Consider the following 71,648-nt stretch of genomic DNA (forward strand, 5'->3'; position numbering starts at 1 on the left):
GTAAGAACTAATTGAATTAATAGAACTTGTTGCTATTTTTTTAGTTAAAGCAATTTTTCCTGCATCGACGTCGACGATGCCTATCCCGCATCCTCGTCGTCGAGTCGGCGGAGGACAACACCTGCTTGACCAGACGGGCCATGTCCGGGACTGGGCTCCGCCGGGGTGGTACTGGGAGGCGCTACCTACCGGGAGGCGCAGGTTGGTGAGGAGCCAGCCTGTCGTTGACCCGAACCTTCTTTGGTGGAGGTCGCGTGGGCCAGTGATGGTCCAGAGGCTCGAGGACCCCGCGGAGGTGGTGCGTCACCGTGTTAGTGAGGAGGACGCGCACGTCCGTCGCTACTTGTTTGCGTTGGAGCACAGGTTCTCCAATACCTGGCAGGTTCTCCAGGGATCTCACTGGAGCTATGATCCCGTGATGGTTCCTTCTCTGTGGGTGTCCACCGCCCGCGCCGATACCCGTCGTGTGCTAGGGTTTTAGTTGTATTAGTGATGTTATATGTATGACACTATTTAGGATGTATTAGTGATAGTATTCGACGATGTATGGACGCATGAGATGATTTACTTTTGCTTATTGAATGCATGCTAATTTGAGTCCTATAAGATATTTTGAAATGTATATCTTGTGTTGCTCAAATAGGATATGTGCTTGCCCAAGTGGCCGGTCATGTTTGCAGGTTACACCTCCGAGTGGCCTATGTTTTGCCGGAGTGTTGATTCATTTCCGTTCCGGAATATTTCAGGCGCTCGATATGTCCTATTTTAGCAAAGGTCATGACGGATTTTTCCGTGAATTTTGGCATGACTTGTGCCAGAATATGTAGGAAATATCGAGTGCCCCGGATTTGTGTGTTGAATATCCTGGTAGTTGTCTTCGATCAATTTTCAATTAATGTTTTAACTATGAACATAGGAAATGTCTGACGATGAAAAGGATTTCGGTATTTGCAAATACTGCGAAGACGAGTGCGGCCTGTGCGACAGAATCTTCCTAGATGATGATAGGCGCTTCAGCATCAAGCTGGACGAGAACTTCGAAGTGGATACAGTAAGTCACAACGACAAGTCTTTTTTCTTAATTAAGCATGACATTTGTTTCAACTTGTAATTTAAGCATGACATTAAGCATGACAAGTCTTTTTTTTACTATTATACTAGCGTATCTCCTACCATGCAAGAGTTTTTGTATTGAATAAGATAGGTTTCAGTCGTACTATGGAGGAAAATAAATTTTACTTGAAGACCGAGCATGGTTATATTTTCAACGTAAAATCATACAATTCAGATGACTACACCTATTTTGGATGCAAAACATGGCGATCGCTATGCAAGACTTATGCATTTGAGCCTGATATGGTTATCACCTTTGATATTCGTCCGGAAGATGATATTGAAGGTAATACCGACATCTGGGTCGATGTGCAGACGCCTCCAGTTATACCATTATGTAAGTTTCTCAACCATATTTATGTCTTTGATATTGTTTATTCAAAAATAGTTGACAACTAATTTGTATTGTCAGCTTATTTCGGTGCAAGCAAACATGTCCAGCACTTGGTAGACAGGACCTACTACTATCCTGGGGCTGAACTAAACTGCGAGGAGCTAAGTCATTATGTTTCATGGCTTGAGGATCTTGATACTGTCAAGACAAATTTTCTTCCTGCACTTAGAAATGTTAGTACTGAAAACGTGCGACCAATAGTGTTCGTAATGAACTACGGTCACATCTATTTAGGAAGGATGGTAAGATTTTTACTATTTGTCCTCAGTGCATCTTTTCCATACATTATTTTGGAAGCTAAACTTCATTGCTAAGTATGTTACCATACGATGTTCTTCAACAGGAACTCCCGATGAATGTTGTGCCTTATGGGATCGAGACTAAAGGTACTGTCGATGTCAAAACCGGCGGATCTCGGGTAGGGGGTCCCGAACTGCGCGTCTAGGCCGGATGGTAATAGGAGACGAGGGACACAATGTTTTACCCAGGTTCGGTCCCTCTTGATGGAGGTAAAACCCTACGTCCTGCTTGATTAATATTGATGATATGGGTAGTACAAGAGTAGATCTACCACGAGATCAAGGAGGCTAAACCCTAAAAGCTAGCCTATGGTATGATTGTTGTATGATGAAGTTGTCCTACGGACTAAAACTCTCCGGTTTATATAGACACCGGAGAGGGTTAGGGTTACACAAAGTCGGTTACAATGGTAGGAGATCTTGAATATCCGCATCGCCAAGCTTGCCTTCCACGCCAAGGAAAGTCCCATCCGAACACGGGATGGAGTCTTCAATCTTGTATCTTCATAGTCCTGGAGTTCGGATGAAGGTATAGTCCGGCTACCCGAACACCCCCTAATCCAGGACTCCCTCAGTAGCCCCTAAACCATGCTTCAATGACGACGAGTCCGGCGCGCAAATTGTCTTCGGCATTGCAAGGCGGGTTCCTCCTCCAAATTCTTCATAGAAGTTTGTAAACACCAAGAGTAGTGTCCGGCTCTGCAAAATAAGCTTCCACGTATTGCCATAGAGAGAATAATATTAACACAAATCTAATCTGCTGACGTATTCCGCAGCGTGACATCACACTACGGCCAAGCCTTTATTCAAATCATTTTCACTTCTCCACCTCAGCGTGTTTTGCGAGGGGGTTTCCTTGGCACGTCTTGTCAAAGCAGAGATCGTGTCCCCTTTGTTTACGGGATTCTCGTTAATATGGACGTGGGTAACCCAACCGCGCCACTTATCACGGCGCTTGGGAGGCAAGCGAGTTTTACTAGGCTGGTGGGGACGCATAGTCACATCCGCCCATATAAGGGGATAAGGATCCACCTTTTTACCTACGCCTTCTTCCTCCTTTGCCTACCCATCTTCTGCGCACCCGAGCTCCAGCGCCCAAGCCCGCACTTCCTACCTCAACCCTCTCCAACAATGTCCGGAGCGGGAGGCAAGTGGATGGTCTCCTCCGTCACGGAGGGCCATGTCAAAAGGTTAAGGAAGGCCGGATACTTGTCCAAAGACATCGCGCACCGGCTTCCTGAGGAGGGGCAGCTTCTCCCCACCCCAAGGCCCCATGAGAGGGTAGTATTTCTTCCCCACTTCCTCCGCGGACTGGGTTTTCCTCTCCACCCATTTGTCCGCGGGCTCATGTTCTACTATTGCCTAGATTTCCACGATCTGGCCCCGAACTTCATCCTCAATATCTCGGCGTTTATCGTCGTGTGCGAGGCTTTCCTCTGCATTCGCCCCCATTTTGGCCTCTGGTTCAAGACCTTCAACGTCAAGCCAAAGGTGGTACGCGGCAACCAGGCGGAGTGCGGAGGTGCCATGGCGGGCAAAATTGCCAACGTCCTATGGCTCGAGGGCTCCTTTGTGGAGACCTTGAAGGGGTGGCAGTCAGGGTGGTTTTACATCACCGAGCCACGCGATCCGAAGTGGATCGCAGCCCCTGAATTCCGATCCGGACCCCCTACGCGGCTCACGTCCTGGAAGGAGACGAGCTTGTCGTGGGGCGATGAAGAAGAGTTGACCGGACTGCAAAAATGCATCCAGTCCCTGGTGAACAAGCAGCTCAAGCTTGTCAATGTAATCCAGGTCATGCTCGTCCGCCGGATCCTTCCGTGTCAAGAACGGGACTTCAATTTGTGGGAGTTTAACCCGGCGCAGCACCGAACTCTGAGCAGGCTCTTCGACACGACGTACGAAGATGTCTGGAGGGGGCTAACCAAAGGCGCCAAGGCTCCCACATCCGCCTCCGAAGACCGCGGATTCAGCTCGCAGCGTCCTGCTGGCGAGGTAGGATATTTCCATCTTTTACAGGATGTTAAGTTTTTTCATAGTTTGACTCTATGCGGGATCTAAATTCCCTTACCTTTGACAAGATTGGCGGGAGAAGTCTGGACAGATTAACTGTCCGGCTCCCTTGCCCGAAGACCCAGCCCCTGCTCTCCTAGAGAAGCTTCTGGTTCCGGCACCTTATGTGGTGCCGGAGAAGAAGGCCAAGAAGAAGAAGGCCACGGGGACTCGAAAGAGTTCCCGGCATATGGTGGTGTCGGACTCGTCGTCCGACGAGTCCGAGATGCACTCCTCCCGTGAAGACGAGGAGGAGGAGGAAGAAACCTCTCCCCCTCCAGCGGGGGGAGGAAAGAAGAGGAAGGCCGCCCCAGTAGGGGAGGCCAAGGGGTCCAAGAAGAGGAAAACCCCTCCGCCGGACTACATCCCTGACGCCGACGAGGACGAAGAGGAGTGGCCGGACAGGGCCAAGCGTCCGGCGAGATCGTAAGTGTTCGGATACCAGAGTAACTCGTGATATTCCTTTTGTTGCACAGCTTTCCCTAATGTCGGATATAATCATGCAGTCCGCCCAAGGACAGGCTCGATGAGTCATCGAGCGGCTCCCTGGATTCATCGGACGTGAATTCAGTTCCGCCCGCTGCTTCCCCCTGTGCTGCGGATGACGCCGAAGTGGCGTCGCGACAAGCTCCGGGGCGAGAGGAGGTCGTCCAGGAGGAGCCGCGAGGCGACCTCCCGGACTCCAGGAGTGAAGGGGACAAGACCCCCCTGGGTTCCAAGTCCGGCTTTAAGCCGGACACTGCGCCGGAATCATCAACGGTTCCGGACCGCGGTAGGCGAACTCCTGCCAAGAGGAGCAAGCCTACTGAGCCGGCGTCCTCCGTCCAACCGGAGGCGCCGGACAATCTGCTGGAGGAGCTTAAGGGCGCCTCCATCGACGAGGAGCACCGTGCCATCATGAGTATGGTGATCCAGAAGGTTCGGTCCGCCAAAAGCGGACTGACTGAAGCTTGTGCTAGCCTTCTAACAGGCTTCGAGGTAAGTAAAAATATTACCGTATAGACAGTAGCCCCTGATGCTCTGTTTGGAGTTCGGAAAGAAAAGCCGAATAGAGGATCTATTAAATATCGCAGGAGTCTAACTAAAAAGGAGTCAATATACGTATGCAGGCTTCGCTGCTGGCCACCGCCGCACTGACTGCGAAGGTGGGTGCCCTGAAGCAGGGCCTCGAGCAGACCGAGCAAGAGCTCGGCCTTGCCAAACGGCAGCTCGAGGAGAAAGAAGGTAAGAGATACCTTATAGAAAAAATGCCTATAGGAAGGCGCAATTGCAAAAAATGACAGGAGTATACTGCTTATTGTAGGGGCCACAACTGAGGTGGCGACCCTTAAGCAGGCGCTGTCCGAGGCCGAGAAGAAAGCGGCCACGGAGCGCGTCGAGAGGGAGAAATTTGAGGCGCAGGTCGGCGAGGTGCGGCAAGAGCTTCAGGTTCTCATGCAAAAACATGAGAGTTTGGAGCTCGACTCGAAGACGCGAGCGTCCGTGCTTGCTGCGGCCCTTAAAACTGCCAAATCTGCCAAGGCCGAAGCCCAGAAGGCCCTCCAGGAATTGGATGCGGTGAAAAATATAGCGGCGGGTAAGGCATTCTATATGCAAAGCAGACATATAAAAGTAAACTACTTGTTACTTACCCGAATCCGGAGCTCTCCAGGGGCATTCGCAGATCTTCCCCGCAGCGTATCTGATGCCGCCGCATTCTACCGAGCCGAGGAAGGCAGCTCGATGGAGAAGGTGTTCTGGTCTCAGTACGCTGAGGCCGGACACTCTGTGCCCTTGAGCGACCAGGTGAAGCAGCTGGTCGAGCTCCACAAGGCGGCCGAACAGGCCCTGAAGGGCTTCATAGTTCGGCTGTGGCCTGGAGAGGCCCTGCCTGGGAGCTACTTCGGACTGGTGCGGCGGCTGGTGGAGGCTTGTCCAAGGCTCGAGGTCATCAAGCGCTCCGTCTGCATCGAAGGTGCCCGTAGGGCCCTTGCCCGTGCAAAGGTGCACTGGGGTAAGCTGGACAGTGAGAAGCTTGTGAAGGACGGGTCGCCGCCGGGGAAGGAGCATCGCAAGCCCGAGAACTATTACAAGGATGTTCTTGCTGGTGCCCGCCTTGTGGCGGATGAATGTACCAAGGATGTAATTTTTGAATGAACTCGCTCGTGTTATCCTGTGCACTGAAAACTTGTTCATATGCGCTAAGCAATGCTGGAATTTAAAATATTACTTTCTGTGCGGCCGTTTATCAAAAAATTGAGAGATGGCCAGTCGTCGGCTTCTGCCCCCATGCCACTAGTGCTGGGGTGTTCGGGATAAACCTGAGTGCTCTTTTTCCCATGATTGGGTCCGTCGAGGGAGGCGGTCAGCACAACGAACAAGGCAATTGGACTATAATGCTTGAACACTCTCACTTAGACATAGAACTCTATAATTTTAAATTTCGGCGAAGCCCCTAGTATTCGGAAGACCGAGTTCGGGACGCTATCCACGCCTTGGCCGGACAAAGCCGGTTCCTCGCTCGAAGCGGCATAAGCCTTTAAGGACTCGAAAAACCTCTCGAACAGCGACCGGTCTCTCGCCTCATCATGACAGTCAGTTTTAGCTTTCTCCACTGAGGTGCTCAGCCCAGCTCAACTGGGGCACAATCGCAGTGGTTCTCCTAGTGCTACCTTAGCCGATATAGCGTAACGTAAGGCACCAAAACATAGGAGCCGGGCAAACCCAACTATTGACCCAAATCATGATTCGGAGCCGATGCATATAGTGCTATAAGTTCGGGGTGCCGCACTTGTGAAAGTGGACGGACTTCTCATGCCATATTGATGGGTACTGAAGCCCTTGGCGTATTTTGCCGTACCACAGTGTACGGATGCAGCATGTTATTAATAAACATATATATAAAAAAGGGTAATGCAAAAAATAGACAAAAAGCTATGCATTGTTTATAGAAAGGCTGCTATGAAAGCGGAACGATACAAATAGTGTGATAAGCAAAATAAATTGGACTATTTAACATGTCCTGGCCAGGGGCAGGCCGCGGAATTGTATTAAAAACAGGTATACTGCTCGCAACAGAGACCACCTGAGAGTTCCATAATGCAGCGTGGCTTGTCTGCTTCCCTGGATCTTGCATCGTTTGTGCGGCACTTGAATTGCCGAATGGGTCGTCCGAAGTATGGAGTCCTGAGAGTAAGAGAAAAAAAGAAGGAATCCCGCAGCCCCTGGTGCGGTTTAAGCCGTATTTCAGGCGTGCCGTGATAGTGCCCCTTCCCCTATGCCCATGGTATTTCAAGAGCGTAGTTATGTATGCGAAGCACTGGTTTCGCTATATCGTGAGGGCTAGGGTTGGGGCCGCATTGCTACGCTAGCTCGGAACGTGCCAGGCGGTCTTGTTGTAGGGTACTCCGGGCGCGCTTGACAGTGTCCGGCTTTTGAAGGCCGAACTGGAGAACTGCCTAGAGAGGTTGCTTTGTACTTCTGCTGCGAGCGCTGCTGTGTGCTCCTCCGTTCGGAGGGAGCGTTCAATGTTCCCATTGACCATGATTACTCCTCTAGGGCCTGGCATCTTGAGCCTGAGGTATGCATAATGCAGTACCGCGTTGAATTTTGCGAATGCGGTTCGCCCGAGCAGTGCGTGATAGTCACTACGGAACGGGACTATGTCGAAGATTAACTCCTCGCTTCGGAAGTTATCCGGAGATCCGAAGACCACTTCCAGTGTAACTGAGCCTGTATAGTTGGCTTCTACACCTGGTATGATGCCTTTAAAGGTCGTTTTGGTGGGCTTGATCCTCGAGGGATCTATGCCCATTTTTCGCACTGTATCCTGGTAAAGTAGGTTCAGGCTGCTGCCGCCGTCCATGAGGACTCTTGTGAGATGAAATCCGTCAATGATTGGGTCTAGAACCAATGCGGCGAAGCCGCTGTGACGGATGCTAGTGGGGTGGTCCCTTCGATCAAAGGTGATCGGGCAGGAGGACCATGGGTTGAACTTTGGGGCGACCGACTCCATCGCATATACGTCCCGTAACGCACGCTTCCGCTCCCTCTTGGGGATGTGGGTTGCGTATATCATGTTCACCGTCCGCACTTGCGGGGGAAATCCCTTCTATCCACTGTTGTTCGGCGGCCTGGGCTCCTCCTCATCGTCGCTATGCAGCCCCTTGTCTTTGTTTTTGGCTCTTAACTTGCCTGCCTGCTTGAACACCCAACAATCCCTGTTGGTGTGATTGGCTGGCTTTTCGGGGGTGCCATGTATCTGGCACAAGCGTCGAGTATTCGGTCCAAACTGGACGGGCCCTGAGTTTTTCTTTTGAATGGTTGTTTCCGTTGACCGGATTTGTAGCCTCGGAATCCGGCATTAACTGCCGTATCCTCATTGCTGTCGCTGTTAACGCGGCGCTTTTGTTTGTTCCGACGCGACCTGTCACTTTTGTCCTTGGTATTCGAATTACCAGTGTTCTTGGTTAAGTTGTTACTGCGAGCTAGCCAGCTGTCTTCTCCCGCGCAAAAGCGGGTCATGAGTGTTGTGAGGGCTGCCATAGATTTCGGCTTTTCCTGTCCCAGGTGCCGGGCCAGCCACTCGTCACGGATATTATGCTTGAAGGCCGCTAAGGCCTCTGCGTCCGGACAGTCGACTATCTAGTTTTTCTTTGTTAGGAACCATGTCCAGAATTGCCTGGCCGATTCTTCTGGCTGCTGAATTATGTGGCTTAGGTCATCGGCGTCCGGTGGTCGCACATAAGTGCCCTGGAAGTTGTCAAGGAATGCGGCTTCCAGATCCTCCCAAGAACCGATTGAGTTTGCTGGCAAGCTGTTAAGCCAATGCCGGGCTGGTCCCTTAAGTTTGAGTGGGAGGTATTTGATGGCGTATAGATCATCGCCGCGGGCCATGTGGATATGAAGGGATAATCCTCGATCCATACCGCAGGATCTGTTGTGCCATCGTATGATTCGATGTTTACGGGTTTGAAGCCCTCAGGGATTTTATGATCCATTACTTCATCTGTGAAGCATAGTGGGTGTGCGGCGCCTCTGTATTGGGCTATATCACGACGTAGCTCGAAGGAGCTTTGTCTGTTGAGTTCGGCCCGGCCGGATTCATTGCGTCCGGAGTGATGATCACCGTCACGTGCCGTGGGGCACCTGCGCGATCCGTAGATCGATCTTGTTTGCCTTGCCTTGTCCTCCAGGATGTCGCGCAGGTCGGGCGCATTTTCCCGTGCCTTAGTATGCTTGACGCGGTGCCGGGGCATGGCTTGAGTGGAGGGCCAAGAGGCCTCTCTGTCGTGGCCACGAGGTGGCCGGTCGGCCATGTCATGCGCTGGTGATGTAGGTGCTTCCTCCTCTAGCCGGGGTAGCAGCCTGCGCTTTGGGTAACTCTTGGAGGGGCGTTCGAGTTCATACTCTTCGATCGCAAGGACTTCAGTCCATCTGTCAGCTAGCAAATCCTGATCAGCTCTAAGCTGTTGCCGCTTTTTCTTGAGGCTGCTTGCCGTGGCCATGAGCCTGCGTTTAAAATGCTCTTGTTCGGCAAGATCCTCTGGCACGACGAACTCGTCGTCGTCGAGGCTTGCCTCGTCTTCGGAGGGAGGCGTATAATTATCGTCCTCAACCTCTTGGTCCGCCGCCCTCTCGTGAGGGCTGGCTTCTCTGTCCTCCTGTGCCGAATTTTGCTGGAGGGGGTGTTCTTTGGCGCTATCCGGAGTAGTATTATCTCCTGTGCCGGAATCACCGTTTTTGCTTTGGCGGGATTTAGAGCGGCGCCGCTGACGCCGGCGCTTGGGCTGTTTCTTAGAGGTATCATCCACCGCTGTTCCATCGCCATCTCCATCCTTTGGAGTGTCCACCATATATATGTCACATCCCTAGTTATGGTATGTCCTAGGCTAGCCTTCATGTGTGCATCATGTTTAAATTCCATTTAAATTTGAAATGGGGATTGGTGAAACCCTCAGAATCATTTCTGGAAATAACCCAGATAAAAATTGCTCCAAAAGTGTCCAAGAAAATGTTCATGTTGCTCTCTGAAAATATTGGTCAGAGTTAAAATTCAAACCAATATTTTTAGGAGCTCATAAATATTTATTTTGGTCATTTGGAATTAATCCAGTAATTATTTGCGTTGGATAAATATTTTATTATATATAAAATATTGTCCAATAATTCTGAATTTTGGTGAGGGGCTTTGGAGTGGTCCAACTAGTCCCTACTAAAATTTACAGAATAAAATAAAATGATTTAGTATTTTTATTAAATCAAAACAAATGTCAGAAAATAGAAAATAGAAACAAAGAGGGAGAACCTACCTGGTGGGCCAACCGGCCCACCACTGTAGCAGCCAGCCGGGCAGAGCCAGCCTAGCCCATCTCCACCTCCCTGTCGTCTTCCACCTCCTGCCAGTGGGCAGGAGGGCGTGTGCCCATGGCGCACACGCACGTGCCTCGCCACCTCCTGCCTCCCTGGTTGCCCTGGCCTTCTCTACACGCGCCACGCTACCCCCCCCCCCCCCGTCTCTCTCTCGCTCTCTCTCGTCCCCATCTCCTCCTCTGCTCTCTTCCCCGCTGCTGCCCGAGCGCCACCATCGCCACCGACGCCGTTCGACGCGCCCACTGTAGTCCCCTCGCCCCTCCGTCGTGCCCAAAAGTTCCACCACCTCGTCCGCTACCTCTCCGTCACACCACGCATCGCCGGACGCCTTGTGGAGCCGCCTCTGCCGTCATCTTCAACCTCGGCCGCCGTGGATCTCCACCGCATGTCCGTCGCCTGCAGTGCCTTCTCCGAGCCGACGTTGCCTCTGCTCGACTCACTGTGAGCCCCGCCGTCGAACCCCCCTCTCCCCTAGCTCGAATTCTTCCTCCAACACCGTCGCCGTCGCGGCCGAGAGCTCGGCTCCGCCGCTCATGTTGCCGCCGTGGCCACTGTCACCTAGGCTCGCAACCAATCTCACTGTCGTTCTCAGTGCCCTCCCGCACGTCGTTTGCATGCAACCGCAGCCCCCCTAGTGCCTCGCAGCACCTAAACCGCACGCACCCGACTCCGGCCGCCGCTGCGAGCTCTGCTCCGGCGAGCTCAAGCCACCCCCGCAGCCCCCGCTTGCTCCGAACAATGTGGGCGAGCCCTGGCTCCTCGCCCGTGGCCTCCGCCGCCCAAATGGTCGCCGGAACAATGATCCCGAGCCCTCCGCCGCGTTCGGCCTCGCCGGCGGATAAACGCCGGTGGGGTTGACCGGTCTAACCCCCCAGTTGACCTGGGGTTTGACTACCCAGGGACAATGACAGGTGGGGCCCGCCTGCTAATGTTTCTGTTAGGATTAGTTTAATTTCTAATTAACACTATTAACTAACAATGAGCCAATGACATGTGGGACCCGGTCGTCAGGTTTGACCTGGTCAGCTCCGTTGACCTGCTGACGCAGGCATGACGCAATGCTGACGCAGTTATTCTTTTTCCAGAATTATTTTTAAACAGGAAATTCCAGAAAATGTTCAAAACTTCAAAAATTCATAGAAATTCAACCGTAGCTCAGATTGAAATAATTTATATATGAAAAATTATCAGAAAAATTCAATCTATCCGTCTGTACCATTTTCATGCATGACAAACCATCTATACATGCTGTATATATGAAAACACACTTATGGCATATTTAAGAACTTAATTTGGAGTTGTATTTGAACCCTTGGTTCAAATGGACTTCAACCAAATAAATGCTAGATGCATTAACTCAAACAACATCACATACTCATGCCATGTTCATGCATCATAATGTTGCATATGCTTGTGTTTGATTTCCAACACCGTTCCTTCTCGATAGGTGCTCCGGAGAGTGTTCGAGAGTACCTGTCTAAGGAGTAGTGCCCCCCTGTTGATCTACCAGGCAAGCTACCCCCCCCCTTGTTCATTCCAATAAAATCCTACTCTCTCGCTCCTGCTCTCATTTATTGCATTAGGACAACAACGATTCAACTGCTACTTTATGTTGCGGTAGTTGAACCCATTCCTCTGCATGACCTGGCATTGCCACAGTAAATAGTTAAAACCCACTAGCACGTGTAGGAGTTGTTTGAGCCATGTTGTGTTCCTACCATGCCATCCCTGCTATTGCTTAGAGTTGTGTCAGGTCTGATTCATCGGGAATGAATTGGAATGTTATGATATGTTCTGGTAATGAGAGTTAAGCGTGTGAACACGATTTGGTAAAGGTAGCGGTGAGAGGCCATGTAGGAGTACATGGTGGGTTGTCTCATTGGGACCGTCCTTAAGAACTGAGTTCTGTGTAAGTTGTCCAATGACTAGCTACTACCACACATTGGGCTCCAGGCGCTCCAAGCTCTCTCGACTTATTAACCGCCTTGAACTCTGTCCAGGAGTTGCAAATAGTTTCTGGTGTTTGTAGGTAGTGCTATTTTTCTACCAAGTGGCACCCGGCAGGGTGGACTTGGGACAGACTAGGCACACGTGGCCCGGTGTACCGAGTGGCACCCGGATGGTGGGCTCGGGAACCCTGTACACATCGTTTGGGGCCGTGAGCGAAACCTCGGCCGGATCTCCTTGCGGATGGAACCCGAATAGGCGATAAACCTGGACTAGAGTCTTGTGTGGTTAGTCAGGTCGTGGCCGACACCCTCGCCAGGCTTCCGCTTGAAGGTTGCCGAGATACATGACGGGTATACGGTGATAAGTGGTGAGAGCGTGTGTGATGAAGTACACCCCTGTGGGGTTATCATGATCTATTCGAATAGTCGTGTCCTCGGTTATGGACTTCTTGGATGCTTACGTGGTACATAGACAACCTGAAGTGGATGCTCTAAAATGCTCAAGATAAGTGTGAGTGCTATGGATGGCCTTCTCGTAGGAGAGACGGGGATGAATCCATAGTAGTGTATTGATGTGGTGATTAGTGGACTCGTGTGCGCTGCCTCACCTCAAAGAAGTTTCTCATTGTCGTAGAACAGGATAGCCACTGAGTCAAAGCTGGCTTGCTGCAACTAAACCCCACATTACCCTCTTGATACAAATGCATGTATGATAGGATCTGATGTAAGTCTTGTTGAGTACCTTTGTACTCACGTTTGCTTTATTTATGTTTTGCAGGTGAGACATCTGTCTCACTAGTAGTACCGCTTGGACTTCGACGAGTAGCTTGTTACCTCAGCTACGATCTTGTACCTTGGAGGGACTTGTAGATAGTCAGGCTTCTCGGCCTTTTTATTTTGTAGTTGCCTGTACTTAGACATGTAATGCTTCCGTTGCTTGTATGCTCTAAATGATGGGTCATGTGACCCCTGTTTGTATTTATGCTATGTGGCTCTTCTGAGCCTTTATCTATATGAGTTGCGTTATGTTGTGATGCCATGTTATACATCACATACTTGCATGTTATGCGTACGTGTGACGTGTATTGCTATGTGTGGGATCCGACAATCTAGTTGTTTGTCCTTGGCAGCCTCTCTTATGGGGAAATGTAGTCTAGTGCTTCCTTGAGCCATAGTAGTCTGCTACAGCCCGGTTCACCGGCGTCCTGCTAGCCCAGCACTACTGCTCAGAACACTTGACTAACCGGCATGTGTTCCACTTAATTCCTATGTCTATCCCTTCGGGGAAATGTCACGCGGTGACTTCCAGAGTCCTGTTAGCCCAGTGCTACAGCCCGGATTCATACGTTGTTGACCGACATGCTCGATGTGATTCATGTATGCCTGTCTCCATAGGTCTGTGCCGCTTTGGGTTCACGACTAGCCATGTCGGCCTGGGTTCTCTGTCATATGGATGCTAGCGACACTATCATATACGTGAGCCAAAAGGCGCAAACGGTTCCGGGCCATGGTAAGGTGACACCCGTGGGGATACCGTGCGTGAGGCCGCAAAGTGATATGAGGTGTTACATGCTAGACCGGTGTGACTTAGAATCGGGGTCCCAACAATATATGTCATATGACGAGGTGGCCTTCCAATGCCCTACAGGTGCTGGTTCTTGTTCGTCTCCTGCATCGTCGTCCATGCCGTCGATGTCTTCGGAGTCGAAGTCAAGCATGTCGGTTAAGTCGTCGACAGGGGCTACGAAGTGGGTGGTGGGTGGGTTTTGAATTTCTTCATCGTCTGTATCCCAACCTTGCTGACCGTAGTCCGGCCAGGGCTCTCCTGATAAAGAGAGAGACTTTAGAGAATTCAGGATTTCGCCAAAGGGCGAGTGCTGAAAGATGTCCGCGGCGGTGAACTCCATTATCGGCGCCCAATCGGATTCGATCGGCGGGGGCGCGGGGGGCTCGGAGTTCGAAGAGGAATCCGGCTCCTCGGAGTCACGGGCCATGCGGAGTGTGGGGCTGGATTTTGGCTCGATCGCCTCTGAGATTGCAGCTCCTGAGGCAGCGTCCAATCGCTGATCCTCGATCGGCGCAGTGGGCTCCGAATCAATGGTCGGAACCGATGTGTGTGTGGCCTCCAAGGCGCTGTTCGGCGGCAGAGCTATATCATGCCCATCGAGACAGTGCGGCACGCTTGGCTGTGGCTCGAATCCATCGAAGATCAAGTCCCCACGGATGTCAGCCGTGTAGTTTAGGCTTCCAAACCTGACCTGATGGCCAGGGGCGTAACTTTCGATCTGCTCAAGGTGACCAAGCGAGTTGGCCCGCAGTGCGAAGCCGCCGAAGACGAAGATCTGTCCGGGAAGAAAAGTCTCACCCTGGACTGCATCACGGTTGATGATCGAAGAAGCCATCGGGCCTGAAAGCGACGACACAAAGGAACTCTCAATGAAAGCACCAATGTCGGTGTCAAAACCGGCGGATCTCGGGTAGGGGGTCCCGAACTGTGCGTCTAGGCCGGATGGTAACAGGAGACGAGGGACACAATGTTTTACCCAGGTTTGGGCCCTCTTGATGGAGGTAAACCCCTACGTCCTTCTTGATTAATATTGATGATATGGGTAGTACAAGAGTAGATCTACCACGAGATCGAGGCTAAACCCTAAAAGCTAGCCTATGGTATGATTGTTGTATGATGAAGTTGTCCTACGGACTAAAACTCTCTGGTTTATATAGACACCGGAGAGGGTTAGGGTTACACAAAGTCGGTTACAATGGTAGGAGATCTTGAATATCCGCATCGCCAAGATTGCCTTCCACGCCAAGGAAAGTCCCATCCGGACACGGGACGGAGTCTTCAATCTTGTATCTTCATAGTCCTGGAGTTTGGCTGAAGGTATAGTCCGGCTACCCGAACACCCCCTAATCCAGGACTCCCTCAGGTACCATGAGTATTATTAGCTTACGGCCAAGATATCCTACAGATTACTTTAGTGCATTCAAGATTAGCGACGGATGCTTAATAATGTAAGACTGGACCAAATGTGTGATGGGGGAGCGCAGAGAAGTACTAGGGGGCAGCAAACAGATGCGCTACCCACGATTAGGAGATAGGTTCATCTGCATGCTCCAACTTGATCAAGGAGGAGAGCTACACATGTTTTATGTTATTTTACCTAAGAGAGAGCAGCAGGAGTGATTAGCTAGCTAGAAATGAGTTTGAGGATGATGATGTGCTACACTATTACTATGATGATAAAATAGCTACTGTTGGTGGTAATGACTATGATGATTATTATTAGCTAGTGTTAGTGGTGATTAAATAAATACTGTTGGTGGTAATGACTATGATGATGATTAAATAGCTTGTGCTGGCGGATTAGATTCAAGTGGAGGCAACATGTGGTGCACATCGAAAGTACTACTAGTCCAAACTAGATCAAGTTTGAATTAGTAGTATACTTTCGACATGCACCACATATTGCCTCCAATTGAACCTAATCCACCTTCATTTGACACACTGTTATGGACATAATGATGTAAACCTCATAGCAGGTATTGTACCAATATTTGTACGATGGCGCATAAATACACTAAAAATAAAAAAATAAAAAAAGAATACTAGTAGCGATGGAGAGAAAACACGCTGCCAGTAGTTACATTAGCAGTAGCGTGGGAGTGAACAAACGCTGCAACTATTTGTCCTAGCAGTATCGCGTGGGGGCACGCGTTACTGCTAGGCAATAGCTGTAGCGCCTTATTAGTAGCGCGCCTACCTGCGCTACTAGGGAGCACAAAACCAGCGCTACTGCTAGGGTTTTCCCTAGTAGTGAAGTCGTGCCCCGACACGTGGGAGATATAGCCGCATTGTGGGTGTAACAGCACCTTTAAGCCTCTCTGCTTCCGATGCGGGCTTGAGGGACACATCTCGTCCGAGTGCTCACATCCTCGGAGCCCGCGGCCGGAGGAGGAGCTCCGGCGTGAGGCCATGGCCAAGGTGGCGCGGACTGGTCTGCAGTAGCTGCCAGCAGGGCTCGCGCGGAGGCTGTCATCGGCGACTCGGCAGGTCTCTCCTCAGGGGAGGCCCTCGTCAGTCCCAGCCGACACCGTACCTGCGGGAGCCTGGCTTGCGCTGCCTGCGGCACCCGCGGCTCCATCGGCCATGGACGTCTGCATCATCTCGCTAACCCATGAGATGGATGACATGGAGCGACGACTCAAAATAGCTGTGGTCGTGTAAATTGGTGGTTCCAGGCCGGCGGTTTCGTCTATGGAGGCGGCTGAGGCTATCGCGGCCCAATTGGATGTTCCCAGGCATAACTTTTCCGTTCATAAGTTCTTCCCGGAGGATTTTCTTGTGGTCTTTGCGACGCTGGAGCTCAGGAACCAGGCCCTGATGGCGGACTTCATTGAGCATGGCTTCTTCAAGTTGTTCTTTAAGCCTTGGCTGCGGCAAGCACAAGCGGTGTCAAAAGTGATGCGCTCTGAGGTGGACCTGATGATTGAGGGAGTGTCGTCCCATGTCTGGACGAGGGACACGGCTGCGGAGCTCCTGGGCTCGGGCTGCCTGGTGGAGATCTTGGCACCGGTGATAGCCAGCCGCGAGGACCTTTCCCTGTTCAAGCTACGGGCTTGGTGCGTTGACCCTGATGAGGTGCCGGTGGCGAGAAGACTGTGGGTGCCGGAGCCGAAGGCGGAGTTCAACCCGGCGGCTCGCCGGCCAACTTCCCGTCAACTGCTCGAGTACAAGATGCTCATCCATATTGGCAGGGTCAGAGAGCACGCCGGCCCTGAGGGGTGGCTGCGGCCGCCTAGCTCAGATGGGAGCGGCCAAAGCGGCTTGCCAGAAGACCTGGGTAGTCTCTCGGGCAGTGGAGAATGGCGTGTGCTACCTTGGACGCGTGGAGTTCGGGATGTCAGGGGCGGTGCGCCGGCGGGAGGTGTCGCCGGTGGCTCATATCGACAAGTTTGATGGGGCGCATGGGGCCCTCGGATTGGCGCATTCCGCCAATCATGGAAGGTGCTCGTGTGGCCGTGTCATCAAGGTTGGTGAGGGAGTCCTGGATTGGGGGGTCTCCGGACAGCCGGACTATATCCTTCGGCCGGACTGTTAGACTATGAGGATACAAGATTGAATACTTCGTCTCGTGTCTGGATGGGACTCTACTTGGCGTGGAAGGAAAGCTAGGCAATACGGATATGTATATCTCCTCCTTTGTAACCGACCTTGTGTAACCCTAGTCCTCTCCGGTGTCTATATAAACCGGAGGGTTTTAGTCCGTCGGACAACATACAATCATACCATAGGCTAGATTCTAGGGTTTAGCCTCTCTGATCTCATGGTAGATCTACTCTTGTACTTCCCATATCATCAATATTAATCAAGCAGGACGTAGGGTTTTACCTCCATCAAGAGGGCCTGAACCTGGGTAAAACATCGTGTTCCCTGCCTCCTATTACCATCCGCCTTAGATGCACAGTTCGGGACCCCCTACCCGAGATTCGCCGGTTTTGACACCGACATTGGTGCTTTCATTGAGAGTTCTTCTGTGTCGTCGCCGTTAGGCTTAATGGCTCCTACTATCATCAATAGTGATGCAGTCCAGGGTGAGACTTTCCTCCCCGGACAGATCTTTGTGTTCGGCGGCTTTCCACTGCGGGCCAATTCGCTTGGCCATCTGGAGCAGATTGAAAGCTACGCCCCTGGCCACCAGGTCAGGTTTGGAAGCTTAAACTACATGGCCGATGTCCGCGGAGACTTGATCTTCGACGGATTCGAGCCTCTGCCTTGTGCGTCACGCGGTCACGATGAGTACGATTTAGCTCTACCATCAGACAATGTTCAGGAGATCGCACCGGCAGCCGCTCCGACCCTCAATTCCGAGCCAGTTGCGCCGTCCATGGATGGGTGGATGGACCCCGCCACGGAGGCCTTACCCTTAGTGGCGATCGAGCCGAACATCGACCTTACCTTGCACGAGAGCCATATTGTTAAACTGCCGGATCTTTCTCCGGCCACGGACTCCGAACCGCTTGCACCCGATCCTATTGAATCCGATTGGGCACCGATCATGGAGTTTACCTCCGCGGATATTTTTCAGCACTCGCCCCTTGGCGACATACTGAACACATTAAGGTCCCTCTCCTTGTCAGGAGGATCCTGGTCGAACTATGTCCGGCAGGATTGGGATGCGGATGACGAAGAAATTCGCCGCCGACCCACCACCCACTTAGTAGCCACTGTCGATGACTTAACCGACATGCTCGACCTCGACTCCGAAGACATCAACGGTATGGGCGACGATGCAGGAGACGAACAGGAACCACTGCCCACAGGGCACTGGACGCCCACTTCATCACATGACGTATACATGGTGAACACACCAAAAGAAAACGACGACGAGGGACGGAAAGACGCAACAAAGGGTTGTCCCCTCGAGAAGCAGTCAAAGCGGCAGCGTAAGCGCCGCTCCAAATCCCGCCTCGACAGAAACAACGATCATATAGACCAAGCGTTAGAGCAGGGTGAACCATCACCAGACCACGGTAACACGGAGAATCAAACCGAACAACCTGACTCTGTCAAAGATAATAGTCCAGACGACCTCACACCGGACAGACACTCGGAGCAACAGAATGCCCGTCAAAGGCTTGTTGCCACCGCGAGGAGTCTAAAAAAGCAGAAGCAAAGACTCAAGGCTGCACAAGACACACTCGGAATCAGATGGAGCAAAGTACTCAACGCAGCAGTGAAGTACGGCGATAATAGACCCACCAAGAGCTACCCGAAGCGGAAGTTGCTACCTGAATTCGATGAGGAGGCCTTAGATCCCCCGCAACCAAAAATCAAAACGGCCACCTGGCCAGATAGACGTCCTCACGGCCAACATAGAGCGACAAACAACGCCACACATAAGCCAATATGCGATCCACGCGAGGGCTCGCATCAAAAGGACGGCGCAACCAGATCCATCTATGGACCACGCAAGCACGCTCCAGCATACGATGCAACACAACAAACATCCGGACAACGCGGTACGCCTAGATACAGGGGTGCCGCACACCCCCTATGTTTCACCGATGAGGTGCTGGACCATGAATTTCCAGAGGGATTCAAACCCGTAAACATAGAGGCATACGACGGAACAACAGACCCTGGGGTCTGGATTGAGGACTATATCCTCCATATCCATATGGCTCAAGGAGATGATCTCCACGCCATCAAGTACTTACCCCTCAAGCTCAAAGGGCCAGCTCGGCACTGGCTTAAAAGCCTTCCCGAAAACTCCATTGGAAGCTGGGAAGAGCTCGAAGACGCCTTTCGGGCAAATTTTCAAGGGACTTATGTCCGACCTCCGGATGCGGATGATTCGAGTCATATAACTCAACAGCCCGGAGAGTCATCCTGAAAGCTTTGGAACAGGTTTCTTACTAAAAAGAACCAAATAGTTGACTGTCCGGACGCCGAAGCCTTGGCAGCTTTTAAGCATAGCGTCCGCGACGAATGGCTTGCCAGACACCTCGGCCAAGAAAAGCCGAGAACAATGGTAGCATTAACAAGCCTCATGACCCGCTTTTGCGTGGGTGAGGACAGCTGGCTAGCCAGATGCAGCACCAGCGACCCAAGTACATCCGAAGTTAGAGATGAAAACGGGAAATCATGACGCAGCAAAAATAATAAGCGCCGGAATAAAGAAGACAGCCCGAAGAGCACAGCGGTAAACGCCGGATTCAGAAGCTCTCGGCCAGGTCAGCAAAAGCCACCCTCTAAAGGCGCCAGAGATGAACTGTCCAGCCTCAAAAAAATTCTGGACCAAATATGTCAGATCCATAGCACCCCTGGTAAACCCGCTAATCATACCCACAGAGAATGTTGGGTCTTCAAGCAGTCCGGCAAGCTCAACGCCATACACAAGGGGGAGGATACACCAAGCGAAGACGAGGATGAGCCTCTCAAGCAAGACACTGGGGAACAAAAGAAATTTCCACCAGAAGTCAAAACAGTAAACGTGTTACACGTGATCAAGGGGAGAAACAAAGCGGCACTCCCAGATAAATATGCCCAAGGGCCCATCACCGCGGAGTCCTGCCACTGGTCGTCTCAACCGATCACTTTTGACCATCGGGATTACTCAGCAAGTATCCGGCGTGCAGGATGGGCTGCCTTGGTATTAGACCCAATAATTGACGGATACCACTTCACATGAGTCCTGATGGACGATGGCAGCAGTCTAAACCTGATATATCAGGACACAATCCGCAAAATGGGGATAGACCCAACGAAAATTTGCCTCAGCAATACTACCGTTAAAGGAGTAACGGCAGGCCCAGGGGCTCATTGCACAGGCTCCCTGCTACTAGAAGTTATATTCGGCTTCCCCGATAACTTGCATAGCGAAAATTTAACCTTCCACATTGCTATGTTCCAAAGTGGCTATCAAGCACTACTTGGACGCGAAGCTTTCGCTCGCTTTAATGCAATACCGCATTACGCTTCCCTCACGCTTAAGATGCCCGGTCCACGTGGCATCATTACAGTAAATGGAAATATTGAGCGATCCCTGCGCGCCGAGGAGGGTGCGGCTGCCTCGGCAGCCGCACACTATAACGGCCTCACCAACTAAAGTATTCGATAGGTCGTCAAGACCACAGACACGGTTAGACGAGTCCGGCGCAGCTATATGAAATTGGTACAGGTTTGATGGCCACACCCCTATCACAAACACAAGGGGCTCAACGTGCGCAGACAAGTGGCAATTTTTACTCATCTTGAAATTTACATGGTTTCTTTAAAACCTACCTTTTTGCACGACAACTTTTCACCTAAGTTCCTCTCTTTTACAGATGACCACCGTGCTACACCCGTCCAGGATACGGCACAATGGAGACACAGGCGCAGACGTGCAGCAGGGACCCGTCCCAAGGATTCTTTTTAGATTAAGACCATGCGCCAACCTTTTTTACTGTCTCTTGTTGATACAAATCCCTCGGATTCTCAGTACAATTGAGAAGGATGCTGACGTCTTGGCATGTGGCCACGTCAGAATAATGCACGTACTTGGACACCAGGGACTTCTTACAAAGGGCACTGTTTAGGCCCGGTTTATACCATAAAGACCGAATACCTTAGGGAGTGTTCGGCGTCTCGAGTTTGGTCTTATATGCATCAGCTCGAATCATGTCTTTGGTCAAATGTTGGGTTTGCCCGGCTCCTATGTTTTGGTACCTTACGTTCCGCTCTATCGGCTAAGGTACCACTAGGAGAACTACTGCGATTGTGCCCCGGGTCATCCGGACGAGCACCTCAGTAGAGAAAGCCAAAAACTAACTGTCATGATATAGCGTGAGACTGGTCAACCACTCAATGACCTATCGAAATGTTAGAATTCCTCCGCCTTAACGAAGGGCCGTTTCCCGGCTAGGCATGTACGTGCCCCGAATTCGGGAGAGTGCGGAGCCACCATGGGCTATATAGTAGCCCCACCGTCAAACTCCTATGGCTAAGTGAAAGTGTTAAAGCATTATAGTCCGGTTGCCTCGTTTGCTGCGCTATCACCTCCTTAATAGGGCCAAGACGTTGGGTTAAGTGTGAACACGCGTCTTCTGCGAACACCTCTGCACTATATGCATGGGAGCTGAAGCCGACGGCTGCAATCTTTCAGGTTATACACATGTATACATAAATGGCCGCACGGGAGGCATCATATTACTTTCAGGCAAAAGTATAAACACGGCCTTAATAAATTTCATAAAAACATTGTGTTTACAATGGGAATACATGTCACTCAAATATAATATTCTTCGAGCACTGGGCCTCTATCAAACGAGCACCCTCGAGAACCTCTTCGAAATAGTGCTTGGCAGCCACTCGGCCTATGGCCGAACCCTGCGCCGCAACAGTGGTAGCATCCATCTCCGCCCAGTATGCTTTAACACGGGCAAGGGCCATCCGCGAGCCTTCTATGCACGCCGACCTCTTCATCGCATTGATGCGCGGCACCGCACCAAGGAACTGCTGCACTAAGCTGAAATAGTTGTTCGGCTTTGGCTTTTCCGGCCACAGCTGATCCACGACAGACCTCATGGTGAGTCCGGACAACCTATTGAGTTCGGCCCATTCGGCTAGCTGATCAGTCAATGGAAGCGGACGCTCTGGAACGTTAAATTGCGACCAGAATAGCTTGTCCTCTTCACGATCTATTTGATCTCAGAAGTATTTGGCCGCATCGACAGCGCTCGCCGCCAAGTCCATATATGCGTCTGCCGAACTCCACAGCCGATCCAGAGGGGCATACCGTGGATCACCGAACTTCCTCCGCAGCATGAAGGGCTTCCCAGCCGCAATATCCCCGGCTTCATGCAGCTCCTCCTTCTTCGCTCTCATAGCAGAGCGGGTGTCTTTGGTCGTCATCGTGGCCTTTTCAAGGTCCGTCGCCTTCACTCGGTTTTCTTCTTCAAGGAACTGGCAACGGTCGGCAGTGTCTTTTAACTTTACAGCCATCTTGGCCATTTTCTCTTTGCTCTCGCAATGCACGGCCTTCTCGGCCCTCAACTCTTCGGCCGCCTTCAAAGCAGCCGCATTACTACTCCTTGCTTGTTCTTTGGCTCGGGCAAGTTCCGCCCGAAGGGTCTCCACGGTGGAAGCTCCATCTGCAGTCACAACATATTAAAGATATTGGCATCATGCTGCTCTTACTATGTGACATTCACCAGAAAGCATTACTTACCCTGTGCCTCGTCAAGCCACTTGTTAACAAGATCGATGTCGGCATCTGCCGCATCCAGTTGCCGCTTTAGTTCGGCAAACTCATTAGTCCGGCTAGCCACCGGAGCTTCCACCACCTACACATAAAGGCGGTTTGGTTACTACCTGGGACTATGATCCTCTGTTCACCGCCGTTCTCGACGACAACCAGAGTCTCATGGGCTACTATCTACACAGGGCACACCTAAAAATGTGCGGTACTATCAAAAAGTATCACGTACCTCAAAGCCTGTCAGTAGACTCATAAAGGCTTCATGCAATCCGCTTTCGGCGGACAAAATTCTTTCCATCACCGTAACCATTAACGTACGGTGTTCTTCTGAGATGGCCGCTCGCTCCAACAGCTCCCTCAGTACGTCCGACCGCATACCACACGGTGCCGGACTCTTTTGTTTGCTCTCTTCAAGAGCCGGATGCTGAGGACTTCGGGTGACTATAGGATTATCTTCTGGCCTCACCAGATCCGGAGAGGCCCTCCGTGACGACACTTCAAGGTCGCCCACTTCTTGAGCGGGGGAGTCCGGGGGAGGCGTTTCGCTCTCCATCATCTCCGAAAGAAGATCCCCCGAAGACGAGCTCTGCTGAGAAGGGCTAAGATCCGAACTGCAAGATAAATGCTTCGGTTATTTTCCTCAGAAGTGAAGTAGTATATCTTCACTGTTAAAGTACTTTTTGATTACTTACAGCTCGTTAGAGGGCAGATCCCCGCGCGGACTTTGTGCGGCAAGAGCACCCTCCAAGGCAGGACCATCTGGTGGAGACTTCTTCTCCCGTTTGGAAACCGTGGTTTCCGGATCTTCAGGGGTAGTCCTCTTCCTTCCCCGGGGTGAGAGAATACCAGATTCCTCCCCTGGGTTATCCTCCCTCATGGAGGCGCCCGTTCCCTCGGTCGGAATGGGTAGCGGTGGAGGCCCGCTTTCGCCCCCTTTATTCCCCCCTTTATCTTCCTGTGAGGGCTCCGAGCAAGGTGCTAGCTCGAGCATCTTTTCCAGCACCGGATTCTCCAAGCCTTCCGGAAGGGGGGCCGAACACCGGATCCTCTTCGCCTTTGTTATCCAGTCCTGGTCAAAGAGCGATTTCTCATAATGACGTCATGATAAATGAAAGACGGTGTGTTCGGCTAGAGGATAACTTACTTGGTCGGCGGTGCGGTTGCTGCTCAAGCCCACATCCTCGGTAGTGTCCGGACACTCTATCTGGGGTCCTAAGAATGATTTATACATCTCCTCGTGCGTCAGGCCGAGGAAATTCTGAATAGCGCGCGGTCCTTCTGGGTTGAACTCCCACATGCAGAGGGGTTGGCGTTTGCATGGCTGGATTCGTCGAACCAGCATGCATTACCATAATCAAACTAAAATCTCCTTCAAAGAGATCTCGAATGCGGCTCTGCAGTATAGGCACGTCCTTGGCTGGACCCCAACTTAGCCCTCTGCTAATCCATGACATCAGTTGTGGTGGAGGGCCTGAGCGGAAAGCAGGGGCAGCCGCCCACTTGGCACTTCTGGGAGCTGTGATGTAAAACCACTCCCGTTGCCATAATCCGGACACCTCTGGAATGGAACCCTTTGGCCATGGAGCTCCAGTGATCTTGCTTATTAATGCGCCTCCGCACGCTACATGTTGCCCCTCGACCATCTTCGGCTTCACATCAAAGGTCTTGAGCCACAGGCCGAAGTGAGGGGTAATGCGGAGGAAGGCCTCACATACGACAATAAATGCCGAGATATGGAGAAAGGAGTCCGGGGCTAGATCATGGAAATCTAGCCCGTAATAAAACATCAACCCCCTAACGAAGGGATCCAGAGTGAGGCCTAGACCTCAGAGGAAGTGGGAGATGAACACGACGTCTTCATTGGGTTCAGGAGTAGGGACGACCTGCCCTCGGGCAGGCAGCCGATGCGAAACCTCGGCGGTCAGGTATCTGGCCTCCCTCAACTTCTTGATGTCTTCTTCCATAACGGAGGAGGGCATCCACCGGCCTTGAAGGCTAGATCCGGACAAGATTGAAGGTCCGGAGCACCTGACCTGGGCTTTGGGTGTTAGAACTCGAGGCGGGGGAAGGATTTGATTGAGCACACGACGGAAAAAAGTAAAAGCCTTGTCCCTTTATAAAGAGGGTGAATATCAAGCGTCCTCTCCGTAGCCGTTTGGGACTTGCCTATAATCTAGAAGTCCTGGACATGGTTGGGTTACCCACGACCGTATTGATGAGAATCCCGTAATTAGGGGAACACGATCTCTACTTTGACAAGACGTGTCAAAAAACTGCCTCGCGTTATCTGCGGGGCTAGTTAAAGGAAATGGTTCGGATAATCACCGGGCCATGGCATAAGGTCGTGTTGCCAAAACAAGTCAGCAAATTAGATTTGTGGAAATATTATTCTCTCTATGGTGGTATATGGAACTTATTTTGCAGGGTCGGACACTATCCTTGTATTCAAATTCTTCCGTGGTGTATTCAGAGGAGGAACCCGCCTTGCAATGCCGAAGACAATACTGCGCGCCGGACTCATCGTCATTGAAGCCTGGTTCAGGGGCTACTGAGGGAGTCCTGGATTGGGGGGTCTCCGGACAGCCGGACTATATCCTTCGGCCGGACTGTTAGACTATGAAGATACAAGATTGAAGACTTCGTCTCGTGTCCGGATGGGACTCTACTTGGCATGGAAGGCAAGCTAGGCAATACGGATATGTATATCTCCTCCTTTGTAACCGACCTTGTGTAACCCTAGCCCTCTCTGGTGTCTATATAAACCGGAGGGTTTTAGTCCATAGGACAACATACAATCATACCATACGCTAGCTTCTAGGGTTTAGCCTCTCTGATCTCGTGGTAGATCTACTCTTGTACTTCCCATATCATCAATATTAATCAAGCAGGACGTAGGGTTTTACCTCCATCAAGAGGGCTCGAACCTGGGTAAAACATCGTGTTCCCTGCCTCCTGTTACCATCCGCCTTAGACGCACAGTTCGGGACCCCCTACCCAAGATCCGCCGGTTTTGACACCGACAGTTGGGGATTTACGCATCGTCGACGGTCCGGCCTTCTGCTCTGGCACCGGTGAGCCCGGTGGTGACGACGGCGGGGCATGTGCATGGCCGCCAGGAGGGGCCTGTGGATCCGATGCATTTAGCCGCATACAATCCTGAGGTCGCCACTTTGGGTCAGGATTTGGTGGTTGTAGAGGCCCCACGATCGCCTTCCCATGGGCCAGGCCAGTCCCCTTTCCCATTGGTGAGCAGGGCATGGCGACAGATGTTGTCGTGGCAGGTATGGTGGATCCCGAGGTGGTTGCTTTGGGAAGACAGGAGATGTCCAACGGGGCAGCGCAGGGACAAGGCGTTGGGATCACCAAGGATTCTGTTCTGTCCATGCCCTTGGAGAGTAGGCCAGCCAATGCGGTGACGATGCAGGCTGAGGTTGCAGCTACCACTGCTGCTGCGGGCCCGGTTGTCCCAGTGGGACAGATTTTGGGTGACCTGACCGTTGCGGAGACTGGTCAAGCCGAGCCCCAGAGTGGGCCAGTCCGTGAGGCGCAAAGAACGATGGGACCCCGGATCAGGAGACAGCACCAGGGTGGGACCCGGTGGAAGAGAAACTGCCTCCCACTACACACCTGTGGAGGTGGGAATCGAGGGCCCAGCTGGAGATTGTGGCAGGCGACTGGGAGAGGTTAGCCGCAAGGGGACAGACTGCATGGTGGGGCCGTGCCTTGTGGACCGTGCAGCTTGCAAGGATGTTGACGTGCACATGCACGTACCCCTCGCCCCAAATGATGTTTTCCTTCCGCCCAAAGAGCATATCGTGGTTGGTAATATTAAGGCCTTCTGCGCGGGGCTGCGAAAGAAACTGGCTCTGCCGCTGCTTAAGGAGATCGAAGTTGTACATGGGAAGAACACAGGGCCGGAGTACACGCCTCACCGTAACACTCGGTCCGCGACTGTGAATGCGCCAAAGAAGACTACAACGACTGCGGCTGAGACGGTTCTTCTCAAATCACTTGGCATCTCACAGGAGGGTTTGGCGGTTACTAATGAGGCCCTTGGACAGCTACGGCAGATGTTCAACTCACCAATCCAAGAGCCGCAGCTACGTGCAATTGCATCCATCTTCGGCAAGGCTATACCATTTGACCTTGGCCAGGAGGACACCCTGAGGGTGACCCTGCTTGCCTAAATGACAAGCTCTGGAGTTCTATATCGACATCATGTCGTCGATCAAGATGGAGTTGGTGTGTTGGAACGTGCGCGGCTTGAACAACCCGGCCAAGAAAAAGGCGCTACGTGAATTTGCGGACTCGGTGCACCCGGCTATTTTTTGTATCCAGGAGACTAAACTAGCTTGTTTTGACACTTTTACCGTTATGCAATGTCTTGGCCCATCTTATGATGGGTACTACTACTTGCCGGCAACGGATACGAGGGGTGGGATCCTTTTAGCTTGGAATGCGGCGTTGATCAACATTACGAACTGTGTTAGAGACACACATTGCATCACAGGGTACATCTCTCCGCTCGATGGTATGCCTTGGTGGCTAACAATGGTCTATGGACCGCAGGAGGATCAGGAAAAGTTGTTGTTCCTCGAGGAGCTCGCAGCGAGGAGGGAGCTGTGCCCGGGTCCCTGGATGATCATCGGTGACTTTAATATGATACTCCAAGCCTCAAACAAGAATAACTCGCTTCTGGATAGGAGGATGATGCATAGATTCCGCCAGTTTGTCGATGGCAATGGGCTCAAGGAGTTGTATATGCACGGGCGGGCATTTACATGGAGCAACGAAAGAGAGGTCCCCACGCTCACAAAAATTGATAAGGCGCTTGTCTTGGTGGACTGGGAGCTTGCTTATCTGGACTGCTTGCTCCAAGCTATGTCAATGTCGACCTCGGATCACTGCCCTCTGCACCTTGCCTTGAACGAGCACATACACCTGCAGTGACGCTTTCGATTTGAGGTGTTTTGGACTAGACTTGACGGCTTTGAAGATGCGGTCGGGGAGGCTTGGGTCTGTGAACCCAACATACATGATCCCTTCAAATGGCTCGACGCGCTACTCAGGAACGCTGCTCGGTATCTAACTACTTGGGGACAAAAGAGGATTGGCAACGTCAAGCTACAAATTGTGATGGCTAACTGGATCATCTTCCAGCTTGACGTGGCGCAGGAACGGCGTTTGCTCTCGGATGGGGGGAGGTGGTTGCGCAAAACGCTTAAGCTTGTGGTGTTAGGCCTGGCCTCGCTTGAAGGCACGATTGCTAGGCAAAGATCGCGCATAAGATGGTTACAGGAGGGTGATGCCAGTACCAAGCTGTTTCACCTCGTGGCTAATGGAAGGAAGACGAAAAACTTTATCCCGGCAATACTGCATGATGGCAATACGATCACGGACCAGCTCGGCAAGGAGCAAATCTTCTTCCAAACATACAAAGACTTGCTGGGCACGGCGAGAGCGCGGGAGAACACAATCGACCTGGACTTCCTCGAGATCCCGCGTATAAATTTGATGGACCAGGACGAGTTGTTTACGGAGGATGAGGTGTGGGCCACGGTCAAGGAGATGCCTGCAGATCGCGCACCATGGCCGGACGGTTTCATTGGCCTTCTCTTCCAAAAGGCCTGGAGTATCATCAAAGGCGATCTGTTGGCGGCCCTCCACCATTTATTTCTTGGTGATGGTCGCGGGTTTGGAAGGCTAAATCAGGCTCTTATCACACTTATTCCCAAAAAGGTCGGTGCGTGCCGTGTGGGAGACTTCCGACCCATTAGCCTGGTCCACAGCCTGCCCAAGATAGGCTCTAAGCTTCTCGCTAACAGATTGCGACCGCGTATGAATGAGCTCGTCCAAGCAAATCAATCGGCGTTCATCAAGGGGAGGAACCTTCACGACAACTTCATGCTCGTCAGACAGGTGGCTCGCTCACTCCATCGCAGAAAAGCAAAGGGAGTCATGCTAAAGTTGGACATCTCGCGTGCGTTTGACACTCTGTCTTGGCCGTTCCTTTTTGAGGTCCTTTGCGCCAAAGGATTCTCGGATACTTGGCTATCTTGGATAGCGACATTACTCTCCACGGCCTCTTCTCGAGTGGTGGTTAATGGTCACGCGGGACAGAAATTTGCACACGCTCAAGGGCTTCGGCAGGGAGACCCGGTCTCGCCACTTTGTTTGTTATCGCCATGGATGTCCTTACATCCCTCATCACTAAAGCCCAAGAGCGTGGTGTGTTGAGTAGAATGCCAGGCTGCACCCCCATGCAACAGCTCTCTATTTATGCGGACGATGTTGTATTATTCGTCAGGCCCATAGTCTCGGATCTTAGGTTTGTTAAGGAGGCCCTGCACATCTTTGGGACCGCATCTGGGCTGCACATCAATTATACAAAATCCATGGCTATCATGATCATAGATGAGGATGGCGATAAGGAATTGGTTCAGGGAGCAATGTCGTGGAGCATAGAGTCCTTTCCCTGCAAGTATTTGGGGCTGGAACTCTCCATTTGGCAGCTGACGCGCTCTGAATGGCAACCGGTAGTGGACAATGTGCTTAACTTCATGCCTGGATGGCAGAAAGGTTTAATCACTAGAGCTGGACGGCTGGTGCTTGTGCATGATGTGGTGATGGCACACCCCACCCACCATCTTATCGTTGCGGATGCCCCCAAGTGGGCTATAGAGCAAGTGAACAAACGTTGCAGAGCGTTCTTTTGGGACAGATCAGAGGAAATTCATGGAGGGAAGTGTCTAGTTGCCTGGCAAAGAGTGTGCAAGCCAAAGGAGCTAGGTGGCCTTGGGCTTCTCGACCTAAACCGCCAAGGCTTGGCTTTAAGATTGCGTTGGGAGTGGCTTAGACGCACGGATTCAGGCAGACCGTGGCATGGAATCCCGCTGGCCAATGATCCGCAAGTTCAGTCGGCTTTTGACAGCTTGGTCCATTGGAAACTTGGGGACGGCCATAAGGTGTTGTTTTGGAAAGACATATGGATGAGAGGTGCGACAGCCAGGGAGATTGCTCCGAACATCTGGGGAAAGGTACGAACACAAACTGTGAACAAGCGGACAGTGCATGATGGATTGCTCAACCAGCGCTAGGCCACAGACATCTCCAGTGAGCTCTCCACGGATGAGCTAGTTCAATTGATCAGCCTCTGGGAGATTGCTATTACGGCGCAGCTTACTCCTACCGAGCGGGATGAGGCTGTTTGGCCCTAGAACTCCAAGCAGGTGTACACTTCGGCCTCCGCTTACCAAATGCTCTTCAAGGGTGCGATCAGTGTGACCTATGCGCAATGGATTTGGAAGTGTTGGGCACCTCTCACCTGCAAGATCTTCATATGGCTCGCTATGCAACATAGAATATGGACATCCGATAGGAGGCTGCGGCATGGGCTGCAAGATAGCCCCTCACCATGTTATCTTTGTGGCCAGGAGGAGGATGACGTTGATCATCTTCTGATCCAGTGCGTTTACTCGCGTCAAGTATGGCACAACATTCTTTCCAGCACAAGGGCTGCCTCGGCCCTAGCACCGGTGGTGAGCGATAATTTGGAATCGTGGTGGGGCAGTACCCGAAAATGGCTTGATAAGGTGACACGCAAAGCTTTTGATAGCTTGGTGATGCTAGTGTGCTGGCAACTATGGAAGCAAAGGAATGAACGGGTTTTCCGCTCGGTGGCCACACCCATCTCGGTGGCTGATCTTGTAAACAGGATTCTTTGTGAGGAGTTAACGTAGTGTGTGGAGTTGGAGTTCTAGCGTGTCCTCGATCAGCTTGTGATCTTTGGTTGTGCATCACAAACTCTTGTACATTGTTTTCTCTCTCTTATATAAAGCTAAGGTACGCAGGTAGTACATGCCCGATATGCTAGGGTTTCAGGAGTCTGGCGACCATGGGGCCCCGCCCTCGCCACCACCGCCGCCACCGCCGTCCGGCTTTGGCCTGCCGGTGGTCGGCACCGTTGCCGCATGTGTGCCTCCGTGCCATGGTGGCCCTGTTGCGGCTGTGTCCGCTCCCGCATTGCTCGGCCCTCAGGGCGGAAGCGATCCCGCTGTCTACTGCTATGGAACGACCCAGTCTAGATTTCCACCTAGTTCATGCTATGAGTCCGGGATGGATTCGCTCTACAGCTCCTCTGCCAAGATACTTCCTGTAGATGGATTCAAATCAAGCCCAAGGGGCGGTCCGGGGAGGCACCTGAAATTATGTGATTCGCCTGATCGATCCCTTCCCCAGATGCTGCAGAAGCCGCTGCGCTCCACTGCACGGCTGATCTCGTCGTCGGCGCGAACCTTTGGTAAGCTGTCAGTGAATGTGAAGGTGTACTCGAAGGGCGGTGGGGGCGATCATGGGGCTCCCTTCACGGATGCTGCCCGCCGGAAGCCGTCCGGCGAGGGAACCGAAGCACTCCTGGCGGCAAACCCCGACGCGCGCGCGCTCATTGTTGCGAACATGAGGATATTGTCAGATTCTCCTAAGGCACAAGAAGCAGTGTTGATATTTGCAGAAGGGGCTACTGGAGGTGATATGAAGAGGGGAAGGGTGGACGAGAACGTGCAGATGGACGCAGAGATTAGGGACCAGCAGACACAAATGGAAGCGACCGGCCACGGGGCTGCCGGCAACCTGACGGGGACGCGTGTTGCACCCCATCAGGAGCAATGATAGGCCTGAGTTGGAACTGCCGAGGAATCGGAGGCGCCTCGACAGTTCATGATCTCACCGGCCTCGTTCGAACTCACCGCCCACAGTTTGTGTTTTTGTGTGAAACTAGGCAAGAATCTGAAAGAGTTCGTCGTTTGTGTCATCGCTTAGGTCTGCGTGGCTTTTGCGGTGTCGATAATGAAGGTCGGAGTGGTGGTTTAGCTCTTTTATGGAATGATCAGTTATCAGTTGAGATTAAAGATAAGGACAATAGAATGATTGATGCTTATGTTCGTGCCTCTCCGTCTAATCCTGAGTGGCATCTTACTTGTGTTTATGGGGAACCCCGTACTGAAAACCGGCATCGGATGTGGTCCATAATCTCAGACCTGCATGCGAACAGTAACCTTCCATGGATGCTCAAGGGGGATTTTAATGAGGCCTTATGGCAATGTGAGCATTTGTCTGCAACTCCTCGACCGGCCAATCAGATAGCTACTTTTCGGGAAGTGGTGCCAGATTGTGAACTGCATGACCTTGGTTTTTCTGGGGCACCGTTCACGTATGATAATAAGAGGAGAGGTGGAGCTAATGTGAAAGTAAGATTGGACAGGGCCTTGGCTGATGAGAGATGGCGAGATATCTTCTCTGATGCTCACGTGGTACACCTAGTATCGCCGTGCTCGGATCACTTGCCAATTTTAGTGCACATGCAAAGGGAAGAGCGCACCCCGGTGCATCGGCGAACAAGCCAATATGAGATACTCTGGGAACGTGATGGAGAGCTACCTGAGCTAGTGGAGAAAGTGTGGGCAGCCACCCAGACTAATGGCAATCTAGCATCTATTACGGCTGGTCTGCATGCAGTCATGCAAAATCTACAAGGTTGGAGCTGAAGGAGATTTGGTAATGTAATGCGTAGGAAACTGGATCATCTGTTGCAAACTGATGGTGACCAACATGAAATAAGAAAATTGTCTGATAACATGAACGAGCTGCTCTACCAGGAAGAACTCATCTAGCTACAACGTTCATGCATAGATTGGCTAAAAGAGGGGGACCGTAACACCAAGTTCTTCCATAACAGATCGGTTTGGCGAGCACGCAGAAATAAAATCTCAAAACTGAAAAATGATGACGGTGTTTGGCAGTCTACTCCGTCAGTTATGGAACTAATGGCCTCATCCTTTTTTAAGGAATTATTCACGCGTGACCCATCTCTAAATGCTGATGAGATTGTTGGTCTCATAGAGAAGGTGACAGATGAGATGAATGAGACATTATGCAAGGAGTTCTCGGAGACGGAAATCGCAGATGCACTGTTCCAAATAGGACCACTGAAAGCCCCAGAACCAGATGGGTTCCCAGCTAGGTTTTATCAAAGAAATTGGGCTGTTTTAAAGGATTCTGTGGTTGCTGCGGTAAGGCTATTTTTTCACAACTGGACACATGCCATCCGAAACAAATGCAACCGCTATTGTCTTGATCCCCAAGTCTGATCAACCAGAGACATTGAAGGACTTCCGGCCCATCAGTTTGTGCTCGGCGTTGTACAAGATCGTCGCCAAATGCCTGGTGAACAGACTACATCCATTGTTGGGTGATATTGTCTCCTTAAACCAGAGTGCCTTCGTTCCTGGATGTACGATGACTGATAATGCACTGGTGGCATTTGAATGTTTTCACAGTATTGAACACTGCAAGAAACAACAAGACTCCTTCTGTGCGTACAAGCTGGATCTATCAAAGGCGTATGACAGAGTTGACTGGGATTTTCTTAGAAGAACGATGCAAAGCTTGGGTTTTGCTCCCCAATGGGTTGATTGGATCATGTCCTGCGTGACCTCGGTGAGCTATTCCGTAAAATTCAATGGAACCCTACTTGATTCGTTTTCCCCAACTCGAGGTCTTCGCCAAGGTGATCCACTGTCTCCGTTTTTTGTTCTTGTTTGTTGCTGATGGTCTCTCTGCACTGATGCAACATGAAGCAACACAAGGCACAATAACTCCTCTTAAGATATGCCGGCGAGCACCAGGTATATCACACTTGTTTTTTGCCGATGATACACTTTTGTTCTTTAAAGCAGAAGTGGGGCAAGCACATAGAGTGAAGCATGTTCTGGAAGTGTATGCTAAAGGTACGGGACAAATGATAAATCCACAAAAGTGCTCAATCTTGTTCAGCCCGGCATGTCGGCAAGGAATTCAGGAGGGTATTAGGAGTATCTTGCAAGTCACACAAACCGCCTTCGAAGCCAAATATCTTGGCCTACCAACACCTGATGGCAGGATGAGCAAAGGAAACTAAAGAGCCTACAGGAGAAGCTAGCAAAGAGCCTAATGGAATGGGGTGATAATCATCTATCCATGGCCGGGAAGGAGATAAAAATCAAAGCTGTGGCGCAAGCACTACCGGTGTATATTATGAGTGTCTTCAAACTCCCAGTTGGCCTATGCGATGATTTAACACAGATGATCCGTCGGTATTGATGGGGAGCAGAGAAAGGAAAACGCAAGACCCACTGGGTCAGTTGGGACAGCATGCTACGGCCTAAAGGAAGAGGTGGTATGGGCTTCAATGATCTTCGGTTGTTTAATCAATCTCTGTTAGCACGTCAAGCATGGCGTCTCATAGAATTTCCGGATAGCCTTTGTGCTCAGGTTCTCCGTGCGAAGTACTACCCGTCTGGCAATATTACAGATACAGTTTTTACAGGTAATGGGTCAAGCACTTGGCTGGCTATTGAACATGGCTTGGAACTGGTAAAGCAAGGGTATATATGGCGTGTCGGAAATGGAGCAAACATCAGAATATGGCGCGACCCCTGGATCCCAAATGGTGCACCTTTCAAACCGATCACGCCTAAGCGCCGCTGCAGACTCAAATGGGTGGCCGAACTTCTGAACGCGGATGGCACATGGAATGTTCCAATCCTCAGGCAACACTTTTTCCCAATAGACATCACAAATATACTGAAAATCAAGGCATCTAAGCGGTTAGGGGATGATGTTATCGCATGGCAACCAGACAAACATGGGCGTTTCTCAGTCCGCTCAGCGTATAACATGATCAGAGATAATATCATGGCCCGGCAGTGTGTCGGTGAGTCTAGCACAAGACCTGATGGATTCAGACCAGCATGGAACCTCCTGTGGAAATGTGGAGCACCACCTAAAGTACGTATCTTTGCTTGGAAAGCTGTGCGCGAAGCATTAGCCACTCGAAGCAACATGTAGCGTAGGCACATGGAACCTGATGGTATATGCACGATCTGTGGGCTAGAGGAAGAGACGACACACCATGCACTCCTACGATGTCCTCATGCTAGGCACCTATGGGATGCAATGAAATCTGTGTGGGATCTCCCATCAGATGAAGCACTATGGAACTCTGAACCTGATTGGTTGCTCATGTTAATCCAGCAGCTCAATGACACACAATGCATGCTCCTTCTCATGGTACTTTGGCGGGTGTGGCATGTGCACAATGAGGTAACACATGACAAGCCATTGATTCCTGTTGAAGCTTCCAAGAAATTCTTGTGTGGGTATGCAGACCACCTACTAATGATCACACACTATCCACACGCTGATTTCACTAAAGGCAAGGTTCCTGCTAACCTCAATGCAAATACCACAACAATAGTTCATACCGTGACCCATTCAAAACCTGAAGTTAAATGGGAACCCCCACCAGCAGGACATGTGAAGCTTAATTTTGATGGCTCATTTGTGGCAGAAAATGGTGCTGCGGGTGCCGAAATGATTCTACGGGACCATGAAGGGCAGGTTATCTTTACTGCCTGCAGATGGCTGTTTGATTGCGAGGGACCCCTAGAAGCAGAACTAGCAGCTTGTGAGGAAGGTCTCCGTCTAGCTCTGCATTGGTCTCAAGCCCCGCTTTAGGTTGAGACGGACTGTGCCGAGATCATCACCCTTGTAAAAGCTGGGCGGGGTGATCGATCCAGAAATATGCACCAAGTTACTGAGATAGTGCATCTGCTCAACGAACGCCACACTGAAATCCATAAAATTAGTCATGGGCAAAATAAAGCTGGGCATGCAATGGCGGCAATTGGTCGTGGACAACATCGCACAGCTTGTTGGCTTGCAAATGCTCCCCAGGAGATTAGCGTTATCATTACTGATGATTGTAAAACTGTCATTGCTTAAGTAATGAAATGTTTTCTCCCCGCAAAAAAAATTTAAAGCTAAGGTACGCAATTTGTGTACTCTCGGAAAAAAAACCGCCCGGGCACCGCCGCACCGGGCCAGCCCCCGAGCCTGATCAGATGCGCCCCGAACACGACGGTTACCGCAATCCATCGCCATCTCATCGTCCCACCGCTACTCCACCCTGCCCTACCAGGCTACCACCACCATCTCCACGGCGTCGGCTCTCTCCCCGCGGCCCGATACATCCCCACGTACCCAGGCCCCAGCCGAGTTCAGTTCCAGTACCGGCGCTCACGAGACCCGCGCCGCATTGCCATCCCACCAGCAACGACGGCACCGCCCTGCCCCCACTTCGCCCCGCCCACTCACCCCTCCATCAATCATCAAAAATTCATGAGAAAATTCCTTATTTGACACTATCTTAAAATCTACTTCCTTATTTGACACTGGAAAAAAAAATTTCCCTATTTGACACAAGTTCTAAATTTTATTCCCTATATGACATTTCCATTCATTTTGAGCCTAAATGACATCTGAAAAGACTCTTTTGCCCCTCATGTGGTATGTGTGTAGGGGCAATAGCGCACACACGCAGCACCAGTGCGAGGACAGGAGCACACACAGAACATATACACATGCACCAACACACACGCACGCGCGCACACATGCAACAACACGCACGCGCACGTGCACACACACGCACACACACGCAGCAACACACATGCACGCGCACGCACACATGCAGCAACACACACGCACGCAGCACACACACATACACAAACACGCAGCAGCAGCACACACGCAGGCAGCACATAGGCACGCAACAGCGCACACACACACGCAGCGGCACACATGCAGCAGCAGCACACATGTGCGTGTGCATCCACACACGCAACAGCACACGCGCGCACACACACATACCGCATGAGGGACAAAATCGTCTTTTCAGGTGTCATTTAGGCTCAAAATGAACGGAAGTGTTGTATAGAGAATAAAATTTAGAACTAGTGTCAAATAGGGAAGAAAAACTTTTTCCGTGTCAAATAAGGAATCAGATTTTAAGACAGTGTCAAATAAGAAATTTTCTTTTTCACAGCGCAAGTCCGGCCCATCTCATCCCCTCCCATCGTCGGGCCCCAGCCCCGCTGCACCTTCACGCCATTAACGCCTCAGCTGACATGTTCCGGACAAAGCAAAGGCCAGCATGAGCCCCGCGACACCTGCACGGCACAGCCACGCATCAATGCCGGAGCCGGGAGAAAATCAATAGATCTCCGGTAAATGAATTAGTTCTCACACCAGGTTCTCCCCCACTGACTCAAGTAACTGAATTAGTTCTACAGCCAGCGTGAGCAGACACACAGAGGAGAGAGACATTGCTACCGACATCCTTACAAGATCAGCCAATTCACATCGTTCCAGTCCAAGAACGGTCGCAGAAAAGAAGAGAGATCCATCGAAACCTCCTACTAGGTTAGAGATAAGAGGGGGAGGAAGAGAAAGAAAATACATGGCCTTTTTACAGGGGAGAACGCCACCGATCCAGTCTCTTTCTTGGTTAACCTCCGGCACATATTTAGACAAAATGTGGGTGCTACTACTCGTCTGACTGACTACCTGCATCCCCCGCCGCCGCCTGAGTTACCAGAGCGGCGGCCTCAAAGTCCTACTCCGTGTTGTGGGAGATGGCCTGGCCGAACTTGAGGAACAGCTCCGCGTCCGACGTGCTCGACGAGTTGGCGCAGGACGACGACAGCGTGCCGGCGCCCCGCAGGCTCACGTACTCGTTGGCGTAGCTCGGGCCGGTGGGCGGCTGCGGCTGGGCGGCCTTCGGCGGCGGGTCGGGGTGCACCAGGCAGTCCAGCACGCGCACCACCTCGTGCATCGTCGGCCGGTCCGACGGCTGCTTCTTGGTGCACAGCAGCGCCAGCTGGAACACCTTCTTCACCTCGCCGAGGTCCTGGCACGTGCCGGCGATGTCCGGGTCGACCGTCTCCATCACCGCGTTGCTCGCCGTCTTCGATAGGATCTGCATCGCAACAGAACACGAAAGAAATTCATGAAATTTGTTTCCTTGGACTTCCCTTCCTAAGCAGCAGCACTGTATCCGATAACTACAGAGTGAAACTTATCCTGATATCCTGTCATAAGAATCTGGTCTGAATCAGAGGCAAGCTCAAACGCTAAATGGCAGGGGAGCAAACGAAAAGTTGACAATATTTGGTGAGTGTGACAGTGCGATTTGTAGCTTTCCATCTGCATGATTGACAACTGGGGAGACAAAAATGGCAGGCTTTAGGGGACGGAACACTGCAACCTACTATAATGGAGCTTTCAATGGCCATATGCGATGGATCAGAGCACACCACAGGTCCACAGTGCAGATAGATCTACTCACATGATAGGGTTCATGTTGCTGGTCCCCTTGGACGAACATAAAAGCCTAATGGAGTTCATCCAGCAATTATTGGCACTACCAGAATCCAAGGCTAAATAGGCTGAGGAAAATGACACATCAACCTGAAGAACTAGGAGAGTGGAAAGGCAGGTAGTTACCGAGTGATGGAGATTGCACTCGTTGTCCACGGGCTTTTTGCCCGTCAGCAGCTCGAGCAGGACGATGCCATAGCTGTAGACATCGGACTTCTCGTTGAGGCGGGAGGTGCGCGCGTACTCGGGATCAATGTAGCCAATAGTGCCCATGACATAGGTCGACGTGTGTGTTTTTGAAACACACAAACTCTTCGCAATGCCAAAGTCCGTGAGGTGTGGCTCGTAATCTTTGTCGAGGAGGATATTCTTTGATTTTACATCCCTGTGGATTATCCGCGGACTGCAGTCATGGTGAAGGTAGGCAAGGCCTTGAGCAGCACCGAGAGCGATCCGAAGGCGAGTCTCCCAATCGAGCTTTTTCTTCTTGGATTGACCTTCTAGTAGAATTAAAAAGAACAGTGTTATGATACGGTAATAGTTCTCCAACTGTTAGCAACCAATAAATAAGCAGGACTGCAAATGTGTCAAAGCATCAACTATTTTGAGAGTGACAAGTTGGTTTTCACAGCTTTGTGACAGATCAGCAAACAAAGACTATCGACATTGAAACAACGTCAGTGCTAGCTATTGATCACTTGTACTAAACCATTCTCGGCATTTGCAACGAGTTTGCAGTGCGCACTTACCATGTAAAACATCCCAGAGGCTGCCATTTTCCATGTACTCGTAGAAGAGAAGATTCCCAACAGGTGATAGGGAGTATCCTTGAAGACTCACTAAATTCCGGTGTTTGATACTGCCGACAGTCTCAAGCTCAGTTTGAAATTCCTTCAGGCTTTGCGGGTACTGGGCATACAGCTTCTTGATTGCCACCGGTCTGCAGTTCTTCAGAACACATTTATAAACTGTGCTTGATGCCCCATACCCAATGATGTATTTCTCGCTCAAGTTCTCAGTCATCCTCATTATGTCTTCATAGACATGGAGGGCCATGTTCATATTAAGTATCACTAGCTTGGGGGGCACATTGCTCACTGCAACAACATGAAGATTTATTAGAACTGACTGATACTGTTCCAGGAATCAACTATGGTCTACGAGTGGGCAGTCAAGGTAAGCCCACAAGATATTATAGTTTGGTGAGAAACATTAATGATCTCGGCATGACTTGTACGACAACATAAATCTTGCCAATAAGGTAAGTAACAGATATACTGAAACAGAAGGTTTAAAACTCCTGAAGATGCATTACCTGGTTTGCTAACAGAGACATCTTTGAAAACAGGAGGACTGTGCGGCCTGCAAACGGCTATTAAAATCATCAGGAGGATAACAAGCCCACCCAGAGCAATGCCGAGTATCGCAGCCTTCGAGATTTGTGCTGCATAGAAAATCCAGGGCAGAGATGACGGTAATTAGAAACGAAGTAAGTATATATACTTGAAAGGAATTGATAATGAAACAGTGTCTTTACGTTTCTCTTGGTGGCTGGAGGAACGGCACGAGGCAAGCCAGTATCCACAAAGGCCAGGATTACCCAAGAAGCTGAAGGAAGGGCCGGATGGTTAAACTACTGTTTCCAAATCTGGTAGTAAGAATGAAACAGTGATTGAAATGATGGAGCACTCTACCTGTCAGGCGAAAACCGTGAGAAGTTGTTGTCAGTAGGGACCACGCCAGCCAAATTATTGAATGATATATTTCTGTTCCAGGAGCAGCAAGATCATGTCAGCAAAGCCAAACATCCAAACATGCCTAAAACTTCTTTGATAACTTACAAAGTATTTAGGCTGAAGCAGTTCATCAGTGAAGAGACATCCCCAGTTATATTGTTATTTTCCAGTTTTCTGCAAGAGCGAATGATGACAGATGAATCAATGATCAATTGAAGACTACATACTGAACCTTCTACTGAATATACAGATTTAGGAAAATTATGTGACATGAAAAGCTAGAACTCACAGCAACATCAGATTTTGCAGCATTCCAAGTTCTTGAGGAATCAGACCACCAAGATGGTTGTTGGACAGATCACTGAAATAAGACCAGAGTTATTCAATAGAACGTTCAAGGAACTGATCATTGATAGAATTCACCATTAGATCACCAGGTACTTACATCTCACCGATACTCCTCAAGTTCCCAAACTCGGCAGGGATGAATCCAACAAGAGCATTCTTGCTCAGGTTACTAGAGAAAAGAGTTCCAAACATTAACATATGATGATGGAAACAAAAAAAATAATCATAATGGCAAAGACTTACAGTTTCAATAGATGCTCCAAGCTGCCGATGGCTGATGGAATTGGACCAGTAATCATGTTGCAGGATAAATCCCTGATACATGTATCTTCATTATATAGGTGACAGAAGAAAAAACAATGTTCTCAAGAACTTTTGAGATAATTGGACTTACAAGATGTCCAAATTGTTGATTCTTGAAAGCTCAATAGGAATAGGACCACTCAAATGATTTGACGACAGATTCCTGAATAAACAGGTGAACACAGGTCAATAGTGAACAAGGTTACAATATTGCAGATCAGTATGCACTATGCATATCAACCAATTTAAAATCAAAAGGGTACAATTCAGTCGACTTTATCATAGCACAATTTAAGGATGAAATCCATTATAACTTGATCTAAAAATCAGAACTTACAAAGACGTCATGCTCTCAAGTTTACACAACGAACGAGGAATGGTCCCATTTAACTTGTTGCCATGGGCATTACTGTAAAGGAGAAACAACGCATCAATATATATTTCTGAAACTGTGCGTGCTGCACAAGAGAGTTGCAATGCTTACAAGCTATTGAGATTCACACAAGAACTTATATTGTTGGGAATTGGTCCTTCTAGGCTGTTGTTTGCAAGGTTCCTGAGAAACACGAGTAACAAAACATAAGCTGCTTGTTTGATTACCACACTCAGAAAATCATTACAGATTTCAAGAATGACTTGAAAAGACTTACAAGTCATATAAGCCTGTAAGCTTTCCCAGCTCCGCTGGAATGGACCCAGTAAGTTGATTATCATTTAGTTCTCTGAATTTAGATACTTGTCAACAAAAACAGAATGCCAGATAACCTGAATTTGAATACATAAAAACAAGAAAACTGATGTCACTCACAGGTAATGAAGCGTTGACATATTCCCAAGTTCTGGTGGTATTGTCCCAGTTAACTTGTTGCCTTGCATGTATCTGCAAGCCCACGATATATCATATTATTGACCAGGAAATATTCATGTAGACAACTTTCATGCAGACAACGGAAGCTTACAGTTTCTCAGTATATGTCAAGTTTCCCAGTATCGACGGTATAGGGCCAGATAGTTGGTTGTAACTCAGATCTCTGGAATGGTTAAAGGTCATATCAATTATATATATTGCACCAACAAGAAAGAATGTAGAACATAGAGCTCATCGCACGACTTACAGTACAGCAAGTGCCTGCATGAGGCCAATAACAGATGGGATAGGACCAGTGAACCTGTTCCCTTGCAAGGACCTGATATAAATGATATGCAATTTTGCAGATTAGTGTTAACTCTGTAAGGCATACGACTTAAGAGGAATGGTTGAAATAACCACATACAGTGTAGCAACTTGAAGGAAGCCAATGTTGAAAGGGATTGATCCAGTCAAATGATTGTAAGATAAATCCCTACCATTGCAAAATGTTAGAAAAACTTAAAAAATTGAAGAAATTGACATAATTTCAAAGGGGCAAGAGCGTAAATACGTACAAGACCTGAAAGCTAGTACAGTTCCCAATGGTGTCTGGTATCTCCCCAGTCAGGCTATTGTTCTTCACGTCACTGGTCAAGTGAGTGTAGTGTTAGCGCCAGAAACAGGATACACGACGCAATGCGGTTCAACATACGTAAGCAGCATACTTACAAGTACCAAAGGCCGGTCAACTGGCACATATCAGGGGAGAGGGTTCCTTCCAATTGGTTGCCGCGCAAACCCCTAAGCACGATCAACTCGATTTAGCCAAATGGAAAGAGAAAAAACAGCATTGGATAGTAGTGCTGCAGTATTAGCACTAGAACCAATCTTTGTATGGCACAGAAATTCAAGACTTACAAGTATTGAAGAACCTCATTCCAATAGATTAGCCTTGGTATCTCCCCACTCAGTTTGTTTTGTGCCAAGTCCCTAGGGTGCATGCACATAAAATTAGAGATTCTGAAAACACCCAGCAGATCCACAACATATGAACCAAGCTGCAACTTACAGAATCTTCAAATTTGGGAGCTGCGACAGCGTCGACGGGATCGCGCCGACCAGCTGGTTGTTCTTCAATATCCTAGGAAATCACACGGGCCACACAACATAATCACTCACAACATTCAAAGGACTTGCTGCTTACTAGTAGTAGGACGAGATGTACATTTCAGCAAAAACAGAGCTTACAAGGTTTCGAGGTGCTTGAGCTTGGACACCGAGAATGGTATGTCGCCATCCAAGTTGTTGAAGGACAAATCCCTAGTAGATGAGGAACAAACGTCAAATCATGAGCAGTTTCCCAGACCCAAACTTTGAACATCCATTTTTTTAAGAGACCACTCACAGCGTCTTAATCGACGAGCAATCCCCAATCTCGTCCGGGATCTGGCCGGTCAGCCCATTCGACTTCAGATCACTGCACGCCCAAATCCAACAGGTTATTAGTACCAACACAGGCCAAGCAAGAAAAACAAAAGCTGAACGACGGCGAGCAGGAGCGGCATTTCCGTACATCGAGACGAGGCTCTTCAGGGCGCCGACGGCCGGAGAGATTTCGCCCTCGAGGTTGAGCCCGGAGAGGTTGCTGCAAGGCATTGGATGAAAACACGGCGTCAGCGACCGGAGACACCGCGGTGGCGCGGCGGGGGGGCAAAAGGGGCGGAGAGTTTAAACGGGGCGGCCGGCGGGCGGTGTGAATCTTACAGCGCGGCGACGGCGAAGGTGACGTTGTCGCAGAGGACGCCGCGCCAGGAGCAGTGGTCGTCGCCGGACCAGTCGTAGAGCACGTTGCCGACGTTGCGGAACGACTTCTTCACCTCCAGCAGCGCCGCCCCTGGAGGACGAGACGGTGTAAAACCATTAACCATAGCAGCATTAGCAGAAGAAAATGGCCGCAAAAACAGATTAAATGAAGATCACAACAAAAGGCGGAGCTGCCCCGAAAAACAAGATCACCGTATTTGGTTAGAAAAGAAAAAACAGCGAAAAAAGATGAGCTGCCCAAGATGGTAGCAATGATCTTTCTTCGTCTTCACGGCAAGAAAAGCTTCTCGGCTCGGCACAATACTACAAGAACATGGGATTTGGAAAGGGAGAAAACAGGGCCGCGCCGAGGAATAAAGCGAGGGGTACTAGGATTATTCCCGGTGGTTAGCAATGTGCTTGTCAGTCCGGCCAAGAACATTGTGCCGCAAAACAAGCACATATATAAAGGCCAGAGGAAAGCAAGCTCGTGCTAGTACACATCTGAACGACTCTTGTACCACAGAGAGTGCAAGATTAGCGCGTGTTCAAACTCCAAACCATCCGTTTTGAAACAGAATAAGGCAGAGGAAAAGGCAGCTTGGAACAGGGTAGTGGATAGAGCAGAGCAGGAAGAAGATCCATCTCGGTTCGAAACACCTGGTGAACTATGCTGCTAGCCCGTGGCTACCGCTCCGAAATAGTAGCGGCATCAAAAAAGGGAAGAGACGGTGGGAGGAGGAGGAGGGGGCGCCACTCGCCGGGATTAGTATAGGACTGTTAGGCCTGGGTTACGGCAATAAAAAATGCGGCCGAAGCAGCGGAGGATCCCCGGATGCCTCCCAAAAGCTCGTAGAAGTCCTTGCAGCGCTAATAAAATACTGGTCCTAACCGAACCAAATCCCCCTGATCGAGCCTCCGCTCCCCGGCCCGGCGCCCAGCCCGAGCAATAAAGAAGGAAGATGCCGACGGGAAAGGAACCAACCGTCGTCCGCGGCGGCGCCGGCCGCGAGGAGGAGGAGGAGCGAGGCAATGAGCGCGCCGTACGCCGCCGCCGCCGTCGCCGCCATGGCCGGTGGTGCGAAGGTGCGAAGAGTCACCGTCCGGGCAGTGGCATTTACGGGGGAGATGCCGGGAGAGAAGAGGAGAGGTACGGCGTGCGAAGCTCGCGTGGCGCTGTTGCAACTGGTGGGCAGCGGAGTGAAGTGCGCCTTAATGGGGGAGGGGGGAGTGAGTTCCCGGTTGGTTTCTCGGGCTCCGCTTTGGCTGGCGAGCGAGGGAGAGAGGGAGCACTGGCTCGCTCGCTGCTCGCTGCTCGCTGCGGCTGCCGGCTCAGTGACAGCGAGTAGCCGTATGGCGGGGGGGTGGAGTGGCAGGGCTAGCTAGTTGTATGCGCGGGTAGGAGTACTGGCGCTAGCTCGGAGCTCTAGGGAGGTTCCTTGTGGGGGTGGTGGAGAGAGAGGAGGGACGGGGGATGGACACTGAGAGGTCACGTCGCTGTCGCCGTCGTCGTTTTTTCTCTCTCTGTCTGGTTGGTCTAGCTAGAGGAGTAGGACTCGAGTCGCACAGTGGGGGGGTGTGGCGCCGTGGTGGAGCTCCTCCATGACATGTGGGGCCCGGCGGATCAATGCTCGCCGGGGTAAATCCTGCAAACCGGGGCCCGCAGCATCACTGGGGTGAAACTAGAGGTACTAATAATTTCAGCATTTTAAAAAAACAGAGAGGATAGGGGAAAACGGATGATTGAAATGCCATGTCCATTTGAAATTCTAGAGGATTTTGATTCGTTTAGTTGTGTTCTCCGATAAACTGAATGCTCCTTTCAAGAATTTTGAGTGAATGGCAAATTTTATATGAAATGTATTGCAAAATGAAATCATATGGAAACTACATATACTTAGGATCCAGCCCCCCCCCCCCCCCACTCCGCCCCCTTTATGTGTCAAAAACAATCTTATATTATATGACGTAGGGAGTAGAACCGAAAAGGTTTATATAGACATATAAAAATGCAAAATAGTACTCCTTCCGTCCTAAAATTTAAGATCACATGGCATGCCAACCAAACAGCAATCATTCGAGCAAACGAGCAGCCAAATAATATCTTTGTCTCGAGATCCTCTTGGACATACGAATCAAAATGAATATTTGGATATTTTCCTCCTTTCCGAGAAAAAAAACTCGAGATCCACTACACAGGTAGCACTTATCCAAATCTCCGACTATATGCCTTACCATAATAAATCTCTCGCCATCCGACCTATCAGTGCCTCATACACTACCCTTTATCTACTTATAATCGCCGCGGTCATCCCCTTTCCCCTTTGTTTTGCCTATATGGTAACCATTTTAACACATATAGTTTACACACTTGCATATCGACCCATTCTCTCGCACGGAGCGACTAAACCACCTATATAACTCTGCTCCCACGACCATTGTGCTAGTATGTATACTCTTTCGCCCTTGATAGGTTCTCCCAAAGTGAAAATGATCGCCCCAACATGACTCTTCACCTTGGATCTCTAAACTCACCTCGCGATCTCCTTGTGCCACCTCCTGACTACCCTGCCCCCGCCGTCGACGGAGTGAAATCGCTACATGTATAGGAGTTTCATCAATGGCGACAACAAGATCACCATAGCTGAAAGGGTAAGGCAAATAGTCACTGTGTCCAATAAAGTGTCATTTTAGTCGCTCGGGTGGTTATTTCATCAGGTACACTGTGTGATGGTGTCCTGGACTAGGGGTACTAACCTAGTCGGCTCATGTTTCTTGGGATTGGGCCGATGGGTCCTCATTCATTCTCAAGAAGGACTTCGGAGGTTGTACGCAGGGGGCGTGATCGAGACTACATCTATCGAAGACTTGTCGTATACACCAAGATTTCTCCTGCCGCCCATTACCTCGATACCGACCCTGTGACCCTAGATAACCCACCTGGCGTATTATAATCCAAGGGGTTTAGCCCGTAGGGGGGACATCAATGCAATATCATTCACCTAGCCATATAGTCAGACCACATTTTACGATCTCGAGGTAGATCAACTCTGTACTGGATACATCTATATCAATATAAACAAGAGCAGAACGTTGGGTTTTACCTTTATTAAGAGGGCCCAAACCTGGGTAAACATCGTCTCCCTATTCATGTTACCGCCTGTCCGGAATCCATAGCTCGGGACCCCCTACCCCGAGGTCTGCCGGTTTTGACCGACATTGTGGTATAAATATACAAATATGATATCCTCTTACGTTTCCAATCAAATATATACTATTGTCCAAATTTAAATATAATTATCATAGAAGATGCATGCAAAATCTATTTTTTTACTTTTTTTGTGAACTAAAGGGGGCAATAGCAATAATAGAATCAAAGGCATAAATTTCAATGCCTATAGTGTTAATCTATCAAAGGATTCCATGCAAAAACAAAAAAAATCAAATGTTAAGGCCCTCTTCGACTTGTAGGATTTTTCAGGAATAAGAAAAACATGGCAATATAGTATGATGCCCTCTTGTGTTCTATAGGAATTCAAAGCTACGGGTATGTGGATGCAACAGTGTTTGATAGCACAAGAAAACATTTTTAAAAAATGAAAACAAAGAAATCCCATGAAGATTTTTGAGTGAATTGATTTTTTCTCCAAAATATAATAAAATGAATCCCATGGAAAAAAATTCAATGGATCCCAGTTCTTTCGTGACTCTGTGAATCGAAGGAGCCCAAGGCTGGTCATAGTGGGGAGTAACTTATACTACACTAATCTAAGAGCAACTCTAGCAGACCCTACAAAACGCCGGCCCGCAGAACGCGTTTGCAGTTCGCGCAAAACAACTTTTGCGGGGCGGCGCGGGCTGGCATAGATGCAGACCCCGCAAACGGATCCGTAAAAAAAATATTCATGGAATATGTTTTTTTACGGCTCGGCTATGCGGGTTCTGCTCGGACACCACTGTGACGACCCACAAACAGATAAATTGCAAATCTCGCATTTGACATAGGATTCCACAAACAAGTTTAAATTCAAACGACACAGACAGTTTTACGCGTAAATAGAAGCCAGGTTCATTACGGCTAACGCAAAAAAGGGCCCTGCAAAAGGTTTGCGCCCATGTCCGGCATCATCTTGATCGATCTTCACTCCGCGCCATCGAGTCCACCTTGGGGTTCATCTGCGCCACCGAGTCCACCTCCGGCGCTTGTTCCAACTCCCGCACCGAAATCATCCACATTGCCACCATATGGAGCGGAGAAAACATCACCGGAACTGTAGCACGAACCGGCCGACGCCACCATTCTTCTCTTCAAGATTTCCCTCCTTGTCATATCATGCCATGTTTTGGTGAGATCGTCCATGTCATTGCGGTTCATTGACATGATCTTGTTCTCTTCGGCGAGCAACATGGACATTGATTTATTTTCGGCGGCTCGTGCTCTTCTCTCCTCGATGGCAGCTTTACGCAACCCCTCTTCCTTGAGCAACTGCCACTTTTCGTGCTTCTCCTTCGCCTTCTTCTCGGCTAACTCTTTCTTGATCTCCAACGATTTCAACAACATCAACTCGTTGGATTGCAACATGGCATCAATCTTCTCCCTCAAGCTTGATACTTCTTGCTCTCTCTTCATCTTCTCCTTGGTCTTCTTGTCATCGTCGGGCTTGTGCAAAATTCTTGGGCCATCATCATCCTCATCTTCATCCATATTTGTAAGTGAGCCTCTCTTTGGTGGGGATTCTTTGTCGATCAACTTCCACTTCTCGCACTTTTGGAGCAACTCCCAACAATGCTCTAGTTTGAAAAGTTTGCCTTCCGTCCTTGTATCTATGTTGAGCAATCTTTTCCTACACAATGTGAACAAAGTGATCCAATCACTTCTCATGGTGCAATATGATGGTGCACAATTTGAACAAAGGCAAAACAAACTCACATGGTCGGACTCCACGGTGCCACTTGGAGGTGCATTGCGTACTTGCTCCAAGCAAGCTGCCCAACGGCTGCACATAGGATTGATGTTCTCCCAACGCCCTTGAAGCGACTGAAATGTGCGTGGAGTCCTATTGGGATACTTTGTCATAATGTGGAAGTATTGATCTTTGATCCTTTGCCAATATCTCTTGAAAGTTTGAGATGTACCCGTGCATGCATCAAGAGACACCGCACTCCATGTTTGAATCAAAGCTTGATCTTCCAAGATCGTGTAGTTCTTCGATCTTATGTTTTTTCCCAGTTTTTGCTTGCGATTGCTCAAACGCTTCCGCTTCGATCTCCTCCAATTCGTCCGCACAATCATGATCATCCATGCCGGCTTCCGTTTCATTGTACTCGAATGGTTCGAAAGGGGCTTGATCAATGTCAACTGCGTTCGTGTCCAACAAGTTCATGAACTCAGTTGTTCCATTGTTTGAACCACCGCTGTAGCGAACGATAACAAGTCACACGCTATCGAGAATAATGGCGAAAAATGAAAGGGAATCGCCAAGACCGAAGGCGCATACCTTCCGGCCATTTCGTCGAACACCTCGCTCACGGGGGGAGCGGCACCGTTGAACGGCATTGCCGGAGCACCTCCTTGCGGCGGGATGGAGTGAGAGGTTGAAGAAGGTGGCTTCTTTGAAGCCGGAACCTTCCTCCGCTTTACGCCCGCGACCTTGCCGACCTTTGCCGCCGGAGCGCGGACCATCGCGGCAGGGGCGGCCGGATTCCCGCCCTCCACGACAACGTTGCCCTGCCGCTTGCGTGCAGGTGCGGCTTGGGCTTGGGCGACGGCGGCAAGGCCAACTTGGCCGGCGACGAGATCCGCCCGAGCGGATTGGGCGTGGTCGACCTCAACGGTGACGGTGGACAGCAGGGGGTCGTCCATGGTGGCGATGGACGGCCGGCAAAGAGCAGCCGGAACTTGCGGAGTGGGGGCAATGGTGGCGGAGGGTGCGGGGAGCAGGAAGGGCCGCGCGGAAACGTCCCTCCCGCCAAATCTCACGCGAGATAGGGGTTGAGCTCGGGTCGGCCTCCCAGCCCGTGAAGATAGAGGTTGGGGGAGAAGATTTGCCGCGCCCCGCAAAAAAATTTGCGGGCCGGGGCGGGATGCGGAGTCTGCTCGTGCAGAGTTTCTGGCCGCGACCCGCAATTTGGCGGTTATTTTGCGGGCCGAAGCGTTTTGCGGGGCCTGCCAGAGTTGCTCTAAGGGGCTGTTTGGTTTGTGACTAACTTTGCCAAAGATTGCCACACCTAAGGTTAGGCAAGTTTGACCAACTTAGATGAGTGTTTGGTTCAAGCCACACCTTAGACAAGCCACACTTGGGTCCCACATGGCATACACACAAAAAGTGTGGCAAGATTCCCTTAGGGTTGCCAACTTGTGGCTCTCATTTTGATGAACTAACCTTAGGCAAGTTTGGCAAAAATGTGTGGCAAAGTACGGCAATACTAGTCCTAGAACCAAACAGCCCCTAAGTTAGTATACCTTCATAGTGCAAAAAAAAGATGGGTTCATTTATTAGATTGTAGACTCATCCTATCTCAGAAAGTGCTATGTTATACTCCTAGTAACATTATGTTACTCTAAACATCTCTCCTCATTAACTACATGTTACATAAACACAATTATCTTGGAATGCGTCATGTTACTTAAGTTACTCCACTATGACCAGGGTAAGTGGGCGCGAGCACGTGGCTCTAAAGAAACCCAAGCCAGTCGAAGATTTTTGGCCAACGAACGAAGCGCGGGCCCCACGTTCCAAGACGCTGCCCTACATGTCAGCCCTCCATGATTGATCCAACACGAAACGTGATGTTCAGCAGGCCGCTGCAGCATATTGTCAGGGCCGCTTTCCCTCCTTTTATCTCCCTCAGTCCCTCTCCCTTTGTTTTTTTCCTCCTTTGATTTATCCCTCCCTCGCCCGTTTATTCCCCTCTTTGGTTCTTTTGGGGATTGGCTTCAGAAGAAACTTTTCATGTAAATATGTGAAATCCACGGTGAAAAAGATCGCTGCGACAAAATGCCAGGAATCCGTTGTGCTCGCACAGTGGTGATGTGCTACTGTTGTGCAGTCGAGGCGATCTGTACGTAGTGTCGTGGCGATGCTTAGCAGCAGTGGGCAGGGGATGGTGTGTGCGTTCATGGCTAAACATGGCGGTGTGGGATGGCAGCGGCGTGCGTGCCATGTGACGGTGTCACCTGTGGGGTTGGGTTTCAGTGTAGTTGTACGCTGGTTATACAGTGTGCGTGCACTGTAGGGTGTAGGGAGCAAGTATCGGAGATCCATAGTCGCGGTCTTGCTCTAGCCGATTCATGATATCCTGAGAAGAAGAAGAACTGGATTAGCCTGGTTGTTTGTTCTTGAGGTCTGCTACATGGCTGTTCTGAAGGATCAGTCACTTGCTTAGTCTCGTGAAGCTGATTGTTTGTCCCAGCGCGTGTCTAGCGAAGCCGGTAGTCTGTCCCGGCACAACTCCGTCGCCTTGCAAAGTGTTGTGATCGATTTTCTATCTCGGCGCAACTCGGTTGCCTTGCAAGGTGTTGTGATCGGTTTTCTGTCCCATCGTATCATTCTGATTACGGTGGATTTGGTCGTCTGCTAAATTAACTAGTTCCGAAAGGGGAGGGCTCCTTGGAGGAGTGCTGCCGGACCTACTGAGTTACTTACTGTGGAACTTCTGGGGGGCGGGGAACCGCCAGACAAGGCAATCTTCTGAGGCACTACCGCCCGACCGACACGGTACCGTGGAGTGGTTCACTGGGCGCTTCATGCTCCAGATATGCACCAGAGCAGTACTACCGGGCCTTGCGCGGTACTACCGCTTGGGGCGGGGCGAGTGGGGTATGTATCGGGCAGGGGGAGTTTCTACTCCCCATACCCGTTCAGTTTGCCCCATCCCCTCGTCCTCTCCTCTCATAGGCGACTCTCCAAGCACCGGAGGCTCGCCGCCGGGCCGCCGGATTCAGGCCGGCTCCCTCGTTTCCGTCCGGTGGGATCCTTCCCCACCCTCTCCTCGTGCCATGGATGCCGGTATTGCCCCCGTTCTTCTCTCTCTTTGTTCTCCTTCTTGGATCTAGGTTTTGGGGCTATACTCGTTGCATCCCTCGATTTAGTTGTTGAATCGAGGCTTAGGAAGGACTTGGGAGACTGCTAGACTAGGGTGTTTGTCGATTAGGTGTAGAAATATGATCTTGTGCATCTCCGGTAGTACCGGATCTTGCCGCGGTAGGTGTCAGCCCGCTGACAACCGCTCCAGCGGTACTACCGTTGTACCCTAGCGGTGAACATAAGCCATGGAAAAACGATGGCCAAAAAGAGAATTAGGTATAGAAATAGGAGTAATGGCATCTCAGGGCGGTAGCACCATTGTACCCTAGCGGTGGTACAATGGTGCTACCGCCCTGAGATGCCATTACTCCTATTTCTATACCTAATTCTCTTTTTGGCCATCGTTTTTCCATGGCTTATGTTCTCTTGCTTTTTGTGGCCTTTGTGTGCGTGTGCTTTCAGGTGGTAGCAGCTCCAGGCATCAGGCTCGTCGCAGGAATCCAGACCATGCAACAGGTTCCAAGCGCTTTCGCTCGTCAGATGCTCCGGAGTCTGCTGGTGGTGGTGGTGGTGAGGGTGTCTCTTCTGAGACGCCAAAGCGCAAGGCCAAGGTTCCAACATCAAAGATCTCCGTTGGACGCAAGCCTGCTAATCTGATGTCTGCCATGGAGTTTTGCACCAAGAGGAAGCACAATCCCTATCATGTGGTTCAAGAGCCTGCTCTTCAGAGGCGTCCATTTTGGAACAGGTTTCAACAGTCAATCTACCACGATGTCTTGAAGAAAAAGAAGAACTTGTTTGTGAAGGTCAAGTCTATCGATCTCACACACATGGAGAAGGACCTGCCATACTTTGGGAATGCTCTGCAGAGGTGTGAGGAGTTGGACATCAAGAGGATCATCACCTTCAACAAAGACTTTGATGCCGAGCTCGTGGTCCAGTTCTTTGCCACCGTTCACTTTGGGCATGATCCGGCCCGTACTCTGTCTTGGATGACCAATGGTCGTCGTCTGTCCGCACCATGGAAAGATTTCATGGTCAGCTTGACGTACAATGATGAGGGTGCCCAGACCCCACTTGTGTTTCGCCCTCATAAGGAGATTGTCGCTACTCACAAGGAAAAGCTTTGGCCCTATTCTACCAGGAAGGTGTCTGAGACTGGAAAGATTTCTTATGAGCTCTGGCCCTTTCTAGACATCATGCATCGGATCTTCCGGAACTCCCTATTCCCTCGGATTGGCAACTTGGATCAGGTGCACTCTTACCTTGTGGACATGCTTATGTTCTGTCAAGAACATCAAGGCTCTCAGCAGGTGCTGGATGTGTCACATGTGATGTGGTCTGAGCTTCACTCTGCTGTCATGGAGCGCAAGTGCATCATCTATGGCCCCTATCTTATGCAGCTTATAGAGGACACTTGGGCAGCCCAGTTTCCATATGAGGAGCTTGTCACAGACAACATGGTGTCTCATGACACTATCGAGCTGCGTCAGAAGGAGAAGTGGAGTTCGTCTACTCCGGCACCTCCTGTGCTGGAGACTGTCCTATCTGATGATGAGGAGGAGGATGAAGATGGGACGGAGTATGAGCCCCCATCTGAGGAGCCCTCTTGGGCAAAGAAACTCAAGGAGAAGATGAAGCGTTTGTTCTGCTTCCAGGCGAAGGGCCAGTACAATGCTCAAAAGGAGGCCAAGATGGCTCGTCGTCGTGACAAGGCCATTATGAGACAGGTTGGCCTTGAGGTTGCTGATGGCTCTGAGGAGCGGATCACTGATGAGGAGTCTTGGATTAGAGTGCATTGCCCGTGGTCTGACACTGAGGAGGACACCGGAGTTCGCTCTTATCCCCGTACTGCAGAGGCCTCTAAGGAGGAGGAGGAGGAGGAGCATGACTGGTGATGCCATGGAGACCTACTACCATCATGGGTCGTGTCGTCCCTTTTGGTGTCTTGCTGCCAAAGGGGGAGAGTTAGGGATTTGCCTTAGGTCTTGTGTTGGCGTGCGTGTTCTCGTGTCTCGTGTTTGTGTTTTCGTGTCTCGTGTTCGTTGTGTTCGTTCGTTTTCGTTCGCTTTCTTTCGGCTGTGAGCAAGACCATATGGTGTAAGACATATGTGAACTACCCTATCCTATCTACTTTAGTTTCAAGTACCCTATTATATTGTGAGAGGCTTCATCCTCAGCATTTATATTATTGCCCTCATGCTCGTCCTTGCTTAGTTGTACTTGTTGTTATTTTCTTATGCAAGGATGTTGCCTGCCTACAAAATATAGGCGGAGTTTGACCCCAAAGCTGTGCACATAGCATTTCATGCTAATTCCTTGGTGCACACTGATACGTCTCCAACATATTTATAATTTTTGATTGCTCCATGCTATATTATCTACTGTTTTGGACATTATTGAGCTTTATTATCCACTTTTATATTATTTTTGGGACTAACCTATTAAACGGAGGCCCAGCCCAGAATTGCTGTTTTTTACCTATTTCAGAGTTTCGCAGAAAAAGAATATCAAACGGAGTCCAAACAAAATGAAACCTTCGGGAACGTGATTTTCGGAATGAACATGATCCAGGAGACTTGGACCCTGCGTCAAGAAATAAAGGAGGAAGCCACGAGGTAGGGGGCGCGCCTACCCCCCCCCCCCCCCCGAGGCGCGCCCTCCACCCTCGTGGGCCCCCTGTTGCTCCACCGACGTACTCCTTCCTCCTATATATACCTACGTACCCCCAAACGATCAGAGACGGAGCCAAAAACCTAATTCCACCACCACAACCTTCTGTATCCACGAGATCCCATCTTGGGGCCTGTTCCGAAGCTCCGCCGGAGGGGGCATCCATCATGAAAGGCTTCTACATCAACACCATAGCCTCTCTGATGAAGTGTGAGTAGTTTACCTCAGACCTTCGGGTCCATAGTTATTAGCTAGATGGCTTCTTCTCTCTTTTTGGATCTCAATACAATGTTCTCCCCCTCTCTTGTGGAGATCTATTCGATGTAATCTTCTTTTTGCGGTGTGTTTGTTGAGACCGATGAATTGTGGGTTTATGATCAAGATTATCTATGATCAATATTTGAATCTTCTCTGAATTCTTTTATGTATGATTGGTTATCTTTGCAAGTCTCTTCGAATTATCAGTTTGGTTTGGCCTACTAGATTGATCTTTCTTGCAATGGGAGAAGTGTTTAGCTTTGGGTTCAATCTTGCGGTGTCCTTTCCAAGTGACAGTAGGGGCAGCAAGGCACGTACTGTATTGTTGCCATCGAGGATAACAAGATGGGGTTTTTATCATATTGCATGAATTTATCCCTCTACATCATGTCATCTTGCTTAAAGCGTTACTCTGTTTTCATGAACTTAATACTCGAGATGCATGCTGGATAGCAGTCGATGAGTGGAGTAATAGTAGTAGATGCAGGCAGGAGTCGGTCTACTTGTCTCGGACGTGATGCCTATATACATGATCATACCTAGATATTCTCATAACTATGCTCAATTCTGTCAATTGCTCAACAGTAATTCGTTCACCCACCGTAAAATACTTATACTCTTGAGAGAAGCCACTAGTGAAACCTATGCCCCCTAGCCCCAGGTCTATCTTCATCATATTAATCTTCCTTTGCTTTTTTACTTTGCTTTTATTTTACTTTGCATCTTTATCATAAAAATACCAAAAATATTATCTTATCATATCTATCAGATCCCACTCTCGTAAGTGACCGTGAAGGGATTGACAACCCCTTATCGCATTGGTTGCGAGGAGTTATTTGTTTTGTGCAGGTACGAAGGACTCGCACGTAGTCTCCTACTAGATTGATACCTTGGTTCTCAAAAACTGAGGGAAATACTTACGCTACTTTGCTGCATCATCCTTTCCTCTTCAAGGAAATCCAACGAGTGCTCAAGAGGTAGCAAGAAGATTTTTGGCGCCATTGCCGGGGAGTCTACGCAAAAGTCAACATACCAAGTACCCATCACAACCCTTATCTCCCGTATTACATTATTTGCCATTTGCCTCTCGTTTTCCTCTCCCCCACTTCACCCTTGCCGTTTTATTCGCCCTCTCTCTCTATCCTCCCTCTCTTTCTCTATTTGCCTCTTTTTGCATGTTTCTTGTTTGCATGTGTGTTGGATTGCTTGCTTGTCGTTATGGCTAGTCCTCTATCCTCTCCGTTGTCTCCCGATAATGAAGTCCTAAATTTTAAACAAAGGGAGGGAGAAAGTCTGAAAGATGCTTGGTATAGAATTTGCAATGCTCAAAATAGATCTACCAGGAAGCAATCTACTTCCGTTCTTCTCCGCAATTTTTATGTAGGTGCTAATCCTTGGTATAGATATATCCTTGATACCATTACCGGAGGGAATTTCTTAGGTAGCCATACTTTTCATTCTTATAATGCTATGATAGATTTGTTTGGCTCACCCCCTCTTTTGGTTAATGGAACTGTATTAACTTTAGAGCATGTAATGCAAAGGCTCGAAATTATTGAAAATAAGGTTGCTACCGTAGAGTTAATTGAAAATTTGGATAAAAAGATCCACAACTGAATCTCTCAATATGAATCTAAAGTAGGAGTCACTTTGAAAAATATTAAAGAGAAGGAACCCATGGTTAATGAGAAAATAAATCATGATTCCACTAGGATCGATAAACTTGAAGATATCATTACCAACTTGGGAACCACTTTTTCTTCCGTAAAGAATACTCCAAGTCCTCCTACTAAAATCGCCAAGCTTATATATGTTCCTAAAAATAAGGGTCAATCCTCTAGTAAGGAAACTGCGGGTCTCAAATCTATAAGTATTCATCCCAATCTTGTTGCTATCATTAAGGAACCATTTGTTACAAATGAATTTTTCGATCTTGTGCCTAAAAGTTTGATAATAACTAAAAATAAAGAAATTTCTAAGGATAATAGATGTCTCATTGAAGAATTGCCTACCAAAGATGGCAATACCTAGATCTATCCTTGCTTTTTATGCCTAGCTAGGGGCGTTAAACGATAGCGCTTGTTGGGAGGCAACCCAATTTTATTTTTATTCCTTGCTTTTTTCTCCTGTTTAGTAATAAATAATTTACCTAGACTATGTTTTGGTTGTGTTTTTGTGTTTAATTAGTGTTTGTGCCAAGTAGAACCGTTGGGAAGACTTGGGGAAAGTCTTGACATCTTGCTGAAAAAAATAGAAACTTTAGCGCTTATGAGAACTGCTGCCATTTTTATTTGGAAAGTGTTATTTAGTTAATTCGTTTTGAAGATGATTAATAGATAAATTCCTCATGTCCAGAAATTTATTTTAGAATTTTTGGGGTTCCAGATCTTGTGCTAGTTACAGATTACTACAGACTGTTCTGTTTTTGACAGATTTTGTTTTTCGTGTGTTGTTTGCTTATTTTGATGAATCTATGGCTAGTAAAATAGTTTATAAACCATAGAGAAGTTGGAATACAGTAGGTTTAACACCAATATAAATAAAGAATGAGTTCATTACAGTACGTTGAAGTGGTATTTTGTTTTCTTTCGCTAACGGAGTTCACGAGATTTTCTACTTTAAGTTTTGTATTGTGAAGTTTTAAAGTTTTGGGTAAAGATTTGATGGATTATGGAACAAGGAGTGGAAAGAGCTTAAGCTTGGGGATGCACATGGCACCCCCAAGATAATATAAGGACACCTAAAAGCCAAAACTTGGGGATGCCCTGGAAGGCATCTCCTCTTTCGTCTACTTCCATCGGTAACTTTACTTGGAGCTATATTTTTATTCACCACATGGTATGTGTTTTGCTTGGAGAGTCTTGTATGATTTGATTCTTTGCTTTTTAGTTTACCACAATCATCCTTGCTGTACACACCTTTTGAGAGAGCCATACATGATTTGGAATTTGTTAGAATACTCTATGTGCTTACATATATCTTTTGAGTTATATAGTTTTGCTCTAGTACTTCACTTATATCTTTTAGAGCACGGTGGTGGATTTGTTTTATAGAAACTATTGATCTCTCATGATTCACTTAGATTATTTTGAGAGTCTTGAATAGCATGGTAATTTGCTTAAATAATCCTAATGTGCTAGGTATTCAAGATTAGTAAAAATCTTCTTATGAGTGTTTTGAATACTAAGAGAAGTTTGATGCTTGATAATTGTTTTGAGATATGAAGGTAATAATATCAAAGTCGTGCTAGTTGAGTAGTTGTGAATTTGAGAAATGCTTGTGTTGAAGTTTGCAAGTCCCGTAGCATGCACGTATGGTAAACGTTATGTAACAAATTTGAAACATGAGGTGTTCTTTGATTGTCCTCCTTAAGAGTGGTTGTCGGGGACGAGCGATGGTCTTTTCCTACCGATCTATCCCCCTAGGAGCATGCGCGTAGTGCTTGGTTTTTGATGACTTGTATATTTTTGCAATAAGTATGTGAGTTATTTATGACTAATGTTGAGTCCATGGATTATACGCACTCTCACCCTTCCATCATTGCTAGCCTCTTCGGTACCGTGCATTGCCCTTTCTCACATTGAGAGTTGGTGCAAACTTCGCCGGTGCATCCAAACCCCGTGATATGATACGCTCTTTCACACATAAACTTCCTTATATCTTCCTCAAAACAGCCACCATACCTACCTATTATGGCATTTCCATAGCCATTCCGAGATATATTGCCATGCAACTTTCCACCATTCCGTTTATCATGACACATTCATCATTGTCATATTGCTTAGCATGATCATGTAGTTGATATAGTATTTGTGGCAAAGCCACCGTTCATAATTCTTTCATACATGTCACTCTTGGTTCATTGCATATCCCGGTACACCGTCGGAGGCATTCATATAGAGTCATCTTTTGTTCTAGCATCGAGTTGTAATCATTGAGTTGTAAATAAATAGAAGTGTGATGATCATTATTTTCTAGAGCATTGTCCCAAGTGAGGAATTAAAAAAAGGGAGAGAAAGTCCATAAAAAAAGAAGAGAAGGCCCAAAAAAAGAGAGAAAAAGAGAGAAGGGACAATGCTACTATCCTTTGCCACACTTGTGCCTCAAAGTAGCACCATAATCTTCATGATAGAGAGTCTTTTGTTTTGTCATTTTCATATGCTAGTGGAAATTTTTCATTATAGAACTTGGCTTGTATATTCCAACAATGGGCCTCCTCAAGTGCCCTAGGTCTTCGTGAGCAAGCAAGTTGGATGCACACCCACTTAGTTTCTTTTGTTGAGCTTTCATACATTTATAGCTCTAGTGCATCCGTTTCATGGCAATCCCTACTCTTTGCATTAACATCAATCGATGGGCATCTCCATAGCCCATTGATTAGCCTCGTTGATGTGAGACTTTCTCCTTTTTTTTGTCTTCTCCACATAACCCCCATCATCATATTCTATTCCACCCATAGTGCTATGTCCATGGCTCGCGCTCATATATTGCGTGAAAGTTTATAGGTTTGAGATTACTAAAGTATGAAACAATTTCTTGGCTTGTCATCGGGGTTGTGCATGATGAGAGCATTCTTGTGTGACGAAAATGGAGCATGACTAAACTATATGATTTTGTAGGGATGAACTTTCTTTGGCCATGTTATTTTGAGAAGACATAATTGCTTAGTTAGTATGCTTGAAGTATTATTATTTTTATGTCAATATGAACTTTTATCTTGAATCTTTCGGATCTGAATATTCATACCACAATTAAGAAGAATTACATTAAAATTATGCCAAGTAGCACTCCGCATCAAAATTATCCTTTTTATCATTTACCTACTTGAGGACGAGCAGGAATTAAGCTCGGGGATGCTTGATATGTCTCCAACGTATCTATAATTTTTGATTGACCCATGTACTGTTTTGGACATTATTGGGATTTATTATCCACTTTTATATTATTTTTGGGACTAACCTATTAACCGGAGGCCCAGCCCAGAATTGCTGTTTTTTTTTGCCTATTTCAGAGTTTCACAGAAAAGGAATATCAAACGGAGTCCAAACGGAATGAAACCTTCGGAAACGTGATTTTAGGAACGAACATGATCCAGGAGACTTGGACCCTACGTCAAGAAATAAAGGAGGAAGCCATGAGGTAGGGGGCGCGCCTACCCCCCCCCCCCCAGGCGCGCCCTCCACCCTCGTGGGCCCCCTGTTGCTCCACCGACGTACTCCTTCCTCCTATATATACCTACGTACCTCCAAACGATCAGAGACGGAGCCAAAAACCTAATTCCACTGCCGCAACCTTTTGTATCCACGAGATCCCATCTTGGGGCCTATTATGGAGGTACGCCGGAGGGGGCATCCGTCACGGAGGGCTTCTATATCAACACCATAGCCTCTCCGATGAAGTGTGAGTAGTTTACCTCAGACCTTCGGGTCCATACTTATTAGCTAGATGGCTTCTTCTCTCTTTTTGGATCTCAATACAATGTTCTCCCCCTCTCTTGTGGAGATCTATTCGATGTAATCTTCTTTTTGCGGTGTGTTTGTTGAGACCGATGAATTGTGGGTTTATGATCAAGATTATCTATGAACAATATTTGAATCTTCTCTGAATTCTTTTATGTATGATTGGTTATCTTTGCAAGTCTCTTCGAATTATCAGTTTGGTTTGGCCTACTAGATTGTTCTTTCTTGCAATGGGAGAAGTGTTTAGCTTTGGGTTCAATCTTGCGGTGTCCTTTCCCAGTGACAGTAGGGGCAGCAAGGCACGTATTGTATTGTTGCCATCGAGGATAACAAGATGGGGTTTTTATCGTATTGCATGAATTTATCCCTCTACATCATGTCATCTTGCTTAAAGCGTTACTCTGTTTTCATGAACTTAATACTCTAGATGCATGCTGGATAGCGGTCGATGAGTGGAGTAATAGTAGTAGATGCAAGCAGGAGTCGGTCTACTTGTCTCGGACGTGATGCCTATATACATGATCATACCTAGATATTCTCATAACTATGTTCAATTTAGTCAATTGCTCAACAGTAATTCGTTCACCCACCGTAAAATACTTATGCTCTTTAGAGAAGCCACTAGTGAAACCTATGGCCCCCGGGTCTATCTTCATCTTATTAATCTTCCTTTGCTTTTTTACTTTGCTTTTATTTTACTTTGCATCTTTATCATAAAAATACCAAAAATATTATCTTATCATATCTATCAGATCTCACTCTCGTAAGTGACCATGAAGGGATTGACAACCCCATATCATGTTGGTTGCGAGGAGTTATTTGTTTTGTGCAGGTACGAGGGACTCGCGCGTAGCCTCCTACTGGATTGATACCTTGGTTCTCAAAAACTGAGGGAAATACTTACGCTACTTTGCTGCATCATCCTTTCCTCTTCGAGGAAATCCAACGCAGTGCTCAAGAGGTAACACACACCTCTAGGGGGAGCCCGTCTATATTTTGTTAGAAGGGGTTAGGGAGTCCTGGATTAGGGGGTCTCCGGACAGCCGGACTATATCTTTCGGCCGGACTGTTGGATTATGAAGATACAAGATTGAAGGCTTCATCTCGTGTCCGGATGGGACTCTACTTGGCGTGGAAGGCAAGCTAGGCAATACGGATATGTATATCTCCTCCTTTGTAACCGACCTTGTGTAACCCTAGCCCCTCCGGTGTCTATATAAACCGGAGGGTTTTAGTCCATAGGACAACATACAATCATACCATAGGCTAGCTTCTATGGTTTAGCCTCTCTGATCTCGTGGTAGATCTACTCTTGTACTACCCATATCATCAATATTAATCAAGCAGGACGTAGGGTTTTACCTCCATCAAGAGGGCCCGAACCTGGGTAAAACATTGTGTCCCCTGCCTCCTGTTACCATCCGCCTTAGACGCACAGTTCAGGACCCCCTACCCGAGATCCGCCGGTTTTGATACCAACATTGGTGCTTTCATTGAGAGTTCCTCTGTGTCGTCGCCAGAAGGAAGGATGTCTCGTCTCGTCTTTAAACACGATACTACTGTTGGGGGAGCTTTGGCTATCGGCCAAACTCTCCGGCTAGGTGGGTTCATTATGACCGCCTGTTCGGCCGCCGCGCCAACGATGAATTCTCGGGTCATCGAAAACAGCCTCCACGTCAAATCGGCACTCGCCGAACAGATGGATCCAATGGAGCTCTCCTCCTTAAACGAGCTCTTGGATCGCATCGCCGCCTTGGGAGTCGCTACGGACTATGATCGGATTGGGCTTAAACCCGATCAAAGGGAGATTAATTCTCCACCGGTCACCCATCATATTGCAGCGGTGGAGGAACAATGCGGCGACCTTTCCTCTATCCTGAGGACCAAATATGTCCGGATTCCCGAGCTCTCCGAGCCGGACGCCCGTTCGCGGGAGGACAACATCCAATCCCTGAACTTAGAGTCAGGCAGCGGACCAGGATTAGCGGGTAACATCCCGGAACCGGAACTTTCAAAATTGGAAACTCCTCGGCCCCTGGATCCCAGATCGGGTAGGGGTTTGGATTCAATTCCACCCACCCACCCAAACACAAGCGAGCTTTCCCATATCAGGCAAGAGCCCCAGGAAACAGTACATCATTACTGGGCCAGGTTCCTCCTTGCGATGAACAAGGTTAAGGACTGTCGCGAGGAAGACGCAATCTTATTTTTCCACAATAATTGCATGGACAAGGGAATCCTTAACGCCATAAATCGCCGTGAGATAACACACTTCGCTGACTTGGCGTCCATAGTACGAAAGTACTGTGCGATGGAAAGTGCCTGGAAAACCGAAACAAACTTTTGGGACAATCCAGCCCTGAACACAAACCTAGTCCGAAATAAAAGGGTGCATTATCACAATACACCTGGGTTAACTACCAAAAAGCAAAAACCTTCTACGGGGCAAGGAACCGTACTGGAGGGATGGCTCAGCGGACCCTGCAAAATTCATAGCACGGCGAATATCATACCAACGCACAGCCTTAGAGCATGTTGGATACTCCGGCAGGTGGCCAAAAGTGGTGAGGATCTTCTTATCCCACATACCACAGAGAACCATCCAGTGGATAACAATACGGTGTTAACAGTGTTCGAGACCTTTGCATCAAATAACAGGCACAAGCGAACACTCCGCAGCATGGCCGAAATCTGCCACGTAGCAGCAATAAATCCATGGAGTGACATGGCTATTACCTTCAATGCCAGTGATGAACCCAAATTCCGAACAGCCCGAGCACCAGCCGCACTAGTCCTCAGTCCAATCGTGGACGGCTTTCGACTCACCAAAGTACTCATGGACGGCGGCAGCGGACTAAACCTCATCTATGAGGAAACCCTTCAAAAGATGGAAATAGACTGGAACCGCATCGAGCAAAGTAGCACAACCTTTAGAGGAATTATCCCCAGTCAGGAAGCACGCTGTGCTGGGAAAATAACACTAGATGTGGTATTCGGCACACCGGACAATTACAGGTCCGAAGAAATTACATTCCAAGTGGCCCCGTTCAGCAGTGGCTATCACGCTCTTTTAGGACGGGAGGCGTTCACAATCTTCCAAGCCGTACCCCATTATGGGTACATGAAGCTTAAAATGCCCGGACCCAACAGAATCATCACTCTCGCCAGTGATCCGGACACAACACTCCGCGTCGAAAACAAAACAGCGGCATTGGCCCTCGAGGCATTATCCGAAGCCCTCTCGGCTGAGGAGTTAACCACGCTACGCTCCATAGTGGACAGGGACGATGTGATACTCGACAAGAGATCCAAGTCCACCTCTTTTAAACTAGCTGATGAAATAGTCAAATTCCAAGTCCACCCAACGGACCCTACCAAAACAGCTTCCATCGGGGCACAGTTAAACCCCGCTGTGGACGCCGCACTACGAGAGTTCCTGCGCGAGAATTGGGACATATTCGCCTAGCATCCCTCAGACATGCCAGGAATCCCACGCAGGCTGTCCGAGCATAGCCTCAATATCCTAAAGGGGTTCAAGCCGGTCAAGCAAGCTCTTCGGCGTTTCTCCGAACCTAAGAGACATGCCATGGGAGAAGAACTAGCCAAGTTATTGGAGGCCGGATTCATCAAAGAAATAAAACATCCGGACTGACTAGCAAACCTGGTGATGGTACCAAAGAAGGACAAATCCTGGTGCCTTTGCGTCGATTTCAAAGACCTCAATAAAGCTTGCCCAAAGGATCCCTTCCCCCTCCCACGCATTGATCAAATCATTGACGCTACCGCAGGACACGAGTCATTGTGTTTCCTCGACGCTTACTCCGGTTACCACCAAATCAAGATGGCGGAGTCCGACCAAGCCGCAACAACATTCATCACACCATACGGCCCATTCTGTTTCAACACAATGCATTTTGGGCTCAAAAACACCGGCGCAACATATCAGCGCATGATTCAGACATGTCTGGAGAAACAAATTGGCAAAACAGTAGAGGCATATGTAGACGATGTGGTCGTCAAAACCAAACACGTCGACTCTTTGATAGACGACTTGAGGCTCACATTCGACAACCTCCGAACATATTACATCAAGCTCAATCTGGAAAAATGCGTTTTCGGCGTACCAGCCGGAAAGCTCCTGGGATTCATTGTCTCCAGTAGAGATATCGAAGCTAATCCGGCCAAAATCCGAGCGTTGTCATAGTTGGCTACCCCAACAGACCTCAAATAAATTCAGAAGCTAACTGGATGCGTGGCGGCTCTAAGCCGCTTTATCTCCCGCTTGGGAGAAAAGGATTTACCCCTTTATCGCCTCCTTCGGCGCACCGAACACTTCGAGTGGACGGACGCGGCCACAACCGGATTGGAAGAAATAAAGGCCATTCTGGAAACCAACCCGATCCTGGCTGCGCCAAACATCAACGAACCAATGCTGTTGTACATTGCGGCAACTCATCAAGTTGTAAGCACGGTGCTCGTTGTCGAACGGGAAGCGGATGGACACAAATTCCCTCTTCAAAAGCCGGTATACTATGTATCCACTGTCCTCACTCCATGCAAATCACGGTACCGGCATTACCAAAAAATAGCATATGCAGTATTCATGGCATCACGGAAACTGCGACACTACTTTCAAGAGTGTTCGATTACAGTAGCCTCGGAAGTGCCACTTAATGATATTATCAACAGCTGCGACGCTACGGGCCGGATTTCCAAATGGGCCATTGAGCTCCTCCCATTCGACATAACATACAAACCTCGCCGAGCCATTAAATCGCAAGTACTGGCCGACTTCGTCGCCGAATGGACGGAGGCCAAACTCCCTAAAGAGTACGGCGCATAGATGGTTCTGAAATGCTGGCCGGTCTAGGGGCTGGCGTCGTCCTGACGTCCCCAACGGGAGATACCGTTCGGTACATACTGCAAATATTGTATACAGATTCCAACAATGCAGCCGAATACGAAGCTCTGTTGCATGGTCTTCGGATGGCAGTCTCCATGGGCATTCAACGCCTGGAGGTGCGTGGGGATTCAAACCTTGCAATATCCCAAATAAACGGAGATTTCGACGCCAAGGATCCGAAAATGGCAGCCTATCGAAATGTCGTCCTAAAAATGTCAGCTCGGTTCGAGGGACTTGAATTTCACCATGTGGCTCGGGAAAACAATCAGGCGACGGATATCCTCGCCCGCATCGGCGCAAAACGCGACGCGGTCCCCCCCAACATATTTCTGGAAAGGCTCTTCAAGCCATCCGTAGCATGGGAAGGGGACACCGGTAACAATAGTTCGGACCCGGCCAAAATACCCGATACCGAACTCTCTGACACAATCGGAGGCTCCGCCACCGAAATAACACCTTCAACCCACAAAATAATGGCCATTATTGCCTCATGGACAGAACCATTCCTGGCCTACCTAACTAGACAGGAACTTCCAGAGGACCAAAATGAGGCACGCTGCATAGTGCGGCGATCCAAGGCCTACAGGGTCCATGAGGGAGAATTGTACAAGAAAAGCACTACCGGAGTCCTTCAAAGGTGCATCTCCGAAGAGGAAGGGCGGAATCTTTTGGCATAAATTCACGCTGGACTCGGCGGTCATCACGTCGCAGCCCGGACTCTTGTAAGCAAGGCCTTTCGTACAGGATTCTATTGGCCAACGGCCCGGGCAGATGCACAGGACTTGGTCCAACGTTGCGCCGGTTGCCAGCTCTTTGCAAATCAAAGCCACATGCCACCCACCGCCCTCCAAACAATCCCCATTACATGGCCCTTTGCGGTCTGGGGGCTTGGCATGGTTGGACCCCTTAAAGGGGGAACCCACAAGAAAAAATACTTATTGGTCATGGTGGATAAATTCACCAAATGGATAGAGGCCAAACCGGTTAAAACAGCCGAATCCGGACCGGTGATAGATTTCATATCCGGGGTTGTACACCGTTATGGCGTCCCCCACAACATCATCACTGATAACGACACGAACTTCACGGCCGACGAGGTAAAACTTTGGTGCAGCAAAATGGGCATCAAGCTCGATTATGCCTCAGTCTATCACCCACAAACCAACGGTCAAGTCGAGCGAGCAAACGGTCTTATAATGAGCGGCATTAAACCTAGATTAGTGCGTTCCTTAACAGAGTCTAACATGCACTGGGTAGAGGAGCTCGACTCCGTACTCTGGGGGCTGCGGACCACGCCGAATTGCAGTACCGGATATACACCCTTCTTTATGGTGTACGGCGTAGAGGCAGTCTTGCCCTGTGACATAATTCATGACTCACCTAGAGTGCGCATGTACGAAGAAAGAGAAGCCGAGCTCGATCGGCAGGACAGTCTGGACACCTTGGAGGAGGAGCGCGACGTAGCCAAAGCTCGTTCCGCATTTTATCAGCAACAGGCTCGCAGATACCAAAGCAGGGAAGTACGGGCCAAAACTTATAACATTGGCGAACTAGTTCTACGCCTGCCGGATAAGAAAAAGAACAAGCTCGAGCCCAAATGGGAAGGTCCCTTCATTATCGACCAAGTACTGACCGGTGGAGCGTACCAACTGCGGGATGCATCGACTAGTCGACTCGAGCCAAACCCATGGAACGCGGCCAGGCTCCGAAGATTCTACGCCTAGCACCGAACTCTATGTTAGTCCCCTCCCTTTGTTCATTTTTCACAAATACATTATCTGTCTTGTTTTCCTTTCTTTCTTTCTTTTCTTATTTCTCTAGGCCTTCAAGGGTCACCTTGTGCCTTGTTTGCACATTACAGATGCGCTAGCTGCACTCTTCATACCTGGGGGCTTCTTTCACAGAAGCTTAAATTATTTATCCGGGCTTCATGCCCAACACATGTGTTATACTTCCGCATGTACTTTTTTTCACCATTATATGCATCGATATGACTTAAGTTTTGGCCAAGCTGGGTTGCCTGGCTCTTGTATTTATGCCCTACGTTCCCGTTAATTCGGCTAGGGCATAAGGGGAGCACCTCTGCAATTGTTACCGCTGGGTCAGCCGGATGTGTACCTCAGACTGGGTGAAGCCGAAAGCTAGCGTTCTTAAGGGAATATTCGGTCGGTGAACAAAAGATGACTCTTATTTTTCATATCTGCCCCCAGATGTTTTTCCTGCGTTTCCCATCGCAGTCCGGACATGCACTTTAGGGCATGCTTGCCCAGGGAAAGGAACCCTTAATGGAACTATTCTCCCTGGAAGATGTTTCTTACTACCCATGTAATATAGCATAACTAGTCGGGCACTTGTCTGATAAAGCACTAATGACCCCTACGCCTAGTCTCCACGGATACCCCGGTTCTTATATAACTGAGCGGGTATTCGGATACACTCTGGACTATTGGGCCCGGAGGCTGAAGCGAAAAGGTCCGCAACAACAAATGATCTACAACCCAGCTAGAAGGCATTATACATGTCATTTCAATTACATAGTCATGCAGACTGACTAAATTCTTCTTCTATACCATCCAACAGGCGGTCTAGCTTACAATCCTGTTGGGAATACTTTGTGGCTAATTCTACTTGCCCATAAACTAAGCTAACAGGAATCTCTTTTTCGTCGGGCCCCATAGGTCCAACCTCGGCCATGTGATTTGGGTCTGTTTTGGTATACCGCGTATTCACCATGGCCCAGGCTTCTCTGGCACCCTGTCGGCAGGCTGATATCTTCCATAATCAGAATCGCTGCCGCGCTCCTTTGAGCTTCTCCGCAAGCTCCGCAACACCCTCCGGCAGGGAAATGGACGGCCACAAGGCCTGGGCAACACCCTGCATCACCTGCCGAACTTGTTCGTGCAGATGTGACAGCTCGGACAGAAGATCACCCGCAGACCCGGGCATTTCCTCTGTGGGACGACCCGTCAGCATACCTACAGACGTAATGCTGTTAGTCGGCTTCTTCGCCGAATACCTTTAAAGGATTCGTTCAAGAACTTACTAAAAATGCCGCATCGAAGCCTCTTATTCTCCTTCTCGGAGTCTGCAAGCTGGCCCCGAACGTCTTTTAGTTCCACGTTCAGCCTTATATTGGCGTCTTGGAGATTGTTTTTCTCCCGCCTAACCTCAGTCAGCACGCGTTTGCCAGCTTCTAGCTGCCGCATAACATGCTGATCCCCTGTATTTTCTCCGGATTCATCTGCAAAATCTATTGTCAGATCTGCAGCCACGCCGCACACTATATGGTAACCATCATTCTTTAAAATATTACCAGTGGGAGGTTTTTTCTGTTCCTGCGATGCGGCAATGGCGGCCCGCATTTGGGTCTTGCATTCCTCCAGCTCCTGGGACAGCCTAGTATTCTTCTCTGTAAGAACCTGCACAATAAAGATGATCCTTAAATCAGTTCTGCTAACTGTTTCAAGTCTCGGGGGCTACTGATGCATACAAATCGTCAGATTCACTCACCCGTACATCCTTTACATACTGGTCCGTGGCTCTGGCTAGACAATCTTGAGAGGCACGAAGGTACGCCTCTCCAGAATTAAAGGCATCAAACGCCTCTGGTGAGAAACAAGCGTCACGGAGTACGGCCCGGCGGCGCCTATGATTCATGGCGCTTTCCACTTCTGAGTTTGTAGTAGATAACCTATCCGCATCCTCTGTAGGGGGATTATCCGGCGCCTTCCCCATATCGGCTTCTACCTCCATGTCCGGTCCTGGTGCCCGACTGGTGGAAGCGTGATCGGCGACATCGTCGGACATATTCCAGCGAGCGTTTTTTCTGTTAAAGAAACACAGGCATCATTATATTTTGAGAAAGACGACAACCACGAAGCGGGGTTTGTTGTACCTTTGCGCCGGCATCTCCGTCCTAACCGCCTTCCTTTTTGGCCTACCTGGCCTCGGCGCCTCCTGTTGGCGCGTTGCTGCAAGGCGTCCCGAATGCCTTCCCTGTAAAAAGGCCATGTGAATATGGTGGGGGAAGTGTCTAAAAGGGGATCCTACTTTTTTGTGTTGGGACTTTTTGGTTTTTCTTACGTGCGATGCAGGGAGCAGTCCGGGATAGTCGGCCGTAATGGCCACCATGGCGTCGTCGCAGCTTAACTGATAGAACTGTCGGTTTATCAGCTCCACGGAGATAACCGGATCTTCTTCGAGTCCAGAGTCGAGGGCCCGGTCTGGGTCCTCCGGTTGTGGAGAAGGGCTGCAGACCTCCTTTATGGCCTTTCGCAGTTCCTGCCATAAATTGGCAAGGTGAATACTTATAACGAAAAACGTGGGAAGATGGAAGTAAGGGGATATAGCTTACCCAGCTTGGAGGATTGTACATGGAGAATCCGTCCCGTGGCTTGATGCGGGTGAACTCCTCCTCCTCTCCCTTGAACAGTTCGGACAACATTTTGGCTAATGCGGCAGCATCGCCCGGACCCTTACGCCCGTAGCGGGTGGTATCATCCTCCCCGTTGAAACACCATAAGGGATGCCCACGATATTGAAGTGGTTGCACTCCCCGCATTATGCAAATCGAGATAACTTCAGTTATTGTCAAACCTGACTGAGCCAGTGCCTTAATCCGGTTCATCAGATAGAGGACTTCTCTGTCGTCTTCCACCTGGGGGCTCCGCGGGCGCCAACTTCAGCTCTTCTTCAGAGGAGCATTGTTGAACTCAAGAAGACCCCGCCGAACAGGGTCCGGAAGGGGAACGCCCTCCATATAAAACCATTCTGAAGGCCAGTCTTCGGACGACTTCTTCGGGGTACCAGACAGATATCCGGTATCGGCGATGCACCATACTTCGGCTCCGCCCACTTGATAAAGTGATTCCCTATGTGTGCGAGGGACGAGGCAAAAAAGCCTTTTCCACAGCTCGAAGTGAGCCTCGCAGCCCAGGAACAACTCGCAGAGAGCAACATAGCCGGCGATGTGTAGGATGGAGGCAGGGGTGAGATTGTGTAGTTGGAGGCTGTAGAACTCCAGGAGCCCGCGGAGGAACGGATGAATTGGAAATCCGAATCCCCTTAGTAAGTAAGGAACAAGGCAAACCCGTTCCCCCATGGAGGGACAGGGAAAGTTCTCCGCTTGCTCCCCGCCATTGTAGGTGGCGAGCCCGGCTCAAACGGGCACCATGTATGCCGGAGGAAGAAATCCTTTGTTCTGCAGTTCGACCAAAGACTATGTGGAACTGAACACCTCTCCCAATCGCCAAGCTTAGGGCTACGAGGGCGGGAGGAGGAGCTGCGGAGGTTGGCCATGCTGGAATGGATCTTTCCGAAACGTGCTCGGATGGATTCTCGCCGAGGGGAGGATGGTGTGGATCGGATCTAAGAATCCCAATCCCTTTAATAGACAATTTATTTATCTGTCTAGGGGGGTGAATGTAAAAATGCCCTGGCGCCTCGTATTCGTTCGAGAAATTTCCCTTATTGGGCGCAGAACCCAAGAGGATCAACATTTATGGGGCCGGATACTGTTTACAAACACTTGGAAATTGGAGAAGAACCCGCCTTGCAATGCCGAAGACAATACTGCGCGCCGGACTCATCATCATTGAAGCCTGGTTCAGGGGCTACTGAGGGAGTCCTGGATTAGGGGGTCTCCGGACAGCCGGACTATATATTTTGGCCGGACTGTTGGATTATGAAGATACAAGATTGAAGGCTTCATCTCGTGTCTGGATGGGACTCTACTTGGCGTGGAAGGCAAGCTAGGCAATACGGATATGTATATCTCCTCCTTTGTAACCGACCTTGTGTAACCCTATCCCCTCCGGTGTCTATATAAACCGGAGGGTTTTAGTCCGTAGGACAACATACAATCATACCATAGGCTAGCTTCTAGGGTTTAGCCTCTCTGATCTCGTGGTAGATCTACTCTTGTACTACCCATATCATTAATATTAATCAAGCAGGACGTAGGGTTTTACCTCCATTAAGAGGGCCCGAACCTGGGTAAAACATTGTGTCCCCTGCCTCCTGTTACCATCCGCCTTAGACGCACAGTTCGGGACCCCCTACCCGAGATCCGCCGTTTTTGACACCGACAAGGGGTTTGCTTATTTTCAGTCACTTTTTGTGCAAATCCCGTGTTGTCATCAATCCACCAAAAAGGGGGAGATTGTAAGGGCATATTTATCACTCTAGTAGTTTTGGTGATTGATGACAATACGTTTGCGGTCTAATCGTGTGCACTAAGCGTTTCAGGTGATCTATTATAAGGGCACTTTGCGATTGTTCCCCTCGAGGACTTCACTTTAGACGGATTATTTCCCTTCGTTTCTTTTCGGTGGAATTGAGTCGTAGGGATAACCGTACTATCAAGAGGGGATCCGTTTCGGAAGAGTATGGGTGGAATCATCACGTACACTTTTTCCTTGCACCCTCGCTGTCTACCTTCCTGTTGGCATTTCCGTGTTGTGCAAAACAAGGGGTGCCTTGTGCTATGTAGTAGTACCGCGGCCAGGGCGGTAGTACCGTCGATCGGCGGTAGTACCGCTTGTTAGCACCACTGGTACTACCGCCCCTGTTGTGGTCTCGAGTTTTTCATGTTGGATTTTCGCCCTGTTCAAGAATTCATCCGATTAACCAGTTAACTTGCCGATTAATCCCTACTCATAGGGTCACCGAGTAGCCGATAAACTGATAAATCGTCCGATTAATTGATTAAATGGCCGATTAACTAGCCGATTAGCCTATTAATCCCCTACTCGCCAGCCAACCGAGCAGTTACCAGTTAACGATTTCCTCAACAATGGGTTTTCGTAAAAGACCACGCAGGGGGGCGGTAGTAGGGACGACAGTAGGGCGCGGTAGTACCGCTTGTTTAAGCGGTAGTAACGCTCCTACGTTCGCTCCAACTGCCGCACAACTCGTTACCCTCCTCTCTTTTTTCAGCGGCTGTAGGGAGCAGCAGTACCGCTCACTAGCGGTAGTACCGCCCGCAAGGCGGTAGTACCGTTCGTGTGCGCATACTTCTTCTTCCTCAGCCCTGGTTGACCTATGCCCGCTTGCCACAGCGGTAGTACCGCTGTGGCAGCGGTACTACCGCTCCATCTACAGTAGTACCGCCCAGATGCGAGCTGCGGGCTGCA

The 71,648-nt window shown here is 49.4% G+C and overlaps 2 protein-coding genes and 1 pseudogene across 2 annotated transcripts; 2 read left to right on the plus strand and 1 right to left on the minus strand.

Moving 5' to 3' along the window:
• The first annotated feature begins 10,594 nt into the window (after positions 1-10,594).
• LOC147958613 (uncharacterized) lies at positions 10,595-27,090 on the plus strand (annotated as a pseudogene).
• Positions 27,091-27,454: 364 nt separating this feature from the next.
• On the plus strand, positions 27,455-28,749 carry LOC147958614 (uncharacterized). The gene is made up of 3 exons (XM_087532215.1): positions 27,455-27,786; positions 27,883-28,642; positions 28,729-28,749. The coding sequence occupies exons 1-3, from the start codon at positions 27,455-27,457 to the stop codon at positions 28,747-28,749; spliced, it is 1,113 nt and encodes a 370-aa protein (XP_087388341.1).
• Positions 28,750-37,074: 8,325 nt separating this feature from the next.
• On the minus strand, positions 37,075-44,576 carry LOC125521027 (Leucine-rich receptor-like protein kinase family protein). Its single transcript, XM_048686080.2, has 27 exons — positions 44,181-44,576; positions 43,157-43,286; positions 42,966-43,037; positions 42,798-42,869; positions 42,641-42,712; positions 42,462-42,533; positions 42,311-42,382; positions 42,122-42,193; positions 41,968-42,039; positions 41,817-41,885; positions 41,658-41,729; positions 41,502-41,573; positions 41,351-41,422; positions 41,193-41,264; positions 41,027-41,098; positions 40,880-40,951; positions 40,634-40,705; positions 40,483-40,554; positions 40,337-40,408; positions 40,181-40,252; positions 39,997-40,065; positions 39,850-39,921; positions 39,693-39,763; positions 39,471-39,599; positions 38,905-39,252; positions 38,282-38,655; positions 37,075-37,754 (listed from the first exon to the last, which is right to left on the minus strand). Exons 1-27 carry the CDS (start codon positions 44,263-44,265, stop codon positions 37,392-37,394), a joined length of 2,934 nt encoding a protein of 977 aa, XP_048542037.2. The 5' UTR covers positions 44,266-44,576; the 3' UTR covers positions 37,075-37,391.
• Positions 44,577-71,648: the final 27,072 nt, after the last annotated feature.

The sequence above is a fragment of the Triticum urartu genome, chromosome 7A (genome assembly GCF_056163025.1).
Source record: "Triticum urartu cultivar PI428250 chromosome 7A, HENAU_Tu73, whole genome shotgun sequence".
In the NCBI taxonomy this organism is placed as follows: Eukaryota; Viridiplantae; Streptophyta; class Magnoliopsida; order Poales; family Poaceae; genus Triticum; species Triticum urartu.

Bases quoted from the DNA above. Each gene is read 5' to 3' on its own strand.
- LOC147958614 (XM_087532215.1), top strand. From the start codon at position 27,455: ATGGTCTATGGACCGCAGGAGGATCAGGAAAAGTTGTTGTTCCTCGAG. The intron at 27,787-27,882 runs GTCAATGTCGAC...GTTTTGGACTAG, and splicing joins GACTGCTTGCTCCAAGCTAT to ACTTGACGGCTTTGAAGATG. The intron at 28,643-28,728 runs GTCGGTGCGTGC...TCTCGCTAACAG, and splicing joins TCACACTTATTCCCAAAAAG to ATTGCGACCGCGTATGAATG.
- LOC125521027 (XM_048686080.2), bottom strand. From the start codon at position 44,265: ATGGCGGCGACGGCGGCGGCGGCGTACGGCGCGCTCATTGCCTCGCTC. The intron at 41,265-41,350 runs GTGAGTGACATC...ATCTAAATTCAG, and splicing joins ATGTCAACGCTTCATTACCT to AGAACTAAATGATAATCAAC. The intron at 37,755-38,281 runs GTAACTACCTGC...GTTGCGATGCAG, and splicing joins AGTGCAATCTCCATCACTCG to ATCCTATCGAAGACGGCGAG.